This window comes from Nicotiana sylvestris, chromosome 5, assembly GCF_000393655.2.
Source record: "Nicotiana sylvestris chromosome 5, ASM39365v2, whole genome shotgun sequence".
NCBI classification, from domain to species: domain Eukaryota; kingdom Viridiplantae; phylum Streptophyta; class Magnoliopsida; order Solanales; family Solanaceae; genus Nicotiana; species Nicotiana sylvestris.
In genome coordinates, this window is record NC_091061.1 from 126,206,265 (window position 1) to 126,278,353 (window position 72,089).

At 39.5% G+C, this 72,089-nt stretch overlaps 2 protein-coding genes across 2 annotated transcripts; one reads left to right on the forward strand and one right to left on the reverse strand.

Annotated features, from left to right (window-relative positions):
- The first annotated feature begins 8,110 nt into the window (after positions 1–8,110).
- Positions 8,111–22,582, forward strand: LOC104239754 (ubiquitin carboxyl-terminal hydrolase 3). The gene is made up of 6 exons (XM_009794476.2): positions 8,111–8,525; positions 13,850–13,966; positions 15,589–15,687; positions 18,161–18,349; positions 21,484–21,665; positions 21,848–22,582. Exons 1-6 carry the CDS (start codon positions 8,409–8,411, stop codon positions 22,251–22,253), a joined length of 1,110 nt encoding a protein of 369 aa, XP_009792778.1. The 5' UTR covers positions 8,111–8,408; the 3' UTR covers positions 22,254–22,582.
- A 306-nt stretch (positions 22,583–22,888) lies between these two features.
- On the reverse strand, positions 22,889–35,896 carry LOC104239755 (cyclin-dependent kinase C-1-like). Its single transcript, XM_009794478.2, has 12 exons — positions 35,654–35,896; positions 33,151–33,232; positions 32,927–33,017; positions 32,801–32,830; positions 32,594–32,703; positions 32,423–32,495; positions 32,210–32,330; positions 31,991–32,108; positions 30,760–30,899; positions 30,612–30,669; positions 23,875–23,945; positions 22,889–23,651 (listed from the first exon to the last, which is right to left on the reverse strand). Exons 1-12 carry the CDS (start codon positions 35,761–35,763, stop codon positions 23,129–23,131), a joined length of 1,527 nt encoding a protein of 508 aa, XP_009792780.1. The 5' UTR covers positions 35,764–35,896; the 3' UTR covers positions 22,889–23,128.
- Positions 35,897–72,089: the final 36,193 nt, after the last annotated feature.

Sequence of the window (72,089 nt, forward strand, 5' to 3'; positions counted from 1 at the left end):
ATGAGGTACGTCAGTTCGAATCATTACATATGGAGACTCGAGGTAGATCTGCCGGCATCTGCAGACCTTGATATCCCCTTCCATTTCCCACACTATTCATTTTTTTTTGAAATAGTTGTATTTATTTCAGACTTTGCTTGTAGACTTCTAGTTGCTCATGTACTCGTGACTCTGGATTTTTGGCAGTAGATATTATCACGTGATTTATATCAATACTGTGTTAAACTTGGCTTTTATTTCTTATTGAATATCATCATTTTGTCTTTAACTATTAAAATTGGTTAATTAATTATTTCACGTCAGCTTTCCTAGCAAGTGGATGCTAGGCACTATCACGACTCCGAGGTTGGGATTCCGGGTCGTGACACAACTCGATACTTCATAATTCATATGTGAGGTGATGATCCCAAGTTCTACAACTTGCAAGGAATTAGAGATTTGGCAAAGCATTGGTTGAAACAAATCTTGTGGAGGCTTATGCCCTTGTTTATTTGCTCATAAAGTTGACTTTGATTTTATCTGTTGCTACCGCAACTGTGGAGAGAGCATTTTCATCCATGAAGTGGATAAAAATAAAGTGCGAAATAGCATTGGTAATCAATATTCAAATAATTATTTAGTTTGTTACATAAAACATGAAGCATTTGAAAAGGTAAGTGATGATGCCATCATTGACCGTTTTCAAAATATGAAAACTCATCGAAGACAAATGTAAATGAATGATGTATATTTGTGGTCATATGATCTTGTCTAGCCTGAAAGAATTATGTATGTCTTAGTTATTAGTTGTAGTGACCAACTGATTATGGTAGTATTTTGTTAATTGGGAGATATTTTCAAGTGCCAGAAGATGAAAGAAGTAGTTGTATTTTTGTACTTTTCATGTCACGACCCAATTTCTTCAATAGGTCGTGATGGCGCCCAACGTTACCGCTAGGCAAGCCAACAGTGAACTAACCATAGATTGTTTCTTTTAACAATTTAGAAATAGTTGATTTTTAATTAGTGAATAAATAAGAAGTGAGAATTTACTAAAATGAGAGATAAACAATTTTAAGAGCAAGTGAAATGAGTGAAAAACCAAAAATCATCATATGTCTACTAGCATAATCTCCAAGACCTGGTGTCACAAGTGTATGAGCTACTGGTAGAATATACAAAAATAATAGTACACTACTGCCTGAAGTGAAATATACTGAAAGTAAAAGCAAAAGGAAGACTTCGGGTGCTGGAGAACGGGCTCGGAAGGCAGTTCACCGCAAAGTCTCGAGGTAATCAGGAGTGCACGCCGGGATGATAACCAGATGCACCTACCTCAGATCCTGCACGGGTAGTGTAGAAGTGTAGCGTGAGTACATAAATAATATATACCCAATAAGTATCTAGTCTAACCTCGAAGAAGTAGTAATGAGTGGTCGACTTCGACACTTACTATGGGTTGAAGATAAAATATCGAAATTTTTATATAAGCATGGCTAAATAATAATAATAAAAACTCAACAACAAGAAATAAATAGCCAATTCTTTTACCGATAGTAAACCCCAAGTGAATTTTCCATCATTTAACCATTTAACCTCTCAACAATAAAACAACATCAAATATAATTGGGCTTCAAGTATTATTACGCATGACTTATGTCGAGGACGTGATTTCTTATCGCTTAATATATATATATACTGTATGCACTACCGAAAGTCGAACGACATGAACCACAGATGCATCTATTAACTTGTCGAGGTGAATGGCCCGCTCCCATGAGAGTAGTAGATTTTACCTCGCTCGCTAAAAAATACTTGCGACGCGAGTGAACATAGATTTCTCAAAATTATCATAATATTCTTCAATTCTTTCCAAAAATAAGGAATCTAAACTGAAAACTTTAAATCTTGAAATCCTCAGTCTCCGCTCTATTCAAGGCAATTAATAAGCATAATCAAATAACGGTGTCAACAAAGCATAATGTAAACCTAAGACTACCCGAACATCACATGAAATATAGCTACGCATGGACTCTCGTCGCCTAGTGTGTACGTAGATCCCCACACAAGTAATTTACAACAATACATACCTAAGGGGATGAGTTACCTCTTACAAGGTTAGAAAAGAGACTTAACTTGTTCTCAAGTTCACTTTCGGACCGCAAATGTGCTTTAAACCCTCAACTCGGTGCCAAACGACTCGAAACTAGTCAAATGTTATATAAAATAGTCAATATGTGCTCAAAAGTTCATATTCTAACTATTAAAGTGATTACCCAATCTCAATTGAAAAATTCCTAAAATTCATCCCCTGGACCACGTGTCTGGATTTCGAATTTTTTTGAAGAAAGTTATTACCCATAACCTCACGAACTCAAATATATATTTTTCACTAAATTCCATAATCATTTTCGTGGTTAAATCCCATTTTTATCAAAAACCTAGGTTTTCATCTAAACCCACGATTTTCACTAATTTACATTTTAAAATCCACCTATAAACTATGTATTTAACTCACATTAGATAGAAATTACCTACCTCAATTAGCTAGTGAAAATACCACTCTAACCAACTCCAAAATCGCCTTAAGAAGTGTAAGAAATGAGCCAAAAAATGGCCTAAGCCCGTCTTAAAACAACCTAGTGCCTTCAGCGATCTTCGCACCCGCGAAGCAAAAGCCGCACCTGCGGTTCTGCTTCTACAGACAAAACCAAGCAGGTGCGGACCAAGCCCATACAGGCCTTCCTCGCTTTTGTGCCCAGCTGCCACTTCCGCGAGACCGCTTCTGCGGTTTTCTCAGCGCACCTGCGACCTGCCCCCGCTTCTGCGATCATCTCCTTTGCTCCTGCGCCTACGCATGTGCGGTCTGCCTTGCGCTTCTGCGATGTCTGGGCAGCCCATGCTGGGCCGCTTCTGCGAGCTCACACCTGCGGCTGGCCAAGCACAGGTGCGATTGCACCAGAAGCTGGGAGCTTCAGTTGTTGCTCCCAAGTTCCAACTTGGTCCGAGCCTCGTCCAATTAACACCCAGGGCCCACGGGTGTCACGACCCTAAACCCAGATCCGGTCGTGATGGCACCTCTCGTGTAGACAAGGCCAATCGACACAACAACCAATTCATTTTTAAGCAATTAAAAGGACACAATTTAAGTCTTTAACGTAATTTAATCCCAAATAAACAGTGAAATAGTACAATTAGCGCAAAAACCAAGACAGCCCGACATCGAGGTGTCACCAGTCATGAGCATCTAACATAAGTCTAGGAATATAGAAAAGGGACTACACAGTCTATTATAAAATCCAGTACAAGGGAAAGAAATAATGATAAGAGGGAGAAACACTGGGCTGCGAACGCCGAACAGTTACCTAGTGGACTCACAAAACCTGTTGGAAGCTATCAACCCTCGCTAGCAGGACCTGAAGCGCCTGAATCTGCACATAAGGTGCAGGGAGTAAAGTTAGTACTCTAATTCAATGAGTAATAACAATAAATGAATATTAAGCGATAAGAAATCACGTAAAAATACATCAACATGCTATAAAAAAGCAGTGTAAAACCAATAAAAATGCAATGAAACAATGAAACATATAAAGTCACCTTAGTTCAGAATAAGCTTATTTAAAACACATTTATAACAGTTAAACAATTATATGAAAAGCAGCTAGAACAGATAAACATATAAAATCCGCCCCTCGGACACAATATCAACAGAATCAGCCCTTCACGCAATAACATGGAATAACACCAGCCCCTCAAGCTATACCTCATATCACAATGGGTACCCGCGTTCACTGGGGGTGTACAGACTCTAGGAGGGGCCCCTTACGGCCCAAACGCAATATCAAGTCATCTCGTGGCATAATCAATAGGCTCTCGGCCTCATATCAACAAGCCACCTCGTGGCGTACAATCTCAGGCCCTTGGCCTCATAATCATAAATCAGTGTATCACTTCTGTGGCGTGCAGCCCGACCCAAAAGTATCCTCAGAATAGAGGCCCTCGGCCTTACTCAGTCAGAAATCTCTAAAAGTCCCTCGAGCACAGTAAAACATGATGCTCAGCCCAAAATATCATTTAAAATGTCATTTAATATGTTAAAATATAGTAAATATGGCTGAGTTATGAAAACAGTATAATATAGCATGACTGAGTACATATGTAAAATCAAAACAGTGAGGAAATATCAGTAAAAATCTCCTAAGGGTCCAAATAGTTGACACGAGGCCCAAATATGACATTCAGCCCAAAACATGATGATAGCAAATAGTTTTTAATCAAATACGCGATAAAACAGTCATTCGGGATGGACTAAGTCACAATCCCCAATGGTACACGACCTCACACTCGTCATCTAGCGTGTGTGTCACCTCAATATAGCACAACGATGCGTAATCTGAGTTTCATACCCTCAGGACAACATTTAAAATCATTACTCACCTCGATCCGGTCCAAACTTTAGCCCGCGATGCCTTTGCCCCTCGAATCGGCCTCAACTCACGTTGAATCTATCCAAAATGAGAATCACAACGTCAAAATATGCTAAGGAAACGAAGCCCATACAAAAATAATCAATTTACAACATAAATCCCAAAATTAACCAAAACCCGACCCCGAACCTACGTCTCGAAATTCGATAAAATTTACATCAATAGATTCTGTATCTCCCCACGAGTTCATACATATCAAAAGTCCCAAAATACGACCACAAATTGCCCCTCAAGTCTTCAAGTCAAGGTCTCCAATACCAAGCCCTAATCTCCAATTTTTAACCCTTAATTTCCATTAATCTTAGGCCAAATTAGTGAAATAATGCCTTAGGATCAATTATTAGGTTCAAAAATCTTACCTCCAGACGTTATCCCTTGAATCCCTCTTCAAAATCTCCCAAAAAGCTCCAAAACCGACTTGAAATAGTGAAGAACAACTCAAAAATCGCGAAGGAATCCTTTTATACCTTCTGGCCCAGACTTTTCGCACCTGCGGTTTAGAACTCGCTCCTGCGCAACTGCTTCTGCGGTCCCAAGTGCCGCTTCTGCGGTCATCACTTAAGCCTCAATTTCCGCATTTGTGATGCACCATTCGCACCTGTGCCATCGCAGGTGCGGTTCCTTAACCGCTTCTGCAGTTTCTACCTTCCTTGGCTCCTTCCGCTTTTGCGACTCCATACTCGCTTCAGGGAGACCGACCTGCGGTCCCCTAGCCGCAGGTGCGGTTATGACAGCAATGGGAAAAACTTCAGCTGTCACAACCCAACTCAAATCTTCCGCCAACCATCCGAAATCACCCCGAGGCGCCCGGGACCTCAACCAAAAGCACAAACAAGTCACATATCACCATCCAAACTTATACCAATCTTCAAAACACCTCAAACAACATCGGATCAACCAAAACACATCAGATGCAAGCCTGAGGTTCCCAAAATCTTCCAAATTATGCTTTTGATCAAAAAGTCTACCAAATCACGTCCGAATGACCTGAAATTTTGTACACACATCCCAAATGACACAACAGACCTACTGCAACTCCCGAAATTCCATTCTGACCCCTATATCAAAATCTCATCTATCAACCGGAAAACGCCAAAATTCCAATTTCGCCAATTCAAGCCTAAATCTACTCCGTACCTCCAAAACACACTCTGATCACGCTCCTAAGTCTCCAATCATCTCCCGAAGTTGTCCGAACCATCGGAATTCACATCTGAACCCTCTAACACATAAGTCAACATCTGGTTGAATTTTCCAACTTAAGTTTCCTCAAAAGAGACTAAGTGTCTCAACCCTTACCAAAACCTCTCCGAACCCGAGCTAACCAACCCGATCACACATAGCACTGATAAACAAAGCAATAAGAAGCAGAAATGAGGAAAACAGAGCGGTAACTGATGAAACGACCGATCGGGTCGTTACAACGGGGCCCCATCCAAATATACCAACAAGTTTGAAATCATAAAACAAACTCGATCGCACCCTCGGAACGTATACAACATCAACAAAACTAAGAATCACACCCTAAACCAAATTGAATCAACTTATGAACTTCATTCAAACTTACTCTGAACATGCTGAAACATACTTAAACTACTCGGAATGACACCAAATTTTGCGTGCAAGTCTTAAATGACATTACGTACCTACCCCAACTTCCAGAATCGGAATTCGAACCCGATATAAAAAGGTCCACTCCCGGTCAAACTTTTCAAAAACCTTCAAATTTCCAACTTTTGCCAAATGACCCTAAAACAACCTACGGACCTCCAAATCCATATCCGGACGCGCTCCTATGTCTAGAATCATCATACGAAGCTATTCCTAGACTCAGAATCCCAAACGGACGTCTATAACGCCAAATCCTACTTCAAACCAAATTTAAAGAACTTTAAAACCTTCAAAGAGCCAACTTTCACTATTAGGCGCCGAAACGCTCCCGGATCATCCAAAACTCGATCTGAATATACGCCCAAGTCCGAAATTATCCTACAAACCTATTGGAACCGTCAAATCCTGATTCTGAGGTCGTTTACTCAAAACGTTGATCGAAGACAAACTTAGCCTTTTAAGGCCAAACTAAGGAACCAAGTGTTCCGATTTCAATCCGAACCCTTCCAAATCCTAAACTAACCATCCCCGCAAGTCATAAAAACAGTAAGAGCACATACAAATGGTCTTATTTAGAGGAATGAAGTTCTAAAAAGCAAATCGACCGGTCGGGTCGTTACATTTCATGTAGAAGAAATTTTATGATTTTGGTAATACCGTTGAAGATTTTATGATGTGCGCTAAGTTGCCATAATTTTATTTCGTTCGATATATTTATTTATATATATAAATCGAAAAGATGAATAACTCGAACCGAAGCACAAAGTTGATCAAACAGACTAAATATTTATCACATTTGGACCGTATAAATAATAATAATACGCCTATGTATAAAATAATATGTCACCCGCAACCTTCATATCCTAAATTCGCCTCCGTAGTTGAAAGACATGTAACATGTGTAATGTGTAAAAGTCTGGAAGCTGTTTGACATGTTTTTCTACTTGACTGATGTTTAGGTTCTATAATTCATTATATTAAGTTGATTGGTTTAATAGGAATTAGAGGGTGTTTGGATTGGCTTAAAAGTTGGTCAAATCAGCTTAAAAGCACTTTTTAGCTTATTTGGGTGTTTGGCAAATACAAAAAGTTAAGTATTTTTAAGCCAAAAAACTAAAAATAAGCCAAAAGCAATAAGTTGGTCTATCTCAACTTATTTTTTTAAGGGCTTAAAAGCTACTTGAGTTTGACCAAATAATTTACCCTATTATCCCTTACATACTTCTATTATTACCAAAGTACCCTCTCTTGCTAAAACCTCTAACCCGTTTCTTTTTCTTCCCATTTCTTCCTAACTGGTATCATAACCTCAGAAGCATTTTAATCTAATTAGCAATACTTGTTTCCCAACTTCAAAAGCTTTCTAACTCGATCAGATACCATTTTTGATTCATTTGCATAACCAAAAATGAAAGCAGAAGGTAAGAAAGTAACTTTTACGTGGTTCTTCCATTTTTAATAGTACTTAACTTTAACTTTTGAGTTAATTTAAAATTAAAAATAAATCAATAAGCTTATTTTTAGTGTTGACAACTTTAGGGCATCTCGGTCATTTTAACATAAAAAAGTGCTTACCAACAGTTGTTTACCAAACATTTCAATAGCTTTTTTTTAGCTTAAGCACTTTTATTCAAATACATAACTGCTTATTTGTAAAACAAGTTCAAGCACTTAAAAAGTGTTTTTAAGCACTTCTGCTTAAAAATTACTTTTTTTAAGTCAATCCAAACGGGCTCTTAGTAAAACCTTTAGCTTAAATGAGAAAAAGACCGGCCAAGGGGTAGTTGAGATTATTAGCAATTTGAATAGCAATGGGAGATCATGAATAACAATCATAAACTACTTGGTAATGTGCAACGGTCTAAACTAGAGAGATAAAACAACATTATAACCTAAAATCGAAAACTATTGGAGTGACTGTGTTTTTAATCGAGTAGTTGTAGAAATGTAAACAACGTAGTTAAATATCGACATTATCTAACGTATAATGGTAGTTTTTTATATTTAGTATTGCATGCTATCACATCTCATCCATAAATGGGATTAATTGAAGTAAACCAGATTTACAGCTTGGCACTCATCATTTGATCTGGACAGTGAAACCCTCAAATAGTGGACCATAAAATTTATTTTGTTTTTCCAATTTACACAAACATATTACTTATTTATTTATTTATTTGTTTCTTCATCCTTCTTCTCCATCGGGAAAAAAAGCCCTCATTTTTCACCTTCTCCGATTCAGTTTTTCATCACTAAATCCTGGTTAGGAAGCTCGCAGAAACCCTAATACCAAATTATCAAATTTAGGGAGATTTAGGAATGAAGTGAGAGATGGGTGCAGCAGGTTCCAAACTCGAGAAAGCTCTAGGTGACCAATTTCCCGAAGGAGAACGTTACTTTGGCCTTGAGAATTTTGGCAATACTTGCTATTGTAACAGCGTTCTCCAGGTATTCCTTTTTATCATTTATTTTGATTTATCTTTTCTGTTTATTATTTACCTCGATTTTGATTTGCATCATTTTCATGCTACAACTATTTTTATATTCTCACTAGTTCGTGCTATCTGGAAATTTGGAAAAAATGTTATCCTTTTCTGGGATTGTTTGTGGTGGTACTATAACTATTTGATTGATTAAATGAAATAGATAAGGTTTCATATAGTTACTAGTCGGGAATTAGACGTAGTTGAGATATATTATGGTGTATGCTGGGTGATATAGTGGCAATTGTAAGTAGATAGTTATGTACTGGATTGCTATCTTTTTGTTCTAAGGTTTTTGCTTAGGGGGTGATGCTAAAAAGTCACTGAAGACCGAGAAACTGTGATGTTTTAAGAACAGAAGAAGTTCTCTGTGGATATGTCTAGACAATTCTATTATATAAATTCTCCGAATCCCATTAAAAGAGGTTAATTCTATGCTGCTCCCTTCCCTGACCTCTGGAAAGAACTCATCTTTGACCTATTGATTTTCTCAATCTCTAGGAGCAGTACAAATGCATTACTTTTCTTTCCAGTTTACTTTGAAAAGGTTTTATACCTCCCAGCAATTTTGAAAAGCTTTTGTCAATGACTTTATTAGGCAGAAATGTATCTTCTAAACAGCTGGGTATGTACCGTGGAAGAATTTGATTGCAAGCTTCAAATATAGCCCGTAAAGCGATGCGAATGGTTGGATAATTGGTTTATATGGATCCTTTTTGGGCGAAAATCTTGATAAAGTTCCAACATACCTAGTGTTTGACTCTTCTACAATGTATACTATATTCTTTCCATCTTCCTACTAGGATAGATATTCTAACAGCAAAAGCATTGAGAAAAATAACATTGTCATATGCCTAGTGAAGAATAAGCTATATATAGCCTGGTGAAACCTTAGTTACATTAGATTGTATTAATTTATTTTTTTGAGAAGGTCACATTTGTTGCATATATATTAAGTGTATCAAAGCAGGTATAATTAACCATAATTACAAAGGGTGGTACAGGAAGATTCTCAAGTCCTTACAAGGATCCTAAAACATCAACAAAAGATTTTGGATATTCCATGTACTCTTGCTTACACCAAAAATAAAAAAGAGCTAAACAATGCATTTTCATCATCTGGATTGTACTATGTCTATCTTCAAAACATCTTTGGTTTCTCTCTTTCCAAACAGTCCACCAAATGCAAGCTGAGACAATCTTCCATCTCTCTTTCTGATCAGGGGAGCTACCGAGTCTGTTTTAGCATTCTAGAAGTTCAATAATACTTCTTGGCATTACCCACATGATTCCTTTCAAGTTAATGAAAATCCTCCAAATTTGTTCTGTTATCTTGCAGTGCAAAAAAAGATGGTTGATTGTCTCTGCCTCTTCTCCACACAAGTAGCATCTGGACCATAGGTGGAAGCCCCTCTTGATAAGATTATCCTGAGTTAAGACTGCTTTTCTGGCTAGCAACCACGTGAAGCAAGCAACTTTGTATGGAATTTTGACTTTCCAAATTAGTTTCCAAGGCCAACTTCCAATCTGATTATTAGAGGTGTTGCATTCCTTATAGGCAGACTTGACTGAGAATTTACCTTGCTTATATACAATCTTCAGGAGTGGATGTCCCTTTGAATTGATCCAAGGTGTTGTAGAATTCTGCTAGCCTAATGATCTCCCGGTCATTGAATAGTCTTCTATAGCTAAGGTTTCATCCTTGGTTTGACCATACATCTCCCATAGTTGCTACTTGTTGCTGGTTCAGACTATAGATGTTTGGGAAAGTCTGTTTCAAAGGACAATTTAGATTGTATGATTGGCTACAAGAATAGATTATGGGAGGGGAAAGTTCCTCAGTTGACACTTTATTTAAATGACGGCTCCTCAAGATGTTCTTTTTCTTTTAGAATTTACTTGATTAGCTTTAAGTATTCCTTGAAAAGATGTTCTCCCCGTGTCTCTTCAAGGAGGTAGTTCCACTCTTCATGTAGAACTTCTTGGTAAGAGGTTATTGTCATCTAACTTGATAAATATGCTACTTATCATGATACATGTATATGCAAATTCATTAGAATGCAATTCAGCGATTTGCTTTCTCGTAAAAAAAACATAAATGAGATGTAGCAGATGTTATATTTAATTCAAATGTGAAGCACAAGAAAGTTTTGACTAGTAAAATTCTCTCCAGTTCAAAACCATGTCAATAAAGGGAGGAAAGGACGGGAAAAAAAAAGAGGTCATGGAAGAGAAAGGTTATGGCATGAAATTTCACCAAGTAAAACCTATTAGGAGGAAATAAATTTGCATCTTGAAAAGCTGTCTTTCCCGGTTCACACCTATTACAATCTTCATAAAATTAAACCAATTATGCCATACATTAGGACGAACTGAGATTGGACTCAGTTTTTTTTCCAAAGTGTTATAGGTTTTTCTTAGAGCAAATGTTGGGAAAAGAGCATATCATGAATGGATATGAATGCATCTCCTAAAGGAAGTTACAAAATTCTCGATCCAAAGTTCATGTAGTTGAAGAGTTTTATCAAGCACACATCTTTTGAAATGGAAAGGGGAAGTACTACAGAAATGTCTAGTTAAACAGAAGCAGACGAAAACAAGTTCTTATCATCTAACGGAAGCAGAAAGATTCCTAAAATTAGGAATAAGAAAAATCAACGACAAGTTTCCTCCTAACATGTAAATCCCTCGACCAAGCTAGAGGGGGAGTTTGGTTTGGCTAAAGTTGAAATTGTGATATCGAGTCCAATGGGGCAAGCAATATTGGTAGTGTATTAGAAAGAGAAGTGAAAAGATGACACACCACTCTATTTTTATAATGGTGGCTCTTGGCCTACTTGCACACACCTAATTTAATCCTTTAGATACCTGCTCTCTCTCACCAGCATAAATATCAGGTATTTCTGTCGATCAAGGCTTAAACAGATAGGAAGAAATCGCATTTTTCGCCTAGGTTGGGATTTAAACCTTTGTCTCCCATGGTCCATTCAGCTTCATTGATCGATAGGCGATACCCTTGAATAAAAAGATGACGCATCATGACTTGAGAAAAATGATAAGGATGAATGCATCGCGTTGAACAATTCTAGTTAGCTCCATCACTTTTTTGCGAAACTAGGGAAATAAGTCAGGCAAATCAAAAACTTTTGTACGCAAAGAGCCTCAACCTACAAAGTCAAATCTCAAGATAGGAGATGAAACACTATGAAGAAGACGAAGAAAAAGGTGAAAGTTGTCAATTGTGACGAAGGAGAGAAGAAATAGAAACCAAGGGGAAGAGGTCAAAAGAGAAAAAAATTAGGATAGGTACATCGCCTTGGCTTCGAAGGATCATAATACCCTTGTCATGTATGATTGGTAAGTATGGGTGCTAAGCATGTGGTGGATCCTTAAGATTATCCAAAGGCTGCTTTTGGTTTGTGTTAGGATACACTATAGAGGAGATAAAACTGAAGCTGATGAACGATGTTGGGACAATAGCACACTTGTTAACATCAAAGGAGTAGAACCATCTAAGTAAACTTTAGCACAAATGCGATGTCATCGAGCACAACTAAGGGAAATCAAGTGGAAATGACCAGTACAGTTCAGTCAACTTCGAGGGATATTTTTGTGACCAACTCAGTGCACGTCGCACCCTCCTCGATTGGACCTGACATTTCACAACTAGACATTACAAAGAAGGAAGATAATAGTGAATTGATAGGATATATTATGAACAAATAGATGAAGACAACCTTGTTATGTCATCGAGGAATTTGCAATTTTTGTGAGTTTTGTTCTTTAACGGGCCATGAGAAAGAGGCAATTTAGTGTTCACTAAGATCGAAAATGAATGTAAGTGAAGGGGAGTTAGGGATGAGATCACACTAATTGTTCAAAAAATAAAATTGGAGGGGCGTTGTAATTTAGAATTGAAGAGATTGGTAGCCTCAATGAACTATGAAGGGAGAAACAAGGAGAACAATAAAAGTGGGCGAGAAAGAGAGATGGATTGATTGAGTAGAAGGGAATGAGGAGTGAGATCAATCGATTGATTGGGTGGAGTAGAACGAGTGATTAAAAATATGAGAAGTCTTTGAGACAAAGTTAAGGAGGTGACTGTATTTGTGTTGTATGGACTAAAGAGGAGTTAGAAACCTTGAGAAATCTTTTTAATTCTTTTGACTGTTGGGAACATTTGTTGTCTTCATAAATGGTAGGGTTGCAGTACCTTTGGTATTACCACCATGTTGGTGCAAATATTTCGTAATAATTTATTATGATTTATTTAACAAAAAGAACAAAAAGAAAAATCAAATGAGAAAGATCCTCCGAGTGGCGGGTGGTATTGAGAACAAATTAAAGTAAGAGATTTAAGTAGATGGAAATCATGTACAGGAAGTTTAAGATGTGTTTGAACTTGAAGATGGTGAAGATAGGTCTTATGGTTGGACTAAGCAATGGAATTCCATAAGATATGACCCTCTCTCGTATGTATTCCAACTGCTTTCTTCTCATTCAGTCTTGTGTCACTTATCTTTTCACATTATCAGTCTTTGTTTATTTGACATGTCTACCTCCTGTTTGACCTGCATTTGTCAAATGTCGAACAAGATAATGTGAATAAAGTCTTAGCTCTATCATTATATTGGATGTCATCAGCTCTTATAAAAGCTTATATTTGTTAGAGGGCACATTTTTATTTAGTGATTTATGTCTTTAAATGTGTCTCCTTGCAGACTAAATTATTTTCGATGTGTCAAGCAAGTGAATTTGTTTGATGAAGGGAGGGCAGTGAGACTTAAACATATCTTTTTGAATTTTATGACCTCCTTCATTTAAAAATTTGAAGACATAAATAAGTAAAAGTGTGCCTCTTTTTAAGTTTTCTGATGAGGTGACTACACAATTCAATAATTTAGATATGAGAAGTTCAACTGCCATCACTCTATCTACATACAGGTTGAAGCAAAATCCAAAAAATATTTCAAAGATGGACTTTGGTTCGAGTTCTTGGAATGTTGAAAATGGTGAATAGCCGCTTTAAATACATTGCATCTTTTTTTCGGTTTGAAACATGGAAGCTATTTCTTCTTAGCCTTATGATGTACTGTCTGCTTGCTCGTTGCAATGGATTGTTATTGTCTGTTAGGGTGGATTGAATTATCCAAAAAAGAGACCTTGTATGCATACATGTTTTATATTATATATGACCCGGATGTTGATATCATTGCCTTATACGTGTTATTTTATGTATGATCCTGAAGTTGATAGAACTATCTTGTTCTTTTTTTCTTTTTTCGACAGGCTCTATATTTCTGTGTTCCATTTCGAGAACAACTACTGGAGTATTTCTCAAATAACAAAAATCTCGCTGACGCAGATGAAAATCTCTTGACATGCCTTGCTGACCTGTTTATGCAGGTATTACTTGATGATTGTTGACATTTTCCTAATTGTTTTCCCTTGATCATTTAATTATGATGCACAAGTAAACAGAATTTTGTATTAAGCTGCTAATCAGAACCCCATAATTATGCTTTCCATATCTGCAAGAAACGGCAATCTTTGAATTGTTGGGAGAGATCCTTGGCTGAATTTCCATTCTTTCTTTTTTATCGAATGTCCCGGAAGGAAGAACATCCATTCTCTCTATTTAGAGAATTTTGTGATCATTTTCCAACATCTGGAACGTACATATACGAGACATTAACTGGCAAGGAGAATTTTTTTCTTTTTTGTTTTTTGATAAAGGATTATTAGGAAATTTCATTTCTCTAAAAAAAAAAGGATTTAATTTTAAATGCAAAATCCGCATTTTCAGGTTTAGCAAAACTAAAATGTTTCTCTTTTCTCTGTGTCTCATTATGTTAATCAGACAAGCAGAATCTTGTTGAGATGTTCTTAGGTTTCTTTCTTTGTTTTTATACTTCTCACGTGCACAAAAGGAAAAAGGAATTCTTCAAAGTAGTGAGGGTCCAGTAGCCAACTCCTGGATGGGACTAGGGTAGTTGTTTTCAGGGTATGAATGTGGATGCAATCTTTTGGAAGTTTTGTTTCCCGATCACAGGTTATTTGAAGAATTCAGATTTTATGCAAATTATAATTTTATAGTTTATGACTTTCTGTTTGGTTGTTTCACCTGTGAGCTCATCTTTAAAAACAACTTCTGACCTTTTGAGGTTTTGTCAGGGCGGTTTTCAGTTTGCCTTGAAAAAAATCATCAATTGGCTTAGGGCAGTTTTATTTTATTTGTAGGGGAGACATGGAATTTTGTTGTTGTTGCTTGTTCCTGTAAGGATGAAAATTAAATTGAAGATTGGTTCCTAAATGGATGTGCATAAAGTAATTCTTGTGCTTGTTGATGGCCTGTACAGCAGGCATTTTGCTTTCCATCATCAGTTTATTTCGTAGTTCCTTGCCGCTAGTACTCATTGGCTGAGAGTTGTCTTGAGATCTATACCGTGTTCTTGCTGTTAAGTAGACTGTTCAATTATTCTTTGGCTTATTCTCTTGACTATTTTTTGCTTCCATAGAAAAGAGTGAATGCATATATGATTTTTTTCTGCTAAAGCTTAGGCTCCAAATAGGTGAAGACGTTTAGTCCAATCCAACGAAATGTTGACAATTGACAATTTGGTCACATAAAAGTTGCTCTGCAGTCTGCTACACTTTTGGGAACTTGAAACTGAACTTTTGATCACCTTTGGTAGTGCAAAATAAAATTATTATTAGAAAATAAAAAGATCAAGTAATTCATTGACTTTCACTGTCTGTCACACACATAAAATGTGAGACTATCTTTTATGACTTTGAAAAGGCTTGAATTAGCTAGACTTGTAGACGGTTTATTTCCTACCTTCTGTTTGTTCTTCGTTAGGTGGTTGCACATCATTACTTTGAATCAGTAATATCCTTGCCTCCTTTATTTACAGATATTCAGAAGCACATATGCCAGACTTTGTATCTTTTTGCATTACGTGAGCCCATGATCAATATTGTACTTCATCATTCCACCTCTGGGCTTATTCTTGTTATTTTTGTAGATAAGCTCGCAAAAGAAGAAAACTGGTGTCATTGCTCCCAAGCGCTTTGTACAGAGATTGAAGAAGCAGAATGAGATTTTCCGCAGTTATATGCATCAGGTGTCCTATAGTCACTTCTTTTAAAATGCTAGTTAGATACTAATATGCCTTCTTCCAATAAAGTGTGGGGCAGATAGCCTCCAAGTTTATCTGTACAGGTTAACAGAAAACCCCTTTTACCTCCTTTTATTTGCATTTCATGAATTGTGTGCTTTACTCCCTTTTGGTGTTACTAAACTGCTATAATGTGAAATTGCTAGAATTCCTAAAACTAATGAGTTTCATCTCATATTTGCCTCATTTTCTATTGGGAAAAAGGTCAAATTTATCCCTCTACTTTAGTAAATTGTCCACGTTTATCCCTAATTCTACTATCGGACCAACTACGTCCCTACCGTTAAGAAAGTAGATAAAAATATCCCCGACCATAACAGCTGTCCACTGTGGCTAGGGACCCCCTCAATAAAAAATGCCACGTAATTAAATAACCCACCCCTTACCTTTCTTTCTTGATATTTCATTTTCATTCTAAATCTTTATTCTTTTTTCTCTCTCCTTTTCCCTACCATCAGAATCTCTCTTCTCGCTTGCCCTCCACTATTACAGTAGGTAATAAAATTTCGCCGGAAAAAATGGTCCCTCTTTCCTTTAGCAGTTGTCGGCGCCGCAAGAGCAACTGGCCAGCTCACCTCTAGAAAACAATCTCTCTCTCTCTCTCTCCATCCTTCTATATCCGCCTGCAACCTACCGAAAATTACCCACCACCACTAAAAACCAGATACGTCTGAACACCACCGGAATCCATCAGATCCCAAAACTCTTCGACCACGATTCACCTTCCATGGATATGGTTGATTTGAACAATATTACACAGTTTATTACCCAAGCCACCATTAAAGTGAGTAATAAAATTTCGCCAGAAAAAGGGGTCTCTCTCTCCTTTAGCAGTAGCCCGCGCCGATGAGATCAACTGGTCGACTAATCAAGGCAAAAACCAGCACTAATCTCGTCCCTGTTAACTCTCTGTTGGAGGAAACTATATGGGGCACTTCTTTACTATGCTACTGTAATCTCGTTTGCTGTTTCTTCCGCATGTCGCCGGCCGTCCTCCGCCATTGCAAAACCCCTTGTAATTTCCTTATTTTTGGACTACACACAAAACCATTCTCTAGAATTCTCTCAATCACAACGCGCACACAATTTTTGTTGATAAAAATTTTTCTCGTTTGGTCTTTAAATTAGAAGAGAAACACCTGAAAATTGAAAGGTAGTGTTGGTAAAACCCAGGTGTTGGTACATGAAATATTTAGAGAAGTAGTGAAAATGTGCAGTAAAGAGTTCTTGTGTGGAGAGATTTGGTACAGGCGAAGGAATTTATTGGAGCATTTCGTGGTAGAAAAGATGAGGCTAATATAATTGGTGGAGGGAAAGGGATCAGATGGTAGGGAAAAGAAAAAGAGAAAAAGAAGTAAAATTAAAAGAATAGAGATTTAGAGTAAATTATGTGGATTATTTAATTACGTGGCATTTTTTATTGAGGGGGTCCCTTGCCACATTGGACAACCGTTAGGGTTGGGGATATTTTTATCTACTTTCTTAACGGTAGGGACGTATTTAGACCGATAGTAGAACTAGGGATAAACGTGGATATTTTACTAAAGTAGAGGGACAAATCCAGCCTTTTTCCCTTTTCTATTTTCATGCTGCGTTTGGTTGTATTTTCTTGAGCCAGTGTGATTGTTAAATTTAAATGTGTTGAACTGGAAATCCTTTTCCTAGGCCAGCAAATGATCAGATCTGCTCCAGATCGAATGAAAATCGCCTGTTTAGAGTTGATTGTGTTGCAGAGGAGAATATCATTGCTTTAATATCTAGTGTACAACCTCTAATATTATGAAAGTGAGAAGCTACTGTATTTAGCTTGAGGGGAACAATCAAAGCCTGTCCCCCTGCCTCAGGGGCTTGAATTTGTTATCTTTGAAGAGTTCTCTATGCCTTTTTGTTTGTCCACATGAAACTTTAAATATTGGTGTGCTAGTTTGCAAACATTAGTTATCATGTTAATTTAGTGATTACGAGCTAAGTATATTTTTGGATATTCAAATCGCTTCAGATTGTCTCTGAGCCGAGGGTCTTCCGGAAACAGCCTTTCTACCCCTCTGGGGTAGGGAGGGTAGGGGTAAGGGCTGCGTACACTCTATCCTCCCCCGACCCCACTAGTGGGATTCTACTGGGTTGTTGTTGTTGTTGTAAATTGCTCCAGATTGTTCTCCTTTGTGGGGGGCACGCAGGTGGTCATCAGATCCTGCTTTCTTTAAGACTTGCTTTCTATGAAGTTTGTCCCTGAAATTATTGGACTCACATTCCAAATAGTTGTTAGCTAAATGATACTGATCAAACAGACTTAACTGCTATATGCTTTTGACTTTTAAGTATTCATCAGTTACTCTTTATTTCTCCTTTATGTGTTGGTGCATATATGCTCTGATGCACTTCCCCACCACTCATGTCTATAGATATCTTTCTTTGTTAGGACGCACACGAATTTTTGAATTATTTGCTGAACGAACTGGTTGACATACTGGAGAAAGAAGCCAGTGCTGCTAAAAGCGATCAAGAAACTTCTTCCCCAACAGAAAAGATTGCAAATGGACCAACCAGTATTCATGTTAATGGGGCTAAAAAGGAGCCCCTGGTCACATGGGTGCACAAAAATTTCCAGGTATGCTTGCTTGTCTTAGTTGTTATCAGCTTATAGACTGTCATTTCTGGCAATAACGTCACTTGAAATGTCAGCAATTGTATGCCTTCTTTTTACAGTTTCATCTGCAGCAGGCATGTTTAAATTGGGTTGTCTGGTGCATAGTACTTTATGATTGGATCTTACATTAGTCTTGCCATGTACCTTTTTTAGTCACTGACTATAAACAAGGAAATAAAGAATATTTTGAGTGATAAAAAAGAACTGTTAGTTGCCCCCAGGACCTAGCTCAAGTGGCAAAGGGTGGTGGATTTGTGTCTTAGGTCACAGGTTCAAACCCCCACACCATGCAAAGCAAAGCCTGGTATTTAACCTGGTATTTAAGTGGAGAAGGGTAGAGGGGCGGGCTCATCATCCACCGAGTTTCGAAGGTTGCGGTTGGTCTAAAGGATCGGCCCCAGACGGATTTCTCGGTCCTCAAAAAAAAAGAACTGTTAGTTTACATTACGGATCTGCTTTGAGCCCATACTTGAAATGGTGCATGCTAGCAAATGATGTTTATGATAGACATCAAAATTAGTGAAAAAATCAATCAAAGCTAGATGTGAACTCTAAATAGAAGGGTTTCTTATCAGGTAAGAATATATGCATGGTAAGTTTGCCTCCATAAGAAGAATGAAAGTGAAGTGAGATTTCACAAGCTTGTGGTTCTTAAATTGAGACAATTTAGATATTTAGGCTGAAAATGACATGATAAATACTATAACGAACACAAAGAATTCAGAAAGGATCGCTGAGAGGAGTGCTACTGGAATGTTATGCGATATGAATATACCTGACAGGCTAACAATGTATATGATGGTCGAAATGGAGGAGTGTTATGGCAATGCTATGTGATAGGAAGCACCTAACAATAGTGAGAGGCAAGTTCTATGAAACGATCGTCAGACCAGCAGCGTTAGACGTGTAAATATTCGAGATCTAAGATCCAATGTATCCACAAAGCTAACATCCTAAAAATGTGGATGTTATTATGGATAGACAGTTATATTAGACTGACCAAGGTCTAAAATTATCACATCTGACAGAGGGAGCAAGTAGCACAGGTAGAGAATGATATGGCATAAGATCGCCTTGTGGTTTAGCCATGTCTATGTAGACTTATATATGCACCGGCCCATTGATGTTGCACTTTAGAGATTGAGGATATGAAAAAAAGAGGTAAATCTAAAATCATATGAAAAAAGTCGTCACAAAAGATTTACAATCTCCAAATTTATGCTGACCTAGTTAAGGTCCAATATGATACACATTAAGGTCACATGATGTATGCTATTTGCTGAAGATATTGTGCTAATTGACGAAACTAGTGAGGGTGTTAACCAGAAGCTTGAACTGTGGAGAAGTACTTTAAAGAGTAACGTTTTAGGATAAGTAAAAGTAACACGGAATATATGTACGACAAGTTTAGTCAGCATAAAAAGAGTGAAGCTAAGGTGAGATTAGACGGGCATGCGGTGCCTAAATGCTTGTTACATGGGAATGGAATGATAGATGAAGCTGTTACATGTAGAATCAAAATCGAATGATTGAAATGGAGAACTGTTACTAGTTTGCTATGTGATACTAGGATCCATACCAAAATGAAAGGTAAGTTCTATAGAACATTTATTAGATCGTAATATTGTATGGAAGTGAATGTTGGATTGCTAAAGTCCAACACATTCACATATGAGTGTCGTAAAGATGTGGATGCTAAGATGGATTTGTCATATAAAGATTAGATAAAATTAAAAATAACCACATTCCCCAGAAGGTGTAAGTAGCACAAATTGAGAATAAAATAGAGAACGTCGCTTGAAATGGTTTGGCTATGTCGTGTGTTGGCCTCTAGATACATTGGTCTGTACGTGTGAAATCATGGTGAGGGAAGGTGTTAAGAAGGAACGACGTAGACCTAAAATCACACGTAACAAAGTTGTCCGGAAAGACCTACAATTTCTTGGATCCATGCAAGCTTAGCGAAAGTTAGGTCTCAATTGAAAAAAAAGATCTATATAGGTGATACCAGTTAGTTGGGACTTGGGCATGTGTTTTAGTTATGTTAGTACGTTACTTTAGGTCTAACATTTTCCAGGAGTTATTTAACCCTATCAAACATTTATATACTATTAGAAAATATAGAGAATTTCTAATATTGTTTATTGTTTTTAGTTTATTTTATATAATATTGGTTTGAGATGAGTTTAAACAGAGAAACATAGTCAGTGGGGATTCATACATTTGACCCAATTTGTTTGGGACTGTAGTTGTTATTGTTTATTATTTAATAACACTTGTATTAGCTCTGTCAAGAGTTGTTTTTTAGTTTTAGAGAGTTATATGTCTGTAGGAGAAGTGTGAGATTTAGTAGGTGTTTGGACAAAAGAATCGTAAAATTCCAAAAAAAAAAGTGAAAAAAATTCAAGTGAAAATGATATTTGAAAATTAGAGTTGTGTTTGGACATGAATATAATTTTAGGTTGTTTTTGAAGTTTTGTGAGCAATCTGAGTGAATTTTGAAAAACGGCTTTTTGGAGTTTTTCAAAATATCGAAAAATTCCAAAATGCATCTTCAAGTGAAAATTGAAAATTTTATGAACAAACGGTGATTTCGAAAAAAAGGGAGAAACTTCTTATGTCCAAACGGGATCTTAGAGAACTCCTGATTTTCTAATTTATTTTAAATGACAAATTATTAGTATTGGAATGAAGAAAGCCTGAATAGAGCGAGTGGTCATCAGGATTCTTATAGTCGAGCCAACCATTTTCCGATCAAGGGATAGCTGATTGATTTTTCACTAATCAGTCTGCTCTTCTTTGTATATTCTCCACAAACCTAGTAGGCCAGTAAGTGCCTGATATTGCATCCTTATACCGCAATATACAGAGGTGTCTGACTCTCTTATCAAAACTAAAAGAAAGGAAGGAAAAAAGAGGAATAGTTCAGAAGTAGAACTAAGATTTTGACATCATTTCTTTGACCGTATGGAAATGAAAGTACGAATGTTATTAACCTTGTAAAATAAAAAAAAGAAAGCATTTTATCTGGAGTTTTGGTTTCTCTGTTCAACTAGTACTCACTAGACTCTTTAATTGACTTTATTTACTTCCAGGGTATACTCACAAATGAAACGAAGTGTTTGTGTTGTGAGACTGTAACTGCAAGAGATGAGACATTTCTTGATTTGAGCCTCGACATTGAACAGAACAGTTCAATAACTAGCTGCCTGAAGAATTTTAGTTCCACAGAAACCTTGAATGCAGAGGATAAATTCTTCTGTGACAAGTGTTGCAGGTATGATGTGTTTTTATTTTTATTTTTTCAATTTATGTTTTCTTTTTTTCTTTGGGTTTTCCTGTTGGACACCCCCTTCGATGCATATACCTAGGTGACATAGCTGCAGCAAACTAGCATGACTCATCTCTTCGTATTTTATCATTACCAAACCAACTAATTCACCATTTTTGAGAACTTAGCTTGCAGGAAGCTCAGAAGAGGATGAAGATTAAAAAGCCCCCTCACATCCTGGTTATCCACTTGAAGCGATTTAAGTACATTGAACAGCTTGGTCGGTATAAGAAGCTCTCTTACCGTGTTGTCTTCCCACTTGAGTTGAAGCTAAGCAATACAGTTGAGGATGCAGATGCGGAGTATTCCTTATTCGCTGTGGTAGTCCATGTTGGGAGTGGACCAAACCATGGACACTACGTGAGCCTTGTGAAGAGTCACAACCACTGGTTGTTCTTTGATGATGAGAATGTCGAGATGATTGATGAGTCGGCTGTTCAAACTTTCTTTGGTTCGGCTCAGGAGTATTCCAGCAATACAGATCATGGGTACATCTTATTTTACGAGAGAGTCTCCAATGGAAGCACTAGCTGATAGTAGAAAAATGAGTTTAGCTTATTTCCAATTTTGAACTCAATTTCTCCCTCTAATCATCAATTTTATTATTTGCTACTTCTCTGTAGTTTGTTCAAAGATTTTCTAGTGAGTTGACATGAAATGTGAAGCATACATATCTAGGTTGTTGCCTTGTACAGTGGATGGGGGAAGCTTACCATCTATATTTCCAACAATAAAAGGGAAAAAGGATATGTAGTGTATGTGATAATTTAAGTTTCAAAGACCTTACTCTTCAGTTTAGGGTGTGTGCTCAGCTACTATAATTCTTTTTCTAATTTCAAAACCTTATTCTGCCTTTTCTTTCCCATGCATCTCTTTTTTAAGCCAAAAAGCTACAGATTTGCCTTTTCAACTTTATATCTGAAGATGAGACTACTTTTACTTGCGAGACAAACTCTATGATGCTAGTTTTGATTCATATGACTTCAGCATAGAGAAGTTATTCTAATCTTAACGCACGGGATGAATTATGAGGCAATTCCACAAAACATGGTAAGGTGGGGATTTGGAAATTTGTTTAATCCATTTAGGCAGTAGTTAGTTGCAACGGAGTATAGTGTCAACCACAACAATAACTGCAAGGGCCATCAGCAATTCAGCATAGATGCATATCCAAGGGTCTGAATAGTGTATAAAGAAATTGCTATATAAAAGAATCAGGGTGTCAAAAATTTGAATACCTAAGCCAAAAATGAACCACACAGATTCCCTTCACAAAATAGCACGACTTTACATGTACTGTTGTAGATAAACCGATTGCTAAATTTGTTGCATCCAACCACAAGTTCTTACAATTGCTAATGGTTTCCTTTGATGCTGTCTAGCCAGTGATTTGCATAACAGGTCCGACTCTATTGCTGCCAACCATACTGCTGGTTACGGTTTCCACTCATTTGGTTAGAACCTCTCCCTGTGCCAGAACCTCCATATTGACCACTTTGGGAGTAATTAGGAGGAACACCATAGCCACCACTTGGTCCCCGAGGAACACTGGAAGCCACCCCACTACCAGGATAAGGTGGGGCTCGTCCCTGAGGTGGATATGTCCCACTACTATAACCTCCGCCTTGTGCCCCACGATCTTGATAATACCCCCCACCAGGGTTTCCACCTGGAGGATACCGATTTTGGCCTCCAGGGCCACGAGGCTTTCCATATTGATGATGACCAGCAGCAGATATTGCAGGCTGGGTTTGATGATTAGGTCCACCCCAGTGCTGGGAATGACTTTGCCCAGACTGTTGGATAGGAGGGAGGCGTGAATGTTGCTGTGGGTGCTGCAGCTTCTGTCTTTTGGCCAATTCTTCATTCTGTCGCTGCTGTTGCCGTTTTTTCTTAGTCTGGAACTCGTGTGATGATTCGTATTTAGGTAGGCTGTTTAACAGAGTGGAAACAAGTTGTTAGATGAAGAGATATATATGTATACATAGCATAATATATCTCAGGATATGCTTTAACTAACGTTCATTAACCCATAAAAATCTCAGATTAGTTGGACCACAGGTGGATGTAAGAACATTGGCCAAGATGTTTCCAGATCCATTATAGGGAATACAATATGCACAAACAGCACTGAGAAATGTGGATGCAAAAGCACCTTCTAGGATCACAAGGTAAGGGGTCGGTCCAGAAATATTCAGCATCTAGAGCATCCTTTGCACATATTCTCTGCAGAAAAAGAGGCATCGATCAAAATTGGAATTACTATGTGAATAGAAAACATGCCATATGCAGTCAAACCGATTATAATATAATTTAAAGACATTGAAGTAAAGTTCAGATGTCTCTGTAAGAACGGAAAGATATCCAAACTGGGGTTACACAAGATAATAAAAATGTCAAAAGTCTGTTATCCTTCTGAAGTAATAAATAGATAAATAGAACTGATAGAGCTCCATTTTGTTGGCTTTCAATAACTCATGCTGGCTTGCTCAAGAAAATATCTAGATCCCGCTGTAAATAATAAGGCAAAACCAGTAAAATATACATATAAGTCAGAAGGGAAATGCATCAAGATATATGGAAGCTGTTCCAGTTTACTGGTGCTATTTTTCCGTCCAGGTTTTTGAAACACAATCAACAACACTTTAATCCCATATTAATTGGGATTGAATATATGTATCCTCGGTACCTTTTCCACTCTATTTAGGTCCATTTCATTCCATATTAAATAATTTGGCTTGTACAACAAATTTGGGGTTCTCTAAAATCTTACTTACCCCAATATTAACATACAAGTAGTACATAATAAAAGGAAACGGACTCCTAACAACCAGTTCGGGTTCATGGCCGGTCGTTAGACTACGGAAGCTATCCACCTTATTAGGAGGTTAGTGGAACAGTACAGGGATATGAAGAAGGATTTGCACATGGTGTTTATTGACCTAGAGAAAGCGTATGACAAGGTCCCTAGGGAGGTTCTTTGGAGATGCCCGGAGGTAAAAGGTGTGACGGTAAGAATGACCACGGACATGTATGATGGAGCTAAGACTCGGGGTAGGACAGGACTCGGAGCATTTTCTGGCTGTTATGGGGTTTAGGATCTGCGCTCAGCTCGTTCTTATTTGCCCCGGTGATGGACGCACTGACACACCATATTCAAGGGGAGGTGCCATGGTGTATATTATTTGCTGATGACATAATTCTAATTGATGAGACGCGAGGCAGCGTTAACGAGAGGCTGGAGGTTTAGAGACAGTCCCTTGAGTCTAAGGGTTTCAAGTTGAGTAGGACTAAGATATAATACCTGGAGTGCAAGTTCAGCGACGTGACGGGGAACCGGGCATGGACGTGGGGCTTGACTCACAGGTCATCCCTAAGAAAGGAAGTTTCAAGAACCTTGGATCGGTTATCCAGGGGGATGGGGATATCGACGAGGATGTCATACATTGTATAGGGGTGGGGTGGATTAAATAGAGGTTAACATCTGGAGTCCTGTGTGACAAAAAAGTGCCACCGAAATGAGGATGTTGAGGTGGATGTGCGAGCACAGTAGGATAGATAAGATTAGGAATGAAAATATTCTGAAGAAGGTGGCGTGGCTCCCATAGATGATAAGATGCGGGAAGCAAGGCTTATATGGTTCGGGCACGTGCGGAGGAGAAGCCTAGATGTCTCGATACGGAGGTGTGAGCGGTGGGCTTTGGCGGGTATGAGAGGGCGACTTAAGAAGTATTGGGGAGAGGTGATCTGACATGACATGGCGCAGCTCCAGATTTTCGAGGACATGACCCTTGATAGAAAAGTGTGGAGGTCGGACATTAGGGTTGCAGGTTAGGAGGTAGTTGAGCATTTTCCTACTTCGTACCGAGTGTGAGGTTAGTCTGATAGTGTTTTGTCTAGACTGCTAGTGATTAATGTTGTGTTCACACTATTTTTTTCCGTTTTTCATAGTACTAGGCCATATTTACTAGTTATTGTTATTGCTTTTCCATCTACTTTCTGGCTCTTACGATGCTATTATTCTTTTTCTAGTTTATGCTGTTGGTACAGATCTATTGTCTCTTTTCGTCTTCTTGAGTCAAGGGTCTATCGGAAACAGCCTCTCTAATCCCTCGAGGTAGGGATAAGGTCTGCGAACATACTACCCTCCCCATATTCCACCTATGAGATTTTACTGGGTTGTTGTTGTTGTTGGACTCCTAACAAATACCAGGTAACAACAGCTAGCTTTGTTACCTACCCTTGATCCAAACTAGTGTAAATGTAACAACAACTAACCTTAATCCAAACTGGTTGGTGCCTACATGAATCTTTAGATCCTGTTTTGTTCTATCCTTAGCTAATTATGCATTGGTCATGAGTGATGCAGGTCTTTTAGATACCTTCCTTTCATGTTACCTCGTCCTTTAAATCACTTTTTAATCATCATATTGGTGCATATATGGATACAAGTCCACTTACGACACGGCCAAACCATTTCAAGCAACCTCGCTCTTTATACAATTGTCTTCGCTCTTTACCCAATTGTCCGCCACCTGCACCATCTGTTGAATCAGATCAGTCCTAACCTCGTCCAGTATTTATGATCATACACCCTTTTTTATATCTGCATTTTTACGACATTCATCTAGTGTATTACGCCTTAGAAGCCCAATATTCACCACCACATAACATACTAGTCTCACAACCCTTTTAAAACACTACTCTTTCACTTTGTCGGGTATCTCTAGCACATTGAACACCCATAATGTTCTTCCATTTCTTTTTCTTTGAAAGGTAATGGGGTATGTTAACATTCTTCCATTTCAAAAATTGTTTATAAGTTAAAACACATTACAATAAAAATCACCAGTGTTGTGATCGGTACTTCCACTAGCTGAGCAACTATAACTCTTAAATTTGTGTCATTTAACTTAAGAAATAGTAAACCATCCATGACTCTTATTCTATAAATTATTTTAGAAAGATAATTATATTATAACAGCAGCACTAAGGAAATGCTACAATATTTACAGGTGAGCAAAAAATCAAAAAAGAAAAAAAGGAACCCCTTTCTAGTCTTGCAAGGATTCTGAGGGGCCAAATATTGAACTCCTCCTAGCACCAAAAAGAAAACAAATTGTTTCTCCTCTTTCTGCCTCTGTTCTAGTAGAGTAGCAACTGTGTGGTAGTTCTCGGTATTACCACTTTTAGGCCAATTATGCTAGGGTATATGTGTTATAGCTTTGTTGTCACTTTGCAATGAATGAAAAAATGGTTTATATTTCCTGCTTCTTCCCACATAAGTGGCACCTACTGCACGAGAAATTACCCATTTTTTTAAAGGTTGTCATGTATTAAACATCCCCAAACCCCACTTGTAGGATTACACTGGGTTTGTTGTTGTTGTTGTCATGTATTAAACATGCATTTTGGGCCACCAACCAAGAGACACAGAACACTTTGAATAGGGTTTTTGTTATCCAGATCAGATACCAGAGCCGCTGACTGCACTAAAGGCTTGTCTAGTAAAAGTCTTGTAACAAGAGTTTTACAACGAAGACACCTTTATCATGTCGCTTCCAAACTCAAGTATCTTCACTTAAGTTGAGGCTTTGGAATGGTTCCAAGAGAAGTAGTAAAGCAGCAACTCCTCTCACTTTCAAATCATTAAGATTTCATCTCAATGTGAAGTTTCAAGTGTTTTGTTTTATAGCAAGACAAGGTGGCATCAGGTTGGCTGGCAATCTGTATGAGTCAGGAAATTGGTCTTTAAATAGCACTGATTAATCCAGTTGTCATTTCAAAAGCATAGTTTCTGAGTATTACCCACTTCAAAATCAATATTTTCATTAAAAGAAGGCCAGAGTACACTAATGCTTCTCAAGACTGCTACTCCATGTGATGTAGACACATTTCTGGTATTATCTGCTCCATACTTGGTATGGATGACATTCCTCCAGAAAGTCCCAGTTTCATAGTTGAACCTCCATTGCACTTAGAGAGTATGCTCCTATTGTGCGCCTCAAGTTTTTAATTCCAGTCCTTTATCTTTCTTGGTAGCAGTGACTTCACTCCATTTGACTAGGTGAAATGTCCTCTTTTTTCTCTTTGTTGCCTTGCCATAGCAAGTTTCTTCTTAACTGATCCAATCTATTGGCATTCTATAACTTTCTTCTACACAAAGGCATAAGTTAACTTCTCAGCCACTAATTACCTTCTGGCTTCTGATCTGTCAATTATAGTTGTCTTTGTCATTTCTCCACATGCCTCTGCTTATCTATCAAATTGTAATCATCTTTTCCTTAATTTTTCAAGGAAATAGTGTTTCTTCTCTTCTCATGAATATCCAATGAGCTCGTCCCAAGGCAGTAAGGTTTTTTTTTTTTCTGCATAAGTCATAATTATATTATATTAAACAGCCTAACACTAAGATGGTGCTAGGACATTACAAAGTTAGGAACCCTCCTATACAAAAACAAAGAGGAGTCTCGTCTGTACAAAAGTTCTACTCCTGTAGTGAATTAATGAACTTTAACGTGCTATCCTCATCCTTTACATATAAACCAAAAACCATAAACATCTCTACTTTAGTTTCTGTACAAGATCTTCCTGTTCGAAACATCTGGAATTCCTTTCATACCCACAAGACCAACATACGCAAGCTGGCACTGGTTTTTACGAATTCTTCAATGGTTTGCTGATTCCCTTCCCTCCCCCCCCCCCCAAAAAAAAAAAAAAAAAAAAAAACAGCGCCAGCCAGTCAACCGATCCTTGACCATGCATAGCATGACAAAAGGCATATAGAAAATATAATAAAACAGGTTCCAAATCTGTCTCGCTACTGTGCAATGCAATAAAGATGACTGCAGTTCTCCTCCTCGCTGCTACACATCTACACCTGCTACAAATCGACATCCCTTAGATTGCTTCAGGTGCGGCACGTATCATCTGAAACCAACCATATAAAGCAGGCAGCCTAAAAAGCGGCCTTAGATTTCTCTATCTCCTAACGTGGCCAATTGAAAGGGTTGCCCAACTCTTGATTCAATCTCCTTGTAACATGAAGCCCTACAGAGAATATTTCGTTCTGTTGCCTCTTCCATATGGTACAATCAGCTTCTTCTGCATTTAAAGCCACAGGCCCACAGCCACATGCTCTAAGTCTTTTAACAATAGCACGATTCTTAGTACTTCCCAAAGCAGAGTCTTCTAGGGTTTTTGCACCAGCTGCTCTGATTGCAACATTACGACACACAACTCCCTAGATTAGTGGTGAAATTATAATGGTCATCATATCAAATAATAAGTGGTGTATGTCCTCTCCAAACATCCTTCCAAAACCTTGTGTTCCTGACATGACCAGTGTTGTCAAAGGCGAAAAGCTCTAAAAAGCGCTCTACGCCAATTGGGGCTTTAAGCGCAAAGCAAAATTTAAGTGGGGGCTTTAGTTAAAAAAGGCGCAATGGAAGAAAAAAAATAAAAATATATATGTAATTCAAGAGAAAAGTAACAAATTCATTCATATTGTTTTTCTTAACAACCAATACACTTATTTGCCGATTATATTTGAAGTCTAGCATTGCTCCATTCAAGATAGAACTCATGGACAATAAGGGGCACGTCTTGGTGCCTTGCCTACACTGAAGCACAACTTAAGTGAGGCAAAGCGCCCTCCCTGAGCTTTAGGGCTTAACTGCGCCTTAAATGAGCCTTTGACAACACTGGCCATGACTAACCTTAAATATTTATATAGGTTCCTGCCTAGACCAATATACCAGAGACATTGTTCCCTGTACCCTTCTCCATAAAATCCTCTCCTTTTTGCTATATCCCCACAGCCGTTTCAGTAGTAGACTACTAATATATGCTTTCAAGTTTCTCCAGCATCACCATGTTCCACTTCACCAAGTGAAAGGTCCTCTTTTCCTTGTTTCCATCCCGCAGAGTTCCTCCTAATCTTGTCCAATTTTTTCTTCATACTGACTGGCATGGAAATAAAGACATAAGGTAAGTTGACGAGAGTCGAGTACACTGTTAATGAGTATAATCCTACCCCGAGAGACAAGTACTGCCTTTTCAGGTTGAAGTCTCTTTTCACACCTCTTCTCAATCTTTTCTCGACATCTATTTTGCTTTGTACCTGGCAACTAAAGGCATGCTCAAGTAAATTAATGGAAGCTCCTATCTGATAGCCCAAAGTATCATCTAACCTTTGTAAATCATGCACTTGACTAACCCGCATGCCCTAATTATGGGTATGCCCACACTTTTAGTATCACAACTTCTAACCACCATTCACCATTCATTCATTTCACTTTTAAAGACGATCAACCTGCCCGGTTCATTTTTCAATTTTTTTTTTACACTTTTAGGTCTTAACATACATCAAAAGATAAGAACAGAATAATCGCAAATGCATAATTAACTTCATATGTTTGTCTAGTCAAAATGCATCACATCAAATGGGTGGGAAATAAGAACTGTATTTATTAACAAAGGTGACTGTTTTACGATATGTTCTGGTATAATCCTTGTGGGAACTAAGAAATACGCAACCAACATCCCTCTTCAAATTCTGATAACACCAGACAAAAGCAAATCAACTGAGCATACAAATTGCAGCAGTAACTAACACTTTACATATTGAGAATAGCGACATACTAATGAACAAGGTGCCTTTGGACAGAAAGGAACTCTCAAGGAGTGTACATGTTGACCTCATAAATAAGTTCAGATGCCCAAGAAACCTATATTCTTGTTGCAACAGAGAGTTTGATCCATATCATTTTCTGTACTTAAGCACCTTTTGATATGTTCAGACCTTCAAGAAACACCTTCTCCAAAATAATGGCACAAAGTAAACCAATGTAGTTTGAGATTTAGTTACTATAACCACATTAAGGAAAATACCTGAGATGGATCAAGAGTCAGCATTTTGTCTAATAAATCCAAAGCATGGCGATCAAAACTGCACAATGAATAAGAACTAAGTATGTTAGCCAAGTTACAAAAACAAGTAGTTCAAACAACTCAGCATTTCAGAGAGTGAACACTTAACTGCCTAAAGACCTCTCTAACTCGTCTTTTCATTGGCCTTGCTGGCTTGAACTTGCCATACCAAGGAATCTTTGATACACCAGGCCAGTTAACTTCATCAGGGGTTCCACAAAGCTCATATATTTTGTTCAACTGTTCAGGCTGTAATCAGAAAAGAGTAAGAGTGAGGGACTTGATCTTCAACGAAGCCAACAGAAATCATAAAATTGTAAGGTTAGCATAAACATGAAGCCGAAGCAAGAGACACAGGAAAAAAAAATAGAAGAGGCACACAGCAAGAGAAGCAGATTAAATTAGCTTAAAGACATTGAACTGGAAAGGGGTCTCATGAACTGCATGATGTTCTCAACTTCTACCAGACTTCTACCTTTCACCAGAAATAAATAAATCTATGCATCTGACTTCACTTAATCACATCCTCGAGTTTCTAATACCATGGCCTGATAATACATTTCAGAATCTTACCATTTCTTGCAGATACAGACACGCCTTAAAACAATATTACTCCTTTTTTCAACTAATATTACGCTCTTGCTATTTTGGATGTCTTCGAAAATGTTGACATCATTCCACTTATAAGAATATTATATTATACAACACTTCGAAGAATTTAAATTCATTAACTATTCAAAATTTAAACTTTGATATGATATTTTGTCTATCAGCAAACTTTACAACTACGTTACTAACTTAAAATCTTCTTCTACTACCACTAACATAATACATAAGTCAAATTAACATCTTAAGCTCGGTTTCTAATCAATTACCATCATATAACAGAGGATGTAATACTTCTATTGTTCATGTGATCTCCCTAAATTTTCAGAATGTTTGTGCCCTAATGAACTGAATCCTTGTCCATGCTACTCCGATTTTTGCTTGCTGTTAGTCCTTAACATGGAGTTTATTAATCACGGGCCAAGCTAACAAGATCAAATAGAAGAAACTAGCTAAGAAATTTTTTCCTGTTCAACTTATTCAATTGATTGTGAGATCTGGTTCAAATAAGTTGTTTTCTAATCCAAATCCTTCATTGCTGAGAACATGTTAGCCAGAGAATTTGATTAGTACACCATCTGACAAAAGTAAAAGATACTCCTTACGAATAGAGCCAATAGCACATTAGCAAATATTCCTTGGACCACTACTAACCGGTAAACTTGTAAAGTGAAGCTACTGACACCTACCTACAGCACCTAGAGAAGCAGAGCAAAAGTTTTAGAGGATATTACCTCATTTTTTCCAGGTAAGATTGGCTTCCCGAACAGAAGTTCAGCAAATATACAACCAACGGACCACATGTCAACAGCTGGGCCATACTTTGTGGCTCCAAGCAACAACTCTGGAGGTCTGTCCAAGATTATCGTATATTAGTCTAGAAAGAGCAGAAAAATTTCAGAGTGATACAAGAAAAGTAATAAGCAGAATGCTTTAACAGGCTTTAGATTTACCTGTACCACAGAGTAATAACACGATTTGTCAGATTAGCATTGTGATCACCAGAAAATGACCGTGCTAAACCAAAATCAGCAAGCTTCAGATTTCCTTCATTATCTATCAGAAGATTAGAGCCTGCAAACATAAGGAAACAAATGTGTCATGAGATTCCAGTAACAATTGCAAAGATCAATATGTTACATACAGGGAGTTAAATGAAAACTAACCTTTGATATCTCTGTGAAGAACTTGATTAACATGGCAGTAATGAAGACCAGTAAGGAGTTGCTTCATGTAGCACTGGAAAAAATAATATCATCAATAAATGTGCAGTGAATAGATGGTCATCACAATCAGAAGAAGTATAAATCTTTTTCTGATAGCTAGGCTTACGATACTTTAATCTGCGGAATTGTGAATCTCAGCCCTGGTCGATCAGCAAGTCCAGTCAAGTCATGATCCATGTATTCAAAAACCATGTAAATGTTTCCCTTGTACTTGTTATTATCTGTTCCTCAAAGAAAATTGAAATTCATGAATGTTAATTTCTGCAAACGTTGGGAAAGGAACTTCACTATCAATAAGAAAAATCTTAGCTGGAATACCTAGCTTCCCTTGTTCATCCCCTTCAGGACCTAGAAGAGAAATTCATATCAGAACTGACAATAAAAGTTAACCCAACTTAAGCAAATTTTCAAAACATATAGCAGCTAAGATTAAGAGAGAACTACCTTGGGAGGTTACTATCTCTTTTAGCTGAATGACATTTTCATGCTGCAATTTCTTTAGAATTTTAATCTCCCGGATGGCTGTTATTGGGAACTGCAGAAATAAGCAAAATTTACCATATTATCAATCTCAGGCCTGCAATCCATTAGTCAAAATAAGCTCTAATATTTAAAAGGGATAAATACAAATCTAAAAACAGTGTGATGATTGGGGGAAAGAACAGTACCCCCTCCTTCTCATTGTCCATACGTATCTTTTTCAAAGCAACAATCTCCCCAGTTGCCTTTTCTCTGGCCATGTACACTTGCCTGGAAAAGAGCAACAGTGACAATCATGCTAAGCATACAAACCATGAAGCAACCAATGAAATATCAACAAATGGAAAGTTCGGGGAGTCATCTCTGAATTGAATCAATTTCATCTAGTCACCAATTACAATAGTTGCAATATGGTCCCAAGCAATAACGCCAATTGCATCCTTATTGCATGACATGGCCGTTTACTATCAGTAACTTATATTTTTATTAACAAAAACAAAGAGCAGGGACGCACTAAGCTAATTCTGGACATTACAAAATGAGGCGCCCTCTATACGAAAACAAAAAGAAGAAGCTCCCCTGTACAAAATTACTCCTGTAGTGACTCAATAAAATCTATCATGCGATTTTCATCATACAAATCTGTAGATTGCAAGAAGATGCCAGCATGCCTAAGCATCTGTATACTAAGAATCTGAATTGAGCTAGTTCTGCCCTCAAAACACCTAAAGTTCCTCCCTTTCCATAGTATCCAACAGACACATACTGGGTTAGTCCTCCAATACTTCTTACTCCCTCCGTTTCAATTTATGTGAACCCATTTGACTGGGCACGGAGTTTAAGAAAAGAGAGAACTTTTGAATTTGTGGTGTAAAATGAGGCACATATATTTTGTGTGGCTATAAATCATTGCATAAAAGTAAAAAATAAGGAAAGGGGTCATTCTTTTTGGCACGGACCAAAAAGGAAATAGGTTCACATAAATTGAAACGGAGGGAGTAAAAGACTTGTGAAAGCTGCAACTCCACTGACCATCCAATAATTGTCTGATTGACTGTGCCATTATCAATGCTGCCCAAAAATGTTCAAGAACAGGTCCTACAACTGCTGTATTACAATGCAGGAACAAATGGGCTGCAACCACATAAAGAATGCAACTTTACATGGGGCTCTTGATTTCCATAGTATCTTCTAAGGACACTGGGGGTAGTTGTTTGTTCCATTGTTTAGCAACTTGTAAGCATGACCTGACTGAGAATAAATCATTATACTGCCCTGTTGCATGACTTTGGCCTGGCCTTTAACCGATCCTTACCACAATAATTCAACTAAACCAAGAGCTTTTCCAACATTCTCTTGAGTATACTGCGGATAAATTTGGAAAACCAACTCTTACATCTTCCAGGCGAGACGAGACACGAAGAAATAAGAAGAAAAACAGGAATTAACTCTCCTCAGAAGCCATTACATACCAGCGTGTCATCAAGCCACCTCCTCCTCATCTTGCCGATTCCACCCTCCCTTCCTCAACCGTAGCTCCCATTGCCACCCCCTATACCCGCCCTAGTAGCCCCACCATCCATATTTCCCTTCCCTGCCACTTCCATCACTCTTTCCCGGTACAATTTTCTATTCCCCAACCCTACAACTCTCCAACTAGCGAGTGCACCATCTAGCAACCCATTTCCCTGCCCCACCCGTGACTTCTTTTCATCAGAACAGCCCCAATCCAAAACCACCTCCCCATATGCAGATCCCATCAACCTCTCTACCGTTCTCCAACCCCCAGATCCTAGCCATAGCCCCTCCTTCCCAAACCTTAATTGAAGAAGGATGAGAGAGGTCGGAACAAAGGGTCTGGTTATTTAAAGGACAAACAATTGTTTCCCCAAAAGTATTTCTTTTCTTATTTTCCGATAAGCAAAAGTTCTATCAAACAACAGTAGCACTAACACTGTGTTATGTGAGTACATCGTGGAAACCTTACCAAAACTCAGTTCCTATCTGAACTATGAAATTCTAAACAAAACCAATTATTCAAAACCCAAAACCATGCCAAAGATAAGAACTGAATCAACTAATCGGCTTCAATATGGTTAGAATGAAACACAACAACTAAAAAGAACAAAAGGCAACCTTCAATAACATATTTAAGTTCAGGGACAAAGGGCTACACAAGAAATAACATTACATTTTCTTGAGGCATGAAAAGAACGAAGTTAAGTCATTAACGTGAAGAAAAAAACACTTGCTTGATAAATGGGACAGTTATTTTCCGGGTATGCCTTTTTCTCAATAAGTCTTTATATATGCTTCACATGGCCTATTTCCAACAGATTAATCCAATGGTCCAATCGCTATTTTCAAAGAAAACAAACTCAATAACAACCTAATATCAGATCATAAAGCAATGGCATTACAGCAAACTAAGACAAAACCACAATAAAAGATTCTCATTTACCCACAAAGACTACAAGAGCAAAATACAAATAACATACCAATGAAACAATCCCAAATGTACCAAAAGCTCCTATTTTCTACAGTATTTAATGAGGCAAGAAAGCAACCCATCCTTGTCGATTATTAAATAAATTAAAAAAAAACTGAGAAATACAGCAACAATTTATCCAAATAAGAGGCAAAGTAAAAGAATGTTAATTTCTGGAGGGGGGGGGGAGTTGAGCAACAGACCCATAAGTTCCTTCACCGATTTGTTCAAGCTTTTCGAAGCAGTCGACACTTCGAGAACCCCACAATGGCGATTCTTCAAGATTCAGCTGACCATAAGCAGCCACTGCCATCTTCTGTTGTACCTTCAATATTCTCTCTGCGTGTACAACAACACTTTGCCTGATGAGCTATTGAACAACAATAGTTGGTGTGGAGTTTGACAGAGGAGGAAGGTTCAATTCAAAAATAGGGGAACGCTAAAGGTAATGGAGGCGGCTTGGGATTATTTTGTAACTGTGAAGTTGCGGGTTTTTCTTCTTTTTTTCTTTTCCACAGAACACTTCCAAAGGGCTTTTTTGCTAATTTACATAGGATGAGGGATTGCTTTGTCAATTGAAATAATTTCGGTTGTTATGCTCTTTTTCCACTTTTTTCTATTTTAATCCTCAGAATTCCGTTGTTATACATTCTTTTTCAAGTTGTTATTAGTTTTTTTTTGTATATACAAGTAGGTATTTTTGTTATACATTCTTTTTCAGGTTCTATTTTAATGTTATTTTTGGTATATACAAGGTTTGGGTTAGCCTAACCCATCACGATGATGGACTTTAATTAAAAAAAATCTTTTTTCATACAGCTTTTTATTTTCTTCTTTTGAACAGGGAGTGTGAGACGGATTACTAGACTAGGCTAGAGAAGAATAAGAATGAGGACTTAGCATAATTGAACTTTACTTGTAGAGTTTGTCCGACTAAAATCTTGCGACAATATAAAATTAATCTTGTAAATTGAATTTTAAGTAAAGACTTAGCTCGCCAGCCTATCAATCAAAGATGCTGAGAGCAAGGGCAGCTTACTCACAAGTTCATACCATTTGTTTCGCGTCATGAAACTTACTTTAAAAATTAGTGAAATTAAGAAAAGTAAAGACATAAAAGCAAAAAGTGAATACCCCATAGACCAAAAGGGCAAAGATCAATAAGCTCCAAGAAAATAGATTCACGTTTCAGTAGGAGTTATCTCTTAGTTATTATAAAAACCATTATATGAAGTTGTGTTAACTTATTATATGATGATGGTGCTATTGTACTTGGACAAATAAGTGGTTATATATTTACATATCTAACTAAAGCTGGGCATATGCAAGGTGATACGGTACCCTCTATGGCTAGCACCAGTATTTGTCTTTTTTGTTAATTTTTGGACTATTTACTTTTTTTCTGATCAATAGATTAAAATAATATTTATTGATTAATGAATGAAACAGTTCCAAGAACTATAAGAGAAAATTAATTACTTCCTAGTCTGAGTTCACAAACTCGAACTATACTCTGTTGATTAACTCTCTATAACAAATATAAGGCTATGAGGTATTGACATTTCACTGCATCGACAAGTAGGGAAATACATACAACTGCAAAATATATTTTTTCAATTTGATTGTAACATTTGTTTCTTCATTTGTTTGTGAGAATGTAATGCAAGATTGACGTTTCCTCTCAAATTTTATTTTATGCTTTGTGAGTAAAATGCTTCTAATGCACGCTAGAGAATGACCTTTTAATTTCTCTTTTATTTCATCTAGGTAAGTTACACATCTGAAGAGAATGGTGAGAACTATAACCTTTTCATTTTCTTTCTCTTCTCTTTCATTGTAAGCTCTCACACATTTATTTTGGATTCAACTGCATGTGGTGGCAAATTCTTCCTTGTCAAGGAAATGCATAAGAATCGCACGGTAATATAAATATATATATATATACACACACGGGTGAATCACCCTTGAGCCTTGACATTGCATCATTGCTCACAAGCTTAAATGCTTCTAAAGATTGTTTGCTTATAGGAGAAAATCTTCACAGAGGTCAAACTTTTAAGGTATAACGTTCATATGCAGAAACTGTCTTAAAATTTTATTAACTTCGTACCAAATTATCGAATGTGTTAAACTTCTCAAGTTTGTTCCGTAATAGAAATTAGAATTCAAAATATGGTCGTACGCGTGATAAACGATCTTATCTCAAAGTTGTAATTCATGATTGGCACACTTCAAGTATATCTACTTAGAGTGGCAAGTACGCTCTTGAAAATATACTTATTAGCACAATAGAAAAAGGTAAAATGATACCACTATTAGAGAAAAAAACGCAAAAGAAATAAAAATAAAAATTTAACTAAAATGTTGTCATGTTTATTTTGCTATTTAAGAGTTTTTATCAATATCGTCCTTATTGTTTCATCTTACTCTAGTGAAAAATGAGGTGAAATAATAAGGATGATATTAAAAAAAAACTTTTGACAATAAAATATCAACTTATTGTAGGTTTTTGTTATCTAGTTTTAGCACATCCAATATTAATTCTTAATTAATTTAATCTGGTTTATCTTTTGAAATTTTCAAATTGGCTCGATAAACCAATAGTCCATACAAATTTAAAAGAAGTGAGTAATTACAAGTAGATGAGGGATACAAAACGGTGAAATTTGATGCAAAAGTTACACAAAGTAAATGAGTTACTGGAAACTGAAGTTAGATATATCTAATTAAATATGTTTCAAGCTATTATTTCAATATCTATTGAGCGTAAGAACTAGCAGAAATAATTAGCACCCTATGCAAATTAACTTGTTTAGTGTTATTGGATTAATATCAAATAATTATTCTTTATGCAGAGTTATCCATATAAAAGAATATTTCTTAGTCAATGAAAACTTAGTACACTATAATTAAATTGACGATACTCACTAGTCACTTGACTATTTGGTGATAGTTACGTACATACACCATCCTTTGAAAGAAAAAAGAACTTATCTTTTGATGATTACGATTATTTCACTTTATATTATTTATTAAAACAAGAGCATAGATTGCTCGTCAACGGTCCAACAAGATTGATAAACACAGATGAAATTAATATTTTAATTCATGATAATGACTCTCACTATCTAAGAGCGTCTTATTTGAGTGTTTGACTTTATCCACCTATTTCATCATAAACAAATTATGAAACCCTTAATCAATATGTATATATATATATATATATATATATATATATATATATATATATATATATATATTATTTTTATTTTTTTGGAACCCCAGGAAAACCCGCAGTCGCTACAGCTTCTGAGCACTCTGTGCGCACTGGGTAAACCCCCATTTGTAATAGCCTGCAAACCACACAAGAATATATATAAACCGCACTAGGCAAGCCATGTGCGACATGGTCAGACCCAGAAGGCATTGAAGATGGATCGATTCCAGGTTATCATTGTGGATAACCCCCTCCAAACCAACTGGGTCGTGCCGAAGCACATTTCATTATATTTTGATAATTAGTTAGCTCCACAAATTCTAGAGGTAATGGCTAACTCCCTAACTATCAGGTTATTATAAGTTTTATATTTAAACTATGTTTGTTTCCATTATCCTCCTGAACTATAAATTTAAGGGTTAAAACCTTCCTCCCGCCTTAATTTATGTTGGTATGTGTGGATCATAAAACACATAAAAAAGGCACTACACATGTCTTTAATTTTTTTTCTTCTAAATGTCGTTTAAATTTATTAGTAAGTTTAACTTAACATGATTTATGAAGCGGATGTGGATATGAGGTTCGATACACAAGTATCCCTAAGAGAAGTAATTTCACGTACCTTGAGTCAAAATCCAAGAAAATCGGGAGAGGGGATGTTATATATTGTATTTGAGCGGGGCGGGTAAAATGGAGGCTCGCATTCGGTACTTTGTGTGATAAGAATATGCCACCACAACTTAAGAATAAGTTCAACTGAGTGGTAGTTATACCGACTATGTTATATGGGGCAGAGTATTGGCCAAGAACTTCCATGTCCAGAAGATGAAAGTAGCTGAAATGAGGATGTTTGAGATTTATGTGCGGGCATACCATAATTGATAAGATTAGGAATGAAGATATTCGAGACAAGATGGGAGTGGACCTCATAGAGGACAAGATGCGGGAAGTGAGGTTTAGATGGTTTGAGCATGTGAAAAGGAGAAGCACATATGCCCCAGTAAGGAGATGTGAGATGTTGGCCTATGTGGGTCTGAGTAGAGGTAGAAGCAGGCCAAATGAGTATTGAGGAGAGGTGATTAGGCAGGATATGGCGTTACTTCAACATACTGATGTCACGGCCCGAATTGCCCACCCTCGGGAGTCGTGATGGCGCCTATTCATGAAAGCTAGGCAAGCCGAGTATTATATATCCATTAACCTTTTTAATAGCGGAATAATTATAATAAACAGAAATGCGGAAGACGAAAACTAATAGTTTAACCATATACTAGTGCAGAATCCAACATATAACTCTACCCAGAATTTGGTGTCACAATATCACGGACTATCTACGAATACTACAAACAGTGGTCTGAAAGAAAAATACAAAGATGTCTCTGAAGTACATAAAAGAAACAGAATGGAAAAATAGTAGGAGACCCCAAGGCCTGCGGATGCCTGCAGGACTACCTCAGGTCTCCGCCACTGGACTGAAGGCAGAAACCTCACTATGGTCCAAAAATTGCAGCACTGGGATCTGCACATAGTGCAGAGTATAGTATCAGCACAACCGACCCCATGTGCTGCTAAGTGTCGAGCCTAACCTCGGCGAAGTAGTGATGAGGCTAGGACAAGACTACCAAATAAACATGTGTAGTTATATCATATACAACAAGTAATAATGGCAGAAACTAGCAGTTAAAAATGGGAAGGGGAAACATGCTTGGGGGATATCATGTACAAAAAGAAATTCAGTAAAGAAGCATACGGAGCAGCAAAATTCAACTATAAGCAAGAATAAGGAAGACAATCACAAATGCACGACATCACCCTTTGTGCTTACTCTCGTTCTCATCATAAGAATCAATATAATCGGCACGACATCACCCTTCGTGCTTTTACCTCACATAACCATGGCACGACATTATCCTTCGTGCATTATCACTCATATCATGGAACAACATCACCTTTCGTGCTTTTACATTTACAATATCGGCACGGCATCACCATCGTGCATTAACACTCTCTCACAAATATCACGCACGATATCACCCTTCGTGCTTTTATACTCTTCCTTACCCAAGCAACAATCACAAAGCAATGCGGGCAAGGGAATCAAAAAAATCACAATAGAATCCCGGCAAGGGAATAATAGTATATCAAAAATATTCCGGCAAGAGAAACAATATCATGAGCAATAACATCCCGGCAAGGGAAACAATATCAAAGCAATAACATCCCGGCAAGGAAGACAATATCATAAACCTCTTCTCTTTTCCACAATTACTTCACAACTCAATTCTCAATTTGAGCTAATGCTCTACAATGTTCAATTACCAAGAATACTTCCATAAGCCTTGTTCAACATTAGAAATCATCATATTAAGCATGGACAATACAAAACGGAGTCACATCAATCATAGTATAAGACTCATGGGCATGCTTGACAACGACGTATAGATACTCGTCACAACACCTATACGTCGTACTCAATAATTAACATATATCAGATAAGACACAACTCCTAATCCCTCAAGCTAAGGTTAGACCAAACACTTACCTCAAAGCCACGAACACAATAAAGCCTCAACTACCGCTTTACCTCTTGATTCCACCACCAATTCGCTTGTATTTAGCCACAATTTACTTAACGACATCAATAAATGCTAAATGAATCAATTCTAATGCATGAAAATAGGTTTTCTAAAGATTTCCCCAAAAAGTCAAAAATCGACCCCGGGCCCACATGGTCAAAACCCGAGGTTCGACCAAAACTCGATTACCCATTCACCCACGAACTCAAATATATAATTTATTTTGAAATAGGACTTCAAATCGAGGTCCAAATCCCCAAAAATCTAAAATCCTAAGTTCTACCCAAAACATCCAATTTTCCCATGAAAACCCTTGATTTTGAATTGAAATCATGTGAAAAGATGCTATAGATTGAAGAAAATGAGTTAGAAACGACTTACAATTGATTTGGAGAAGAATTTTTCTTTAGAAAATCGCCGAAGAGAGCTTAGGGTTTGAGAGAGTTTGAAAAATGAAGAATTTTTCGTCTAAGTTATAATTTGCACAGATGCAGATATCGCATTTGCGAAGTTAGGTTCGCAAATGCGAACTCGCAAATGCGGCCCAGGCTTCGCAAATGCGAGGTAGGCCAGCCTCTATTTACTTCACAAATGCGAACAAACGTTTGCAATTGCGATCTCTGCTAGAGTCGCTTTTGCGACATGGAACTTTGCAAATGCGAAGGTTACCCCCCCTACCCACCCAGTCATCACAAATGTTAGTCGCAAATGCGATTTGTGAAGCCTGCAGACCTGCAATACATCAGCTGCTGCTCCTAAGTTCAAAACATTTTGCGTCCAATCCAAAACTCACCCGAGCTCTCGGGGATCCAAACCAAACATGCACGCAAGCCTAATAACATCATACAAACTTGCTCGTGCGATCAAATCATCAAAATAACATCAATAACTATGAATTAGACCTCAATTTCATAAAATTACTCAAGAACATCAATACTTCCATTTTCTCAACTATACATCCAATTTCTACCAAATCAATTCCGATCTTTATCAAATTTCACAAATTCAACTTAATTATTATATAAGACCTGTATTGGGCTCCGGAACCAAAATACAGGCCCGATACCATCAATTTCAAACATCTTTACATTTCCAAAAACTCTTATAATTTCAGTTAAACAATTTCTTTCAAAAATTTATTTCTCGGGCTTGGGACCTCGAAAACTCGATTCCGAGCATACGCACAAGTCCCATATTTTACTACGGACCCTACGAGACCGTCGAATCACGGGTCCGAGTCCGTTTACCAAGAATGTTGACCAAAGTCAACTTTAATTAATTTTAAAAGCCAATTTCCTTATTTTTCTTAGATTTCACATAAAAGCTTTTTGGAAATGTGCCCGGACTGCGCATGCAAATCGAGGTGAGACAAAAAGAGGTTTTTAAGGCCTAGGAACTTAAAATTTACTTTCAAAACGAGTGAAAAGGTCATCACATTCTCCACTTCTAAAACAACCGTTCATCCTCGAATGGACGTAAGAAAAGTACCTGAGTCGGAGAAAAGATGAGGATATCGGCTTCGCATATTGGACTCGGACTCCCAGGTCGCTGCCTCAATAGGCTGACCACTCCACTGAATACGAACAGAAGGGAAACTCTTCGATCTTAAGTGACGGACATGCCGGTCTAGAATAGCTACCGGCTCCTCCTCATAGGATAAGTCCTTGTCCAACTGGACAGTGCTGAAGTCTAACACGTGGGATGGATCGTCGTGATATTTCCGAAGCATGGACACATGAAACACTGGATGCACGACTGATAAACTTTGTGGCAACGCAAGTCTGTAAGCCATCTCTCCCACTCGATCAAGAATCTCAAAAGGACCAATGAATCTAGGGCTTAGCTTGCCCTTATTTCCAAATCTCATCACGCCCTTCATAGGCGACACCCGAAGCAACACCCGCTCGATGACCATGAATGCCACATCACGAACCTTACGGTCGACATAACTCTTTTGCCTGGGCTGAGCTGTACGAAGCCTATCCTGAATAATCTTAACCTTGTACAAGGCCTCCTGTACTAGATCCGTACCCAACAACCGAGCCTCTCCCGGCTCAAACCACCCAACCGGCGACCGACTACCATATAAAGCCTCATAGGGAGCCATCTGGATGCTCGACTGGTAGCTGTTGTTGTAGGCAAACTCCGCTATAGGCAAGAACTGATCCTATGAGCCTCTAAAATCAATGACACAAGCTCGGAGCATATCCTCCAAAATCTAAATAGTACGCTCGGACTGCCCGTCCGTCTGAGGATGAAATGTTATGCTCAGCTCAACCCGTGTGCCCAACTCACGCTGAACTGCCCTCTAGAAATGTGAGGTAAACTGCGTACCTCGGTTCGAAATGATAGACACGGGCACACCATGAAGACGAACAATCTCCTGGATATAGATCTCGGCTAGCCTCTCAGAAGAATAGGAAACTGCCACGGGAATGAAATGCGCTGACTTGGTCATCCTATCAACAATAACCCACATTACATCGAACTTCCTCTGAGTCCATGGGAGTCCAACAACAAAGTCCATAGTGATACGCTCCCACTTCCACTCAGGAATCCCAATCTTCTGGAACAAACCATCAAGTCTCTGATACTCATACTTTACCTGTTGACAATTCAAACATCGAGCCACATATGCAACAATATTTTTCTTCATCCTCCTCTACCAATAATGCTGCCGCAAGTCTTAATACATTTTAGCGGCGCCTGGATGAATGGAATATCGGGAATTATGGGCCTCCTCTAGAATCAACTCTCGAAGTCCATCCACATTAGGCACACAAACTCGACCCTACATCCTCAAAACTCCATCATCTCCCAATGTAACCTACTTGGCATCACCGTGCCGCACCATGTCCCTAAGGACACACAAATGAGGATCATCATACAGTCGATCTCGGATACACTCAAATAATGAAGAACGAGTGACTGTGCAAGCTAACACACGGCTGGGCTCAGAAACATCCAACCTCACAAACTGATTGGCCAAATCCTGAACATCCAAAGCAAGCGGTCTCTCACCGACCGGAATATACGCAAGACTTCCCATACTGGCTGACTTCTTACTCAAAACATCTTCCACCATATTAGCCTTCCCCGGATGACATAAGATGGTAATATCATAGTCTTTCAATATCTCCAACCACCTTCTCTGCCTCAAATTTAGCTCCTTCTGCTTGAACAAATACTGTAGACTCTTGTGATCCGTGAACAGCTCACATGACACGCCATATAAATAGTGCCTCCAAATCTTCAGCGTGTGAACAATGGCTGCTAACTCCAAATCATGAACTGGATAATTCCTCTCATGAATCTTCAACTATCGTAAAGCATAAGCAATGACCTTGCCATCCTGCATCAACACCGCACCAAGTCCAACACGAGATGCGTCACAATAAACTGTATATGGCCCTGAACCTTTAGGCAATACCAACACCGGCGCCGTAGTCAAAGCAGTATTGAGCTTCTGAAAGCTCGCCTCACACTTATCCGACCACCTGAACTGGGCACCCTTCTAGGTGAACCTGGTCATCGGGGCTGTAATAGATGAAAGCCCCTCCACAAATCGACGGTAATAGCCTGCCAAACCTAAGAAACTCTGGATCTCTATAGTTGATGCGGGTCTAGGCTAGTCCTTGACTGCCTCTATCTTCTTCAGATCCACCTGGATACCCTCTGCTGATACAACGTGACCCAAGAATGCAACTGAACTCAACCAGAACTCACATTTCAAAAACTTAGCATACAACTGACTGTCTCTCAAAGCCCAAAGAACGACTCTCAGATGCTGCTCATGCTCCACCCGGCTGCGGGAATAGATCAAAATATCATCAATGAAGACTATCACGAATGAATCCAAGTAAGGCTTTATTGGCCCAAGTACAGGTGAAATTTTGAAGACTGACAAAAGAACTCAGACATGGGCCAGGTCCATCTTGTGAAGCACAGCCATGATCAACCCAAACATGTGAGATGCACGTGAAGGAGATAAATCCCAACTTATTAGAAGTAATATCTCCTGATCTGATCGAAAAGGTTGCATATTGGATAAGGAGAGAAAGACTCCTTACACGAAGAGAAAACAGTTTAGGAAGAAGATAGTGTTAGAGTATGAGATCAACTAGAACTCTTCTACGATAGAAGAGTAGCATCTGAATCTCAGTCAATCTCTAATTACTAACCCATTAAATATTAGTGTTGTTATCTTTTACAGGAAATGCATATAAGCAGAAGTTAAACTTAAATTGAGAGCAAAAGAGTAGGGCGATTTTGCAAGCAATTTATGTGTGATTCAAGCGTGCAATCTTGAAGCTACTTGAACAAGATAGAAGAACCAGTTCCAAGTGTCTATCTTTTATTCTAGTTCAATTGTAGTAGGTGATTTTACATTGTACCTTTCAGCTTTTATAGAAGCAATTGTATTAGGTACCTAGAGTGTTCAAGTTAGAGTTACTTGAAGTTATCGCAACAGTTGAGGCTGTGTGTTACAATGGTATTAGAGTTAATCCTAGGTTTACAAAAGAGTTTTTGTAAATGCAGTTTTTGGCTCAGTGATTTTAGTGAAAGTTTGGGAAAATCCTACTGAGTAGTAAGTCGTGATTTTTTCACCTTTTGAGTCAGGTGTTTTCCACGTAAAAATCTCTATGTTCTTTATTTTCTTTACTTATTATTCCGCAAACAGTAGTAGTTGGAACACATAAAAGAACTAGGTCCTTCTATAATCAAGTTAAGCGAAAATTGGGTACCACATAAATCACCCCCCCTCTTGTGTGGTATTGATGTATAAAACATCAGGCTTGAACAATCGGTTCATCAAACCCATGAAAGCTGCTGGGGCATTCATCAACCCGAATAACATCACCAAGAACTCATAATGCATGTACCGAGTGCGGAAAGTTGTCTTAGGGACATCGAATGCCCTAATCCTCAACTGATGGTAGCCAGATCTCAAATCAATCTTCGAAAATACCTTGGCACACTGAAACTGATAAAAAAAATCATCAATCCTCGGCAATGGACACTTGTTCTTCATTGTGACCTTGTTCAACTGTCGATAATCTATATACATCCTCATCGATCTGTCCTTCTTCTTAACAAACAACACTGGCGCACCCCAAGGCGAGACGCTAGGTCTAATAAAGCTCTTATCAAGCAAGTCTTGCAACTACTCCTTCAATTCTTTCAACTCAGGTGGGGCCATACGATACGGCAGGATAGAAATGGGCTAAGTGCCTTGAGCCAAATCAATGCAGAAGTCAATATCCCTGTCGGGTGGCATACCCGGTAGGTCTGAAGGAAATATCTCAGGAAACTCACGGACAACAGGCACATAATCCATAGAAGGAACCTCGGCACTAGAATCACGAACATACGCCAAATAGGCCAAACATCCCTTATCAACCACACGTCGAACCTTTATTTATGAGATAACCCTACGGATAGAATGACCAGGAGTCCCTCTCCACTCTAAACGAGGTAACCCAATTAGGCTAAGGTCACAGTCTTGGCATGATAGTACACGATCTACCATAATAGAATTACCCACCGGTGTAGACACATATACAAGAGCACTCAAAGAATCACTAGGCATGACCTGATACGGTGCAAAATAAGATGACACATAGGAGTATGTAGATCCTGGATCAAATAGAACTGAAGCATCTCTACTACAAACCAGAACAATACCTGTGATAACTGCATCGGAGGCCTCAGCCTCAGGCCTGGCTGGAAGAGCATAACATCGGGGCTGGGCCCCACCACTCTGAACTACATCTTTGGGATGGCCTCCTACTAGCTGGCCTCCACCTATAGTGTCCTGACCTCCACCTCTAATACTTCTACCTACACCTCTAGCACCTCTACCTCCACCTCTAGCTGGCTGAGCAGGCGGTGGAACACTCGGTGCCTGAACTATGGAACGGGAACCCTAATGCTGAGAGCTGCTCGGTGCTCGAGGGCAAAATCTAGCAAAATGCCTCGTATCGCCACAAGTATAACAAGCCCTTGGCTATTGAGACTACCCTCCATGATGACTTGAATAACTACTCTGAAAACTCTAGAGCGGGGATGCACTGATAGGAGCTGGTGGTGCACTGTAAGGCAACTGATCAAAATACTACATATGAGAACCACAGCTACATGGCACACTGTGAGAAGCCTGAAGCGCTGAATGAAATGGCCTAGAAGGATGGCCCCTACCAAAAGAATCCTTGCCTCCAGATGAGACACTACTGAACCTGCCCGAATGACGAGGCCTCTTATTAGATCCCTGACCATTCCCCTATGATAGAACCATCTCAACTCTCTTGGCCACATTGGCCGCATCCTAAAAAGAAATCTCGCTTCCCGTCTCCTTAGCCATCTACAATCGAATAGGGTGAACGAGTCCCTCAATAAACCTCCTCACTCTCTCTCTCAGTGGGAAGTATAAGAAGAGCATGACAGGACAAGTTAATAAATCTGGTCTCGTACTGAGTAACAGTCATATAACCCTACTAGAGACGCTCAAACTGCCTCGGATAGTTCTCCCTCTGAGTGATAGGAAGAAACTTCTCTAGAAATATTTGAAATAACTGATCCCAAGTCAAAGCCGGTGACCCAGCTGGTATAACCAAGCAATAATCTCTCCACCAAGTCTTGGCGGATCCAGACAAATGAAAAGTAGCAAAGTCGACCCCATTGGTCTCCACTATTCCCATGTTCCGTAAAACCTCATGATAGTTGTCCAAATAATCCTGGGGATCCTCAAAAGATGTACCACCAAAAGTAGTAGTAAAAAGCTTGATGAATCTGTCCAACCTCCACAAGGCATCAATAGACATAGCTGGTGCCTCACCGGTATGTGCCACAACACCAGGCTGAACTACCCCAACTGGCTAAGATGTTGGAGTCTAAAACTGGGGAGCCATCTGCTCCGGAGTGCGAGTAGCAGGAGTCTAGGCTCCTCTTCCAGCCTGAGAGATGGCTAGTGCTATAGGAAGCAAACCTGCTTGGGCGACACTCTCCATAAGGCCCACTAGACAGACCAGAGCATCCTGAAGTACCGGGGTGGCGATAAACCCCTCTAGGACCTGAGCTAGTCCTACTGGAACTGTCTGGGCTGGAACCTCATCGTCAAACTCAACCTGAGGCTCTGCCGCTGGTGCTGCTGCTCGAGCTCTAGGATGAGCCCTGCCTCTGCCTCGGGCCCTAGCACGGCTCGGCCTCTGCCCCTCGTAAGAGCTACTACTAGGGGCTCGGGCTGCTAGTCAGCTGATGAAGCAGTACATGTTCTCACCATCTGCGAAAGAACAGAGAGGAAGTTCAATTAGCATTGAGAAATCAAGTCGCACGATAGGAAAGAATAGATGTGAAGTTTTTCCTAACTCTATAGCCTCTGGGGGATAAATACAGACGTCTCCGTACCGATCCCTCGTACTCAACTAAGCTTGTCCATGAATTGTGAGACCTAAGCAACCTAGAGCTCTGATACCAACTTGTCACGATCTGGATTTCCCACCATCGGGAGTCGTGATGGCGCCTACTCATGAAAGCTAGGCAAGCCGAGTATTATAGATTCATTAACCTTTTTACTTAGCCTTTTTAACAATTCAATATAACAGGTGATCTACATCGAAATAATTATAATAAACAGAAATGTGGAAGAAGAAAACTAATAGTTTAACCATTACTAGTGCAGAATCCAACATACAACTATACCCAGAATTTGGTGTCACAATGTCACGGACTATCTACAAATACTACAAACAGTGGTCTGAAAGAAAAATACAAAGATGTATCTGAAATACATAAAAGAAATAGAATGGAAAGATAGTAGGAGACGCCAAGGCCTGCGGACGCCTGCAGGACTACCTCGGGTCTCCGCCACTGGACTGAAGGCAGCAACCTCATTGTGGTCCAAAATCTGCAGCACCAGGATCTGCACACAGTGCAGAGTGTAGTATCAGCACAATCAACCCTATGTGATGGTAAATGTCGAGCCTAACATCGGCGAGTAGTGACGAGGCTAGGACAAGACTACAAAATAAACATGTGTAGTTATATCATATACAACAAGTAATAACGACAGAAACCAGCAGTTAAAGATGGGAAGGGGAAACATGCTCGGGGGATATCATGTACAAATAGAAATTCAGTAAAGAAGCATACGGAGCACCAAAATTCAACTATAAGCAAGAATAAGGAATACAATCGCAAGTGCACGGCATCACCCTTTGTGCTTTTACTATTGTTCTCACCATAAGAATCAATATAATCGGCACGACATCACCCTTCGTACTTTTACCTCACATAATCATGACATGACATTATCCTTCGTGCATTATCACTCATATTATGGCACATCACCCTTCATGCTTTTACATTTACAATATCGGCACGACATCACCCTTCGTGCATTAACACTCTCTCACAAATATCACGCACGACATCACCCTTTGTGCTTTTACACTCTTCCTTACCGAAGCAACAATCACAAAGTAATGCGGGCAAGGGAATCAAAAAAATCACAATAGAATCTCGGTAAGGGAACAATAGTATATCAAAAACATCCCGGCAAGGGAAACAATATCATGAGCAACAACATCTCGGCAAGGGAAACAATATCAAAGCAATAACATCCCAGTAAGGGAGACAATATCATAAACCTCTTCTCTTTTCCACAATTACTTTACAAATCAATTCTCAACTTGAGTCAATACTCTACAATGTTCAATTACCAAGAATACTTCCATAAGCCTTGTTCAACATTAGAAATCATCATATTAAGCATGGACAATACAAAACGGAGTCACATCAATCATAGTATAAGACTCACAGGCATGCTTGACATCGACGTATAGATGCTCATCACCACACCTATACGTCGTACTCAACAATTAACATACAGCAGATAAGACACAACTCTTAATCCCTCAAGCTAAGGTTAGACCAAACACTTACCTCAAAGCCACAAACACAATCAGGCCTCAACTACTGCTTTACCTCTTGATTCCACCACCAATTCGCTTGTATGTAGCCACAATTTACTTAACGACATCAATAAATGCTAAATAAATCAATTCTAATGAATGAAAATAGGTTTTCTAAAGATTTCCCCAAAATGTCAAAAATTGACCCCGGGCCCACATGGTCAAAACCCGATGTTCGAACCAAAACCCTATTACCCATTCACCCACGAACTTAAATTTATAATTTGTTTTGAAATCGGACCTCAAATCGAGGTCTAAATCCCCAAAAATCGAAAATCCTAAGTTCTACCTAAAAACACCCAATTTCCCCATGAAAACCCTTGATTTTGAATTTAAATCATGTGAAAAGATGTTATAGATTGAAGAAAATAAGTGATAAATGACTTACAATTGATTTGGAGAAGTACTTTCCTTTAGAAAATCGCCCAAAAGAACTTAAGGTTTGAGAGAGTTTGAAAAATGAAGAATTTTTGACTAAGTTATAATTTGCACAGATGCAGATATCGCATTTGTGAATTCAGGTTCGCAAATGCGAACTCGCAAATGCGGCCCAGACTTCGCAAATGCGAAGGTAGGCCTGCCTCTGTTTACTTCACAAATGCGAACAAACATTTGCAATTGCGATCTCTGCTGGAGTCGCTTTTGCGACATGAACTGTCATGCCCCGAGCCTAGGGGCGAGACCGACACTTGGTGCCTCACCTATCCTTATGTACCACTTGCGACTAAGAGATTCTGAACATGTAATGTCGTACCTTGTCCATTGGCCACATGGCAAGACAACTACGAATGCTGACTAAATATTAATATAAAGCTGGGCTGACAAGGCCGTCATAATTATTGGAGTTGACAAACCAACCAAACCTACATACATGGCCTACAAGCCCAACTTATTGCACTAACTGATAGGATATGTCCACAAGCCTCTACTGGTGGATATACTGTGATCGGAACATCTCCCCCGACCTACTCATACCATATATACATATATACATAAGATGTACATAAAGCTCTAGATCTGGCAACTCCGAAAGGCATGGAGCTTACCGATCAAGCTGAACTCGGGCAACACTTAATGAGGGGGTCTACCTTCCTTTCTGTCTGAACCTGCACGCATGAAATGCAGCGCCCCTAGAAAAGGGACGTCAGTACGAAATAATGTACTGAGTATGTAAGGCAATATACCGAAAGCTTAATCGAACTGATAATATAATAACTGCAAGTAACTGGAAGTCAAAGATAATCTGAAAATATGCTTACCTGCTGATACTGACTCAGCTCTCTCAAAATAGTAAGTAAAATAGTTGTCCGACCCTATAAGGCTCGGTGTACAAATATATAACTGCTCTGCTGTAATAGGCTCACTCATAGGCGCTCGGCCATACTAGGCTCTATATCTCGACAAACTGGGCTTGCTCATAGGTGCTCGGCTACAACAGGCTCTGTATATAACTTACCATCTGATCAGAGGTTGCCCAATGTGGGCCTGCCCATCGATTATAGCTCGATGGTAATGAAAATATTATAATACTCTATATATAGACTCTCTGCTCTCTTGACTGGAAGAAGGAAATACTCAATTGAATATGAAGTCCCAATAAGGAGAATATTGTAACTTACAAAACTAAGAAAATATACTTAATTTTTGGGATATGAATTTTTCTTTATGCCTCGTTATCAAACTTGTGTAATTATGAGATCATGCCAAAATGAAGGAAAGGCTTAGCCTTAACATACCTGGAGTAGTAGAGTAAAATCCGTATGATATTCTTGGAAAAGGTTGCACCGCACTCCCTTAGAATCGCAAAATCTCAAATTGCTAATTGTGCTAAGAAACCTCGTCGGATTTTGGTTGAGAAATCACGTTATTAAAGTAGTAATTTGCTGGAAGTGTTTTTGGGAATGAATTTGATTGAAAGTCTTTAAAAAAATGGCTAACAATCCCTCCCCCCCACTTCTAATGGTAATCCTTGATAAGAGAAATATTTGGAATGAAAAACTTTTCATTAGTTTTATATTAGTCTTGATATGTAAGACTTCACATTATTTTGCCACCTATAGAAAATGACTCTTAGTCATGAATTATGAGTAAGAGTCATATGGTTGGTTTAGTAATTGTCTTCCATGTGGGATTTTGGATCTTATCCATTAATCAATTAATTAATTAGGTAATATCTCGTTATCCGGTAATTAACCAATTACCCGCATAGTTAAGAATTGTCTCAAATTACTTAAATTTCTACTTATTTTTAATACACTTTATACATCCTACTATCATAGTCATATGGTACCTTGTATGGTACTAGTCCGTAAATATCGGGTATTAACGCTCGACCCGTATTTTATCCCAACATGCCAAACTTGGACGAAAATTCATTTTCTTTGACTTGCTTCCCCTCTAATCTTCACGAATTTACTCATCACTTGCTTGAAATATCATCCTTATAATCTCCAAATAATCTTTTCCTTGGACTGATGTCAATTACCTTACGACAAATTCAGCGTACAATACTAGAGGGTGCAACATTGTCGTAATTAATACTACAAAGCGTAACATCATCGTAATGTAGTACTGCAAGGCGTAACATCATCGTAATATAATAATGCGGGACAAAATATCGACGTAATATTGAGGGGCGTAACATTATTCCCCTCTTTAGAACATTCGTCCTCGAATGTTGACTGGTGCACTTATCATTCTCATTACCCATAGCTCATTGCGAATACTTTAATATTCTCCTTTCCATTTAGGCAACTGTTCTTTGAATAAATACAAAGGCCAGGGCATTCCCCTCTTTAGGCTTCTTTCCCACACCATGACTTGTGATCGAATTCCTTCTAATCTCGTAACTGTTGCTACCTTCTATTATGTAGCTTGTACGACTTTGACCTTGTAAGTGCACCTATGCGAACTTCTCCCCTTTTTCCTCTAGCTTCTAGCCAATCTCTAGGTCTCACTTCGCAAACATATACAGAGCTTGATTAAATGTCCCTCTGGGCAGTTGTAGGTATACTAAAGTTCTTTGCTCGGTATTTTGTTGAAATTATGATTATTGCAACATTTTGTTTTATAGAACCGATTATCTAACCACGTGATTTTTTACCTTATGTAGGTGGGTCATACTATACCATAACTCTTACTTTGATTTATCGTTACCGAGGCCTGCTACCAAATTCTAGGTTACTCTTCCGCTGCTTATCACATATGTATAGATCTGAGTCCTTTAATGCTTCCTCTTTACTATTCATCTTCAGAGCGATGACCTACTCTCATCTTATATTTTGTATCTCTTATTCATCAATTTGTTGATTCACCTAAATATTGATCTACACTCTACCACTAATAGCTTGAAACCTCTTACATAATCATAAGGGCTCACGTTGCATCGAGGATCATTTGATATGATTAGACTGATCCACCTGGGGCGATACCATGCTTCCATAACCGTATCTCACAACATCCTAATGTGATTCACCTTGTGTGGGTGTTTTAATCCTGTCCAATTCATGAGATCCCTTTCTTTTCTTTGTTAGATCATTACTCAATTGAAGGCCCAAATGTCATCCTTTATCTATCACAATTACATCCTTATTCTATTACTAGGGCAGCATTCCATCTCTTCTAGATGCTATTAGTCTTAAATTCCTTTGAGTTCATTCAAGCTATATTGAGCTTTCTACAACTTAGAGGAATCATCAGCTCCTTTGTTTTCACAGGCTTAATCCTGAGGACTTATCCATTTTCGTCACCTTCTCCCTTGCCTCCTTCTTATCCTTACTCTTATCTTTCTAAAACCTTGTCGTTCTATCATACTTTAGCTTGCGATCGATTCCCTTATACATTTTCTGGAACATCAAGCGAGACACTGCATCGTCTCTAACTCTTCTTTTACTATCTAATTAGACCTTTCAGTACTTAGAAACCATAGGTTGGGAAGTATTCCTCTAACGATGCTGCTATCATTCCTGGATACTGAATCCCCGTGCTTTTAGCCTTTTATCCTCAGTAAGGACTTATTCACAACCTTCTGCATTTGAGTATCTTGTATGTTGTTCGCCTTTACCTTTCTTACCTTAAAATCTTGCATCGTATCTTCTACTTTTTTCATGACCTCCCTTCCACATAGGTATAATTCACGTTCACAACTTGAAGCTCTATTATAATACTTGCACCTCTGGGCATACACAATTCGGTGGGAGCTTCATATTGACTTCTTATAAGGCTGATACTTCTTCTAACTGGCTTTATCGTAGAGCCATTATAGAATATGGTTGTTGTACTATCTCACTTGTACCTTTGATATTAAGAATAATTCTACAATATTCTCAATCACGGTTTCTATAATTTCTGGGCCCAATAATAAGATTCCGAATTTACTTCGTTGATGTAACTCTTTAGTTTCCTCCTTCCTATCCAGGGTTCATAGTATTAGTTATTCTATTTAGCTTTTCATGGGCGTTGAGGAATATGCCTGATACAATCCTTTAACAATTTAATCATTCATTTATGACCTAGGATCAATTCTTTCTCTTAAGTATACCCGAATCTTCTACGGCTGTATATGGTGCATGTATAAAACTCTGAACCCTTAAGTGCGTTCATAACGTAACCAACTCTGGTTCATTGATCGAATAATTTCTTTTGTTTCATCTTAGCTTTCTTTCAACTTAAGCTATTACTTTTCCTGGTCTTTATGCCCCCGTATTGCGTCCATACTTAACTTATCTTAGTGCCCACGCATGCTAGAGTTTTCATGCAACTCATATGATCTCGAATATTACTTTTAATTTTACTTCCGTTCATTAGCCATCGTAGGTTCCACTTTCCTTTGGAGTGCTTCTAATGTTGTTGTGAGAATGTTGTTACATGACCATTTCCTCTTTAGGTTGTTGTGCTTAGGTTGAAGCCTTCTTCCTTGTTTCCTCAGCTATCCTTTTAGTATATGCATGATCTGCTGAAGACCTCACATTTACTAATCATAAGCAAGATGCAAAATCGAGTTCCTCTAACTCAACACCTCCACATCTATATTTCTTATCAATCATCTTTCTAAATGTAGGCATCGTCTTATTACGAATAAAATAGAGTTTAATAGTTTGAACTCTTACAACTGAGCTCTACAACACGATCTAGAGTAAAAAGAAAGAGTGACAGTCCTAAATGCCATGTAGCCTCCTCCTTATAAGTGTGGTGCACAACACACCCACAAATAAGACTCTACTAGACACGGCTTGTAGACTCCCTAGGACAAAACTGCTCTGATACCATTTTTGTCAAGCCCCAATCCTGGGGGCGAGACTGATACTTGGTGCCTCACCTATCCTTACGTACCACATGCGACTAAGATACTCTGAACATGTAATGTCGTACTTTGGCCATCGGCCACATTGCAAGACAACTGCGAATGTTGACTAAATATTAATATGGAGCTGAGCCGCCAAGTCCGTCATAATTATTGCAGCTGACAAACCAACCAAACATATATACAGGGCTTACAAGCCCAACATATTGCACTAACTGATAGGATATGTCTACAAGTCTCTACTGGTGGATATACTGTGATCGAAACAACTCCCCCGACCTACTCATACCATATATACACAAGATGTACACAGGGTGCAGGGAGTAAAGTGAGTACTCCAACTCAGTGAGTAATAATCATAAATAAAGACTGAAAGTAGGAAATCACGTAAAACATGAAAGCATGCTATAATGAAGCGGTAAAACCATTTAAAACAGTAAACCAGTGAAAGATAGGTAAAATCCTTTAACTCAAAATTTACCTCATGAAAAGCCCTTTTCAACAATTAAGCAGGTAGTTGACAATCAATTATGAAAATAAACACATAAAGGTTCGCCCCTTGGGCACAGTACCAACAAATCCGCCCCTCGGGCAATATCTCAGAACAATACCAGCCCCTCGGGAAATCACATAGAACAATACCAGCCCCTCGGGCTCAGTCTTACATCACAATGGGTACCCGCACTCACTGGGGTGTATAGACTCCTAGAGGGGCCCCTTATGGCCCAAGCGCAATATCAAACCACCTCGTGGCATCATCACTAGGCCCTCGGCCTCATGTCAAACAAGCCACCTTATGGCGTACATATCTCAGGCCCTCGGCCTCATAATCAGTATCAAATGTTCCCTCACAACATAGGCCCTTGGCCTTACTCAGTCAAAATCCTAACAAGCTACTCAGGCAGTAGTAAAACATGTTTCTCAGCCCAAAATATTATTTAAAAGATCATGTAAGTGTTAAAACAGAGTAAACATGGCTGAGTACGAAAACAATGAAATATAACATGACTGAGTTCAAGTATAAAGTCAAAACAGTGAGGAAATACCAGTAAAAATCCCCGAAGGGTTCAAATAGTTGGCACAATGCCCAAATATGGCACTCAGCCCAAATCATGATGATAGCAAATAGATTTCAATCAAATACGCGATAAAATAGTCATTCGGGATGGACCAAGTCACAATCCCCAACAGTGCATGACCCCACGCTCGTCATCAAGCATGTGCGTCACCTCAATATAGCACAACGATGTGCAAGTCCGGGGTTTCATACCCTCAGAACATCATTTACAATCATTACTCACCTCGAACCGGTCAAATCTCTAGCTCGCGATGCCTTTGCCCCTTGAATTGGCCTCCACTCGCGTCGAATCTATCCAAAAATCAGAACGAGGACGTCAAAATATGCTAAGGAAACGAAACCCAAGCAAAAATAATCAAAATACAACACAAATCCCAAAATTACCAAAACCCGACCCCCGGGCCCATGTCTCGGAATTCGATAATTTTTACATCAATAGATTTCTTATCTCCCCACGAGTTCATACATATCAAAAGTTCTGAAATCCCACCTCAAATTGTCCTTCAAATCCTCAATCAAAGATCTAAATTTCCAAGCCCTAGTTCTTCAATTTTTGGCTTAATTTCCATGATTATTTAGGTAGAATTCACATTAGAATCGAGTTTTAAGTCCAAGAATCTTACCTCCAAGTGATTCCCTTGAATCCCTCTTCAATCCCCTTCAAAAAGCTCCAAAAACGACCAACAATGGAGGAAATAAACCCCAAAATCGCGGTCCAGACGAGTATTAAAACATTTTGCCCAGGCCTTAATTTCCTTCTTCGCGAACGCGGTCAAAGCCTCGCGTTCGCGAAGCACAAAAATTGTATTGACCAAAACTCTTCTTCGTGAACGCGACCTCACCATCGCGAACGCGATGACTCAGCTTAACCAAGCTACGCGAACGCGACCAGGCCTCTCGCGAACGCGATGCTTACCATTCCGGCCCTTCGCAAACGCGAAGGCCAAACCTGACGCCTCCCTTCCTGATCCTTCGCAAACGTGAGGGTCCACTCGCGAACGCGAAGACCAAAATGTCTGCAACAGCTGAAACCAAAATCTACAATTTTCTTAACTTAAAAATGATCCGATCAACCCCTCGAAACTCACCCGAGGCCCCCGGGACCTCAACCAAAGGCACCAACATATCCCAAAACCTTATTCAAACTTGTACCAATCTTCAAAACACCTCAAACAATATCAAATCAACCAAAACACATCGGATTCAAGCCTAAGTTTCCAAAAATCTTTCGAATTCCGCTTTTGATAAAAAACCTAACCAAACCACGTCTGAATGACCTGATATTTTGCACACACATCCCAAATGGCTCAACAGAACTACTACAACTCTCGGAATTCCATTCCGACCCCTATATCAAAATCTCGCCTACCAACCGGAAATCGCCAAAATATCAACTTCGTCAATTCAAGCCTAAATCTACTCCGAACCTCCAAAACTCATTCCGATCGCGCTCCTATGTCCCAAATCACTTCCCAAAGCTAACAGAATCATTGGAACTCACATCTGAGCCCTCTAACACATAAGTCAATATCCGGTTGACTTTTCTAACTTAAGCTTCCTCAAAAGAGACTACGTGTGTCAAACCTTACCTAAATCATTCCGGATTCAATCCGACCAACCCGATACCACATAACACGGATAAACAAAGCATAAAGAAGTAGAAATGGGGAAAATGGAGCGGTAACTCATGAGACGACTGGCCGGGTCGTCACATCCTCCCCAACTTAAACAAACGTTCGTCCTCGAACGAGTCAAGAAACATACCTAAAGCCTCAAACATGTGAGGATATCTGCTCCGCATCTCCCGCTCGGTCTCCCAGGTAGCCTCCTCCACGGGCCGACCTCTCTACTGCACTTTCACTAAAGCTATATCCTTTGACCTCAACTTTCGAACCTGACGACCCAAAATAGATACTAGCTCCACATCATAAGTCAAATCATTATCCAACTGAACCGTGCTGAAATCCAAAACATGAGACGGATCCCCAATATACTTTCGGAGCATAAAAACATGAAATACCGGATGCACACTCGACAAGCTGGGTGGAAAAACAAGCTTAGAAGCCACCTCCCCAATCCTCCGAAGCACCTTAAAAGGCCCAATGAACTGCTGACTCAATTTCCCTTTCTTCTCAAATCTCATAACACCCTTCATGGGCGAAACCTTCAACAGAACCTTTACTCCAACCATGTAGGGCACATCTCGAACCTTCTTGTCAGCATAACTCTTTTGCCTCGACTGTACGAAGCCTTTCCTGAATCACCTTCACCTTTTCTAAGGCATCCTGCACCAAGTTTATCCCCAATATCCTAGCTTCACCGGAATCGAACCAACCAACTGGAGATCTACACTGCCTCCCATACAAAGCCTCATATGGAGCCATCTGAATACTCGACTAGTAGTTGTTGTTATAAGCAAACTCTGCAAACGGTAGAAACTGATCCCATGACCCTCCTAAATCAATGACACAAGCACGCAACATGTCCTCCAATATCTAAATAGTGCGCTTGGACTGCCCGTCCGTCTGAGGATAGAAAGTTGTGCTCAACTCAACCTGAGTACCCTCTCGCTGCACAGACCTCCAAAACTGCGATGTAAACTGAGTTCCCCCATCTGAAATGATGGAAACTAGGACACCATGCAAACGAACAATCTCCCAGATATAGATCTCTGCCAACCGCTCTGAAGAATAGGTAGTACATATAGGAATGAAGTGCGCGGACTTGGTCAGCCGATCCACAATCACCCAAATAGCATTAAACTCCCTCAAAGTGTATGGAAGTCCAACTACAAAGTCCATAGTGATCCTCTCCTACTTCCACTCTGGAATATCTATCCGCTGAAGAGAGCCACCTGGTCTCTGATACTCATATTTCACCTGCTGACAATTGAGATACTGAGCTACAAATCTCACAATGTCTTTCTTCATTCTCCTCCACCAATAGTGCTGCCTCAAATCTTGATACATCTTCACGGTACCCAGATGAATGGAATACCGCGAGCTATGGGCCTCCTCCAGAATCAACTCCCAAAGCCCATCTATTACAACCCATATCCACACGCGTTAGTTCATACCATATATTAGTTAACATAAATCCAATAAGGAATTACCTTTGAGATGATAAGAAGTTAATCCTATTGGTCTTAAGTGATACAAGGGTGTATAAGGGTGATTAACAAGTATTAGAAGTTAAACGAACCAAGGATGTTGTAACTCGTATTTTTAGGTAAACCTAGAGGTTCTTAATACACTCAAGAGGTCATGTATTAAGGTATTTGAATCATATAATATCCATATCATAAGTCTTGAAGTCAAACGAGTTATGAAACAAAAGTCGACAAACGTTGTCGCAACTTAGGTTCATAATTTTACTTAAACATTAGGTTAAATGTTTCTAAGTTTTTCTCCTAATTTACAAGGAATTACGAGGTGATCTACCCACCAAATCAAATATCTATGAGTCTAGTTTCCAACGCATTAAATCGTTTGTCAATACGATCTCAGAGTATAGAGATATTCATATTTTTGCAAGCCTGCGCAGATTGGTAGATGACAAGTAGGTGCATCACCTACTTGCCAAAATGATAGGACAAAATTAAAAGACCTAAGTCGGCCAAGAGAGGACTTTTAAGGGGTTATGAACTCAGTTATTTCATCCATATTTCAGACCCTCAAAACCAAAGTTAACCCCTGCAACTCCTCCCCAAAAATCCCACACAAACCCTAATCGATTTTCCCTCTCTTTCAAGTTCTATTTGAAGGTAAAACCTAGAGTTTGAAGAACCAAGGGAAGGGATGAGTTATCCAACAAGTAAGGTAAGTTACTGCCATCTTTCATACATTTTTCTCTACTGTGAATTCATGGTAATTCGTTTTATACATGTAATAACTCACGGGACGGTGATCGGAAGCCGTGAGTTCGAGTTATTCATTTGTAGCGGACTGTTTTGTGGACTGTTTTGTGTTGCTATTGGGCTGCGTGGTTTACTACTATTTTGTGGAGTTTTGGAGATGGAAGGGTGTGGATAAATACCATATATGTGTAGGGTTGTGGGCTGATAGTTATTCATAACATTTCCGGGTCGTTTGACACGACTACGGTGGCCGTCGTATATATGATGTAATTAGGTTGTGCGTGGACTATTTTGGGAAGCTAAATATGTTTATTATTGATGTTGTTTGGGCTGTTTGGTGATTGTTTTTAATGGTTTGAAGTCATATATATAGGGGATGTGCTGTCCGTTTCAACGTAAAATAGGTTGTGGTCGATACATAATAGTTATGACGCTTAAATGATAACGATAGTATCGTTTCTCTTATTGTAGACTAAGGAGTTGTGACAATTGCATAGCTTGTGATTGGGGAAGTATATACAAGGTATGTGAGGCTATCCCTTTTCTTCTTTTGCACGACTCCGATTGTACATAATGTAATGAACGAGCTTCCAAAGATACTCTACTCTTAGAAGCTAGCAGTACTTACATTGCTTTCCCTCTTATGGAACGATTGATGTTAATGTTGCTTCTCTTATTCTTATGTTATCAATGTTGTTGGTACTTCCTGATTCTTATAAGGTTCGTAATGAAGAGTTGGTCCTAATAACGTGTACAGAGGATACCGACCTTACGTCACTCCGAAAGGTTTAGAATGTGATTCCATGAGTCGAGCATGCATTATGTATATGTATCTATTTTACTCTACCGAGCCGCGCTATAGTCGGCCGGGTACGACACATATTGTGCAACCACTAATCAGTTGGGTTTTACCGAGTTCTATGTGGTCGAGTACGATTCTACCGAGCCTTATGACGGCCGGGTACGTTTTTACCGAGCCTATTATGGCTGGGTACGATATGATGATGATGATACCCACAGAGGCGTATGTTTTAAAAGTTTATGTATACATACATATGTATCATGCATTTCATGTCAGTAGCCCTCAGAGGTACTCAGATGTTCCAGGTTGTATATTCTCTATCCCTGCTTACATTACTGTTCGTATTTATGGTTCCCTACCTTACATACTCAGTACTTTATTCGTACTGACGTCCTTTTGTTTGTGGACGCTGCATGTCGTGCTGCAGGCCCTAATAGACAGGCAGGTGCAGCTCCCCCACCACAGTAGGTTGTCTAGTTCAGCAGTGATTGGCGAGATCCCTTCTCCGGACTTGCCGTGGTCTTGGTATGCATTTTTGTTATAGACATTATGGGTATGTCGGGGCCCTGTTCCGGCTATGTTGCAGCACTTATGTTCATTTAGAGGCTCATAGACAAGTGTCGACTCATGTATAGTTTGGTATGCCTTGTCGGCTGGTTTTTGTTGTATAGTCTTTCATGGTAGCGTGGTAGCTCGTACCTTATATGTAGTTTCTTGATTGTCTGGTCATCCCCTGCTATGTATGTTCATGCCATCATATTTTATTGTTGGTTGTCCATGATCCATGTCTACCATTTATATTGATCTCGTCAACCCTAAAAGATAATAAAAAAAGGTTAGAAAATGTACGTTGGTACTCGGCAAGTATGGTCGGGTGCTAGTCATGGCCCTCCATTTTGGGTCATGACACCATCCACATTGGGCACACAAATCCGGCCATGCATCCTCAACACCCCATCATCACCAATGGTCATATCTCTGGCATCATCATGCTGAACTCTGTCCTTAAGGACAAGCAAATGTGAATCATCATACTGGCGTTCTCTGATGCAATCATATAAGGAAGACCGAGAAGCCACACAAGCCAATACCCGACTAGGCTTTGAAATATCTAACCTCACGAACCGATTGGCCAAGGCTCAACATCAACTCCAAGAGGTCTCTCCCCAACTAGAATATATGCCAAACTCCCCATACTCACCGCCTTTCGGCTCAAGGCATCGGCCACCACATTGTCCTTTCCCGAATGGTACAATATGGTGATATCATAATCCTTAAGCAACTCCAACCACCTCCGCTGCCTTAAATTGAGATCCTTCTGTTTGAACAAGTGTTGGAGGCTACGACGATCAGTAAACACCTCACAAGACACACCATACAAGTAATGCCTCCAAATCTTCAACGGTGAACTATGGCAGCCAACTCCAAATCGTGAACGGGGTAATTCTTCTCATGGGGCTTCAACTGATGAGAAGCACAAGCAATAACTTTACCCTCCTGCATCAATACATAACCAATGCCAACTCCCAAAGAATCACAATACATAGTATATGAACCTGAAGCTGATGGCAAAACTAATACTGGAGCTGTGGTCAAAGCTGTCTTGAGCTTCTGAAAGCTCTCCTCACACTCGTCCGACCACACAAATAAAGCACCCTTTTGAGTCAACTTGGTCAAGGGTGATGCGATAGATGAGAATCCCTGAACAAAATGGAGATAATAACCCGCCAAACGAAGAAAGCTGCGAATCTATATGGCAAAGGACGGTCTAGGCCAACTATGAACTGCCTGTATCTTCTTCGGATCAACCTGAATACCTTCGCTGGACACCACGTGCCCCAAGAAATCCACTGAACTGAGCCAAAACTAACACTTGGAGAATTTTGCATAAAGCTTCTCCTCTCTCAATCTCTACAACACAACTCTCAAATGCTCCGCATGCTCCTCCTAACTACGCGAATATACAAGAATATCATCAATGAAGACTATGACAAATGAGTCAAGATAAGGCCGGAACACACTATTCATCAAATGCATGAACGATGTTGGGGCATTGGTCAGCCCAAAAGACATCACCAAGAACTCATAATGAAAGTATCGGGTCCTGAAAGCTATCTTAAGAATATCCGAGTCCCTGATCGTTAACTGGTGATAACCTGAACGGAGATCAATCTTGGAGAACATTCTCGCTCCCTGAAGCTGGTCGAATAAATCATCAATACGAGGCAAAGGATACTTGTTCTTAATTGTTACCTTGTTCAATTGCTTGTAATCAATGCACATCCTCATAGTGCCATCCTTCTTCTTCACAAATAGAACTGGCGCACCCCAAGGTGACACACTAGGCCGAATGAACCCTTTATCAAGGAGTTCCTGAAGCTGCTCCTTTAATTCCTTCAACTCCGCTGGTGCCATACGATACGACGGAATAGAAATGGGATGAGTGCCTGGCACCAGGTCAATACCAAAATCAATATCCCTGTCCGGTGGCATGCCCGATAAGTCTGCAGGAAATACATCGGGAAAATCCCTCACAACTGGAACAAAATCAATACTGGGAGTCCCAGCACCAACATCCCTCACAAAGGCTAGATACGAAAGACAACCCTTTCCAACCATACGCTGGGCTTTCAAGAATGAGATCACTCTACTAGGAACATAATCAGTCACACCTCTCCACTCGATCCATGGCACACCCGATATAGCCAATGCGACTGTCTTAGCATGACAGTCCAGAATAGCACGACATGGAGATAGCCAATCTATGCCCAAAATGACATCTAAATCCACCATACACAATAATAAAAGATCCACACGGGTCTCCAGACCCCCAATAGTCACCACACATGACTGGCACACACGGTCTACAACAATAGTATCGCCCACTGGGGTAGATACATGAATAGGTGAAACAAGAAACTCATGGGGCATACTCAAATAATGAGCAAAGTATGATGACACATAAGAAAAGGTGGAACAAGATCAAATAATATAGAGGCATCTCTGTGGCAGGCTGAAACAATACCTGTAATAATAGCATCTGAAGCAATTGCATCGGGTCTGCCTGGAAGTGCATAGAAACGGGCCCTGACTGCCACCTGATCGGTCTCCCCCTCGGGGGCAACCCCTAGCTAACTGACCTCCACCCCTAGCTAGCTGGGCGGGGTGGTGGTTAAGTAACTGGCACTAAAGCTGATGACTGATCCCTCTGCTGAGATGAACTCGCAAGACGACAAGGGCACTGCCTTCACATTTGACCCATCTCACCACATTCATAACAACTCCCAGGTGCTAGAGAAGGGGACTAAAGGGAACCCCTCACACTGGAGTGACTAGCAGATGCGCTCGGTATAGAAGAGCCCTGAACTAATGGAGCACGTGACGAACTCTGAGCTGGAAGGGCACTAAGTGATGACTGGCCCTGATGCGAACTGTGAGAACCATGACCCGATGACGCCCCACAATAACCTGGGCGAGTTGGCTGAGCATGCCTGAATGGACGGTCTCTACCGTGCTAAAACTAACCCCTCGAAGGAGTACCACTGTAACTACCAGATCCTCGAGGCCTCTTGGCCTCCCTCTCCTCGCGTTCCTGGCGAAGAACAACCTCTATCTCACGGGCAATATCCACAACCTCCTCGAAAGTAGCACCAATCACCCTCTCTCTGGTTATGAGAATACGAAGCTGATAAGTGAGGCCATCAACAAACGTCCTAATCCTCTCTCTATCTATCGGAACCATCCAAATAGCATGACGAGCTAACTCAGAGAACCTCATCTCGTACTGCGTCACAGTCATCTCTCCCTGACGTAACCACTCAAACTCCCTACGTAGCTCCTCTCTGCGGGACTGCGACATATACTTCTCCAGAAAGATAACGAAGAACTGCTGCCAGGTAAGGGGTGTTGCACCAACATGCCTACGCCTCTCAAAAGCCTCCCACCAAGTGAAGGCAGCTCCAGAAAACTGATAAGTAGTGAAGGCAACCCCGCTGATCTCTAGAATACCTACTATACGAAGCATCCTCTAACACTTATCTAAGAAACCTTGGGCATCCTCGCCCGCTGCACCACTGAAGGTCGGAGGCTACAGTCTACCAAAGCTCTCCAACCTACGCTGCTCATCATCCAACATAGCAGGAACTACATAGTCCTGAGCAGCTGCAACCGGCTGGGCTGGATGTGCCCCCGATATCTGAAGTCCCTACATAACCTGCTCAGGTGTGCGAGCAACGAGAGTCTGATTGCCTCCCGCAGCCTGAGAAGTAGTTGCGGCCGTAGTGGCTGAAATCTCCTGAGCTAGGCTCGTGCAAACTAATAAGATCTGAGCTAAGGCCTTCTTGAAGACCCAGAATCACAATGGGCACAACTGGTGCCTGAGCTGGTGCTGCTAGAGCATCCAAAACTGGGACCTGATCCTGAACTGGGGCAGCTGGTGGATCTGCAGGTGCTTCCCTAGTTGCTCTGCCCCTACCACGACCACGACCGCGTTCTCGACTTCTAGTGGCCATGACTGGTGGTATTGGTGGTCGTCCATCCTGACCGATAGCGCGTGTCCTCACCATCTGTGAGAGAATAGAACAATAGATGTTTAGTACTCGGATCAACAAATTCGCACGACAAGAATTTCAAGAATATGAAGTTTTTCCTAAAGGTTCTGCAGCCTCTCGAGGATAAATATAGACGTCTCCGTACCGATCCACGAGACTCTACTAAACCTGCTCATGACTCGTGAGACCTATGTAACCTAGGCTCTGATACCAACTTGTCACGACCCTAAACTCTAACCCGATCGTGATGGCGCCTCTCGTGAAGACAAGGCCAACCGACACTTCCCATTTCCCAATTATTAACAATTAAGCATTTAGAAACAATCTAAACATGATAAAATAAACAAAAGTTTAAGCAAATGATAGTATAATATGCGGAATACAACTCAAACACAGCTCGATACCGGGGTATCACTAGTTATGAGCATCTAACAAAATGGAATACTCCAAATGTATATAACTACAGAGTTTAATACAGAAACTAAGAACAGAAAGGAATAAGATAGGGAAGAGCTCCGGGTTGCGAACGCCAATAGCTACCTAGAGACTCCTTGGATCTGCCTGAGCCGGAATGATCAGCACTTGGGAGCGGGACCAAATACGCCTGAATCTGCACACAGGGTGCATGGAGTAAAGTGAGTACTCCAACTCAATGAGTAATAATCATAAATAAAGACTGAAAGCAGGAAATCACGTAAGGCACAAAAGCATGCTATAATGAAGCAGTAAAACCATTTAAAACAGTAAACTAGTGAAAGATAGGTAAAATCCTTTAAGTCAAAATTTACTTCATGAAAAGCCTTTTTCAGAAATTAAGCAGGTAATTGACAGTCAATTATGAAAATAAACACATAAAGGTTCGCCCCTCGGGCACAGTACCAACAAATCCGCCCCTCGGGCAACATCTCAGAACAATACCAGCCCTTCGGGAAATCACATAGAACAATACCAGCCCCTCGGGCTCAATCTTACATCACAATGGGTACCCGCGCTCACTGGGGGTGTACAGACTCCTAGAGGGGCCCCTTATGGCCCAATCGCAATATCAAGCCACCTCGTGGCATCATCACTAGGCCCTCGGCCTCATGTCAAGCAAGCCACCTCATGGCACACATATCCCAGGCCTTCGGCCTCATAATCAATATCAAATGTTCCCTCACAACATAGGCCCTCGACCTTACTTAGTCAAAATCCTCACAAGCCACTTGGGCAGTGGTAAAACATGTTTCTCAGCCCAAAATATCATTTAAAAGATCATGTAAGTGTTAAAATAGAGTAAATATGGCTGAGTACGAAAAAAATGAAATATAACATGACAGAGTTCAAGTATAAAGTCAAAACAGTAAGGAGATACCAGTAAAAATCCCCAAAGGGTTCAAATAGTTGGCACAAGGCCCAAATATGGCATTCAACCCAAATCATGATGGTAGCAAATATATTTCAGTCAAATACGCGGTAAAATAGTCATTCGGGACGGACCAAGTCACAATCCCCAACAGTACATGACCCCACGCTCGTCATCAAGCGTGTGTGTCACCTCAATATAGCGCAACGATGTGCAAGTCTAGGGTTTCATACCCTTAGAACATCACTTACAATCATTACTCACCTCGAACAGGTCAAATCTCTAGCTCATGATGCCATTGCCCCTCAAATCATCCTCCACTCACATCGAACCTATCCAAAAATCAGAACGAGGACATTAAAATATACTAAGTGAACAAAGCCCAAGCGAAAATAATCAAAATACGACACAAATCCCGAAATTACCAAAACCCGACCCTTGGCCCATGTCTTGGAATTTGATAATTTTTACATCAATAGATTTCTTATCTCCCCACGAGTTCATACATATCAAAAGTTCTGAAATCCGAACTCAAATGGTCCTTCAAATCCTCAATCAAAGGTCTAAATTTCTAAGCCCCCGTTCTTCAATTTTTGGCTTAATTTCCATGATTATTTAGGTGGAATTCACATTAGAATCGAGGTTTAAGTCCAAGAATCTTACCTCCAAGTGATTTCCCTTGAATCCTTCTTCAATCTCCTTCAAAAAGCTCCAAAAACGACCAACAATGGAGGAAATAAACCCTAAAATCGCGGACAAGACGAGTATTAAAACATTCTGCCCAGGCCTTAATTTCCTTCTTTGCGAACGCGGTTAAAGCCTCGCGTTCGCGAAGCACAAAAATTCTGTTGACCAAAACTCCTCTTCGCGAACGCAATCTCACCATCGTGAATGCTATGCCTTAGCTTCACCAACCTACGCGAACGCGACCAGGCCTCTCGCGAACGCGATGCTTACCATTCCAGCCCTTCGCGAATGCGAGACTCCCCTTCGTGAATGCGAAGGCCTCCCTTCTTGACCCTTCGCGAACGCGAGGGTTCACTCGCGAACGCGAATACCAAAATGCCTGCAATAGCTGAAACCAAAATCTATAATTTTCTTAACTTAAAAATGATCTGTTCATCCCTCGAAACTCACCCGAGGCCCCTGGGACCTCAACAAAAGGCACCAACATATCCCAAAACCTTTTTCAAACTTGTACCAATCTTCAAAACACCTCAAATAACATCAAATCAACCAAAACACATCGGATTCAAGCCTAAGTTTCCAAAAATCTTCTGAATTTTGCTTTTGATAAAAAACTCAACCAAACCATGTCCGAATGACCTGAAATTTTGCACACTTATCCCAAATGACTTAACAGAACTAATGCAACCCTCAAAATTTCATTCCGACCCCTATATCAAGATCTCGCCTACCAACTGGAAATTGCCAAAATATCAGTTTCGCCAATTCAAGCCTAAATCTACTATGAACCTCCAAAACTCATTCCGATCGCGCTCCTAAGATCCAAATCACCTCCCAAAGCTAATTGAACCATCAGAACTCATATCCGATCCCTCTATCACATAAGTCAACATCCGGTTGATTTTTCCAACTTAAGCTTCCTCAAAAGAGACTACGTGTCTCAAACCTTACCTAAATCATTCCGAATTCAATCCAACCAACCCGATACCTCATAAAACGGATAAACAAAGCATAAAGAAGCATAAATGGGGAAAACAGAGCGGTAACTCATGAGACGACTGGACGGGTCATCACAATGTGCAATCATGTTAGGAACTTTTGTTATCTTTTCTAATTATTTAAATATTACTTCACCTCTGGCAAAAAAAGAAAGAAAAAAACTACTGCATATAACTATAAAATTCATTCACATTTAAAACCCTAAAATATAGTTATTTAAAACACTATACCTAGATTTGAATAATGCAATTTTTAAAACAAATAAATGTAATATATAGGACAAATCTATGTTTATCCAGATAATAAAAAAGAGTTTAAAAATTGAATAAAAGTTTATTTACATATATGATGAAGTACACCTATATGCTAGAGAAAGAAACATAACAAAAATCTATCATTTTTCAAAAAGAAGTTATTTTTGTTCTTTTTGAAGAATGTTTGTTTGAAGAGTAAATTTGTATAAATGGACATCAAACAAATAATAAAACCTTAGTTGTATAATCGCTATCATTAATTTCAATTTAGCACCTTCTAGGAATTGAAGGGTGTAACGACCCAGCCGGTCGTTTCATGAGTTACCGATCCGTTTCCCTCATTTCTGCTTCTTATTGTCTTGATCAACTGTATTATGTGTTATCGGGTTGGTTGGCTCGGGTTCGGAGAGGTTTTGGTAAGGTTTGAGACACTTAGTCTCTTTTGAGTAAGCTTAAGTTGGAAAAGTCAACCAGATATTGACTTATGCGATAAAGGGCTCGTATGTGAATTCCGATAGTTCGGATAGATTCGGGAGGTAATTTGGGGCTTAGGAGCGTGATCGGAATATGTTTTGGAGGTACGGAGTAGATTTCAGCTTGAATTGGTAAAATTGGAATTTTGGCGTTTTCCGGTTGGTAGGTGAGATTTTGATATAGGGATCGGAATGGAATTCCGGGAGTTGTAGTAGGTCCGTTGTGTTATTTGGGATGTGTGTGCAAAATTTCAGGTCATTCGGACATGGTTTGATAGACATTTTGATCAAAAGCGGAATTTGGAAGATTTTGAAATTCTTAGGCTTGAATCTGATGCAAATTTGGTGTTTTGATATTGTTTTGAGCATTCTGAAGGTTGGAACAAGTTTTAATGATGTTATGGGATATGTTGGTGTGTTTGGTCGAGTTCCCGAGGTCCCCGGGTGAGTTTCAGGTGGTTGAACGGATCATTTCAAGTTAAAAAAAAGTTTGCAGAAAATCAACTGTGAGTGTTGCAGACCTTTGGCCTTCGCGTTCGCGAGTGGGCCCTTGCGTTCGCAAAGGGTTAGGATGAGAGTCTGGAGGTTTGGCCTTCTCGTTCGTGATGGAGGTCCCGTATTCTCGAAGGGTTGGGGTCAGTGAGCTACGCGTTCGCGATGGTTTGTGAGGCTAAGTCTTCGCGTTTGCGTAAAGGGCATCACGTTCGCTTCAAGGGCGTCACGTTCGCGATGAAGGAAAAGTGGTCAACTAAAATTTGTGCTTCGCAAACACGAGGCATTGACCGCGTTCACGATGAAGGATTTTTTACGTGCTAGGCAAAATGTTTTAAAAGACCAATTCCACGATTTTTAGCCTCAGTTCCACCATTTTTATGCGATTTTAGAGCTTTTTTTGAAGAGGATTGAAAAGGGAATCAAGGGGAACACTTGGAGGTAAGATTTATGGACTCAATAATCAATCCTAATGTATTTTCTACCTTATTAATCGTGGAATTTATAGAATTTAAGCCTAAATATTGAAGAACTAAGGCTTGTAATTGGACACCTAAAACTAGGGAATTGAGGGGTCATTTGTCGTTGGATTTTGGTGCTTTTGATATGAATGAACTCGGGGAGTGATAAGGAGTCTATGGATGTAATATTTATAGGATTCCGAGACATGGGCCCGAGGGTCGGGTTTGGCCAATTTCGGGATTTGAGTTGTAATTTAATTACTTTCGAGTGGGCTTTGTTCCCTTAGCATATTTTGATGGTTTTGCACTGATTTTGGTTAGATTTGAAGCATTCGTAGGCCGATTCGAGAGGCAAAGGCATCGCGGGCTAGAGTTTGGACCGGATAGAGGTGAGTAATAATTGTAAATATTGTCTTGAGGGTATGAAACCCCGGATTTCACATCGTTGTGCTATTTGTGGTGACGCACACGCTAGATGACGAGCGTGAGGTCGTGCACCGTTGGGGATTGTGACATAGTCCATCCCGTATGACTGTTTAACTACGTATTTGATTGAAAACTGTTTGCTATCATCATGTTTTGGGCTGAATACCATATTTGGGCCTCGTGCCAATTGTTTTGGATCCTTTGGGGATTTTTACAACTATTCCTCACTGTTTTGACTTTATACTTGTACTCAGTTATGCTATATCCTACTGTTTTTATAACTCAGCCATGTTTAATCTATTTTGACATCTTAAATGTATTTTGAGCTGAGCATCATATTTTACTGTGCCCGAGTGGCTTTTAGAGATTTCTGACTAAGTAGGACCGAGGGCATGTGTTGTGAGGTTATTATGGGATTGGGCTACATGCCGCAGCGGTACTGAGCTGATTAATGATTATGAGGCTGAGGGCCTGAGTTGTACGCCACAAAGTGGCTTGATATGAGGTCGAGAGCCTATTAATTATGCCACGAAATGACTTGATATTGCGCTTGGGCCGTAAGGGGCCCCTCCCGGAGTCTGTACACCTCCAGTGAGCGCGGGTACCCAGTGTGATATGTGAGATAACCCGATGGGCTGATGTTATTCTATGATATTGTGCCCGAGGGGCTGATTCTATGTGTTTATCTTTTCTTGTTGTTTTTCATTTACTTGTTTAACTGTTAAGAAATGTTTTAAAGAGGTTTTTACTGAACTGAGGTATTTTTACAAGTTTTCACTGTTCTATTGCATTGTACTGATTTTATACTGCTTCTTTGTAGCATTTTGCTATATTTTACGTATTTTCTTATTGCTCAGCTGCCTTTACTTTTATTAGTCACTGAGTTGGCGTACTCACATTACTCCATGCACCCTGTGTGCAGATACAGGAGCCTCAAGTCCTACTAGCGAAGGTTGATTTCTTCCAGTGGGCTGTTCAGAGTTCACTAGGTAGCTGCTCGGTGTTTGCAGCCTAGTGTTTCTCCCTCCTATATTTATTTTCCCTTGTACTAGATTCTGTAATAGACTGTGTAGTCCTTTTCCATACTCTTAGACTTATGTTAGATGCTCATGACTGATGACACCCCGATGTCGGGTTGTGTTTATTTCTGCA

Coding starts and splice junctions, on each gene's coding strand:
- LOC104239754 (XM_009794476.2), top strand. CDS start 8,409: ATGGGTGCAGCAGGTTCCAAACTCGAGAAAGCTCTAGGTGACCAATTT. Junction 13,967..15,588: donor TTGCTGACCTGTTTATGCAG/GTATTACTTGAT, acceptor TTATTTTTGTAG/ATAAGCTCGCAAAAGAAGAA. Junction 15,688..18,160: donor TCCGCAGTTATATGCATCAG/GTGTCCTATAGT, acceptor TTTCTTTGTTAG/GACGCACACGAATTTTTGAA.
- LOC104239755 (XM_009794478.2), bottom strand. CDS start 35,763: ATGGCAGTGGCTGCTTATGGTCAGCTGAATCTTGAAGAATCGCCATTG. Junction 32,831..32,926: donor AGAGATAGTAACCTCCCAAG/GTAGTTCTCTCT, acceptor TTTCTCTTCTAG/GTCCTGAAGGGGATGAACAA. Junction 32,496..32,593: donor TCACAATTCCGCAGATTAAA/GTATCGTAAGCC, acceptor TATTTTTTCCAG/TGCTACATGAAGCAACTCCT.